This window comes from Triticum aestivum, chromosome 3D, assembly GCF_018294505.1.
Source record: "Triticum aestivum cultivar Chinese Spring chromosome 3D, IWGSC CS RefSeq v2.1, whole genome shotgun sequence".
NCBI classification, from domain to species: domain Eukaryota; kingdom Viridiplantae; phylum Streptophyta; class Magnoliopsida; order Poales; family Poaceae; genus Triticum; species Triticum aestivum.
In genome coordinates this window covers 244,768,472-244,840,560 of record NC_057802.1, presented here as the reverse complement: position 1 = coordinate 244,840,560, position 72,089 = coordinate 244,768,472, and the positions used below count along the sequence as shown (strand labels likewise).

At 46.5% G+C, this 72,089-nt stretch overlaps 1 pseudogene; it reads right to left on the bottom strand.

Moving 5' to 3' along the window:
• Positions 1-42,525: 42,525 nt before the first annotated feature.
• On the bottom strand, positions 42,526-59,911 carry LOC123076256 (exopolygalacturonase-like; annotated as a pseudogene).
• Positions 59,912-72,089: the final 12,178 nt, after the last annotated feature.

Genomic DNA, 72,089 nt, shown 5'->3' with positions numbered 1-72,089 from the left:
CTTGCTCAACACCAGCAGAGCGAGCCACCTTTGAGCCCAAGGGTTCCAAACGCCGTCAACAAACTACATTGGGGCCAGGGCTCGGGAGGCGCCTCCATGGTGGCATGCAGATCTTTGTCAAGATCATAAGTACACGAGATCAGATGAGGACCAGAAGACAGCGACCCTCGGCGGGATCCTAGACGAGGAATTCCACAAGACCCCCGGCAAGTGTCTTGCCAGGGACGACTGCAACGCCACGGCAAGACCCTTGCCGGGCCCCTGGCAAGACCATTGCCGAGGGCATCAACGGGGCCACAACCAGGCCCGTGTCGACCAAGACTCCACCGCCGTTCGCATGCAGCTGCCAGCCCAACCAGCTGGGTAGGCACCTGCGTGGCAACACGCGGCTTCCAGGCCAACTCAGCAAGCACCTGCGTGGTGGCATGCAGATCTTCGTGAAGGCTCCACCATCGCGCCACCTCAGCAGCCTGCCTGCCTACATGGCACCGCATGCATCGCTGGCCTGGGCGCGTGTCGAAGCGAGGCGGAACAGCGATGGACGGGCCGGGCCTCGTTCCCGTCCCCGATAAAGCTAATGGACACCTAAGTAGCGCATTGAATGAGCTTTGTCCCGTAATGCCGAGCGATAAGCTCGCGCACTGTACGCCTTTCAACCTCCTGTGTGCCACTGTGGCAACCCCTTTTGCCTATAAAAGGAGGCCCAAGGCATACTGGAGAGGGATTCGGCTCTTTTGAACTGGACAACGATCGTAGATAGTTCGAGAGCTCAAGAACACTCAATACATCCACCAAAGCAGGACTAGGGTTTTACGCATCCTCACGGCCCAAACCTGGGTAAATGATCCTTGTGCTAGCTCCTAAACCTGCTCTTCTCACGACCTCGCGCCCGCCGACCGTAGAAGGGATCCCAGTGACCCCATAGGTGTCGTTCTCACCGACATCTTTGGGCGCCCTGGAGCTCGACGTCCCTGGAAGGTGGACGAAAAGGTCGTCGCTCACCTTCAGATACCTACCGGAGCTAGAGGCAGCGGAGGAGGAAGGCTGGTCATCAACCACCTCCTCCCCGGCAGCGGACTTGCCGGCAGGCCCCTTGCGGCCTCGTCGGCAGTGGCCTTGCCGGACTCCCCAGCGGGCCCCTTGGCGGCGTCCTCTGCAGCGCCCTTGGTGGTCTCCTCGGCAGCAATCTTCTCGGCCTCTGCCGCGGCATCCTTGGCGACATCCTCGATGACGGTGTCGATGTCCTCTGGGTCCACTAAGGGGAAATCTAGAAACCGAGAAGGGGATGAGGCGAGGCCAAGATCAAGATTCAGAAAGAACAGGGACGGAAGGCAAGTGACTTACCCGTGCCGGGCTGGGAAGCAGAGGTCCCCTCCCCGCCAACGTTTGGCGCCGAGGCAAAGCCACCCGCGCCCGAGTTCGCCTCCTCCTCCGTGTGCATAGGCTCGGTGCTTGGCGCCCTTGCCGGGGACGCCCCTCGGGGTGGCGTGGTCGATGGGGGCGGCGTGTTGGGGGTAGCCCTCTGTGGCTCTTCCCGCTGTTGTCCCCCTCCTGCAATCATGGGAAGGTTAGCACCAAGGGATCGTGCCCCTAACACACGTTGACGAGGGGCGGGTGATGAACTTACGCTAGGGGCTGTGCCGGGGGCTGCTGTCTGGACTGCTCAACACCACCAGCGGTGTGCCAGCAGCGCCTGCCGGGGGCTGGCCGCCCGCCGAAGCCTTGGCCCTCTTCACCCTCTGGGCCAGCGTCTCCGCATCCCTGCAAAGATGAAAACAAGTCAAGATAAGTGGCACGGTTTGAGGGGACGGAGATGACAGAAAGGAATAAGATACTTACTCGTCCTCCACCTCCTCCTCTGCTGCTTTCCTCTTCCTCCTTGGGCTGAGGGATCCGAAGTCGAAGATGACCCCCGCGTCATCATCTGCCGGGGGAGGAGAAGCTGATCGAGTCCGAGGGCGTTTGGACGAAGAAGAGGCAGTTGCTTCCTTCCTCGCCGCCGCGGCCTTCACCAACTTCTTTGTCGCCGAGGCCCTTGTCTGGTGCCCGGACCCCTCCTGGGCTTGCTGCAGTTGTACGGCCCTGCCGGGCCGGACCAGCTCGCTAGAGGTGGCCCGTCGCAGGACTCGCCCTCTCCCCGTAACCGGAGGGTCGACAGACTCCTCCTCAGACGACGACGACTCGTCGACCACATCTTCGACGAGAGGGGCCCCGACGCTGCTGGCCTCCGCAGCGGACTCCCTCCACCGGGCGAGCTCCTTTTCCTCCGCTTCCACCGCGGCCTTGTCCTCAACGCCGCCGGCGCTCCCGGCCTCCGTAGCGAGCTCCGCCTCCGTCGCCCTGGCGGCGATGTAGTCCAGCTCCGCCTGGGTGGTGTCCTGGATGAGCCGCGGCTCGGTGCTGACGTACTTCTCCTCCAGGGTGTCGAAAAACTCCTGCACCTGATCCTCTCGCGGCTCGGCCCAGCTTGGGACGAGGCCGTGCGCGTTGAACTCCGGCATCATGGCGATGATGTCGTTTCGGCGCGAGTTGTTGCCCAGCGGAACCACCCCCGCCGGCAACTTGAACAAGGGCCCCCTGGCGGGCTTGCCGGCCTTCGCGGCGGCCCTCGCGGCCTTGCCGGACCGCTCGACCTCGCCGTCGCGGTTCACGTCGAGCTGGAAGAGCCGCTGGCAGAAGTGGGCATGCCCCATCACCGTGAGGTTGTGGTCCAGGCCGGGGCGGAGCCTCATGATGTCGGTGGCGTTCGTGTAGAGCCAGGCTGGCCTCCCCTTGTTGTGCAGCGGAGCGATTCGGCGGCGGATGAAATCCGCCCCGATCATCTCAAGGGTGAGCCCGGCCTCGGTGAGACGAAGAATCCTGGTGGTGGCGACCGTGAGCTTCTTATCGTTGACGTCGACATCACTCCAGTCGCTCCTGCGGACCGGCGGTGCATGGCGGACCCGGCAAAAGTCCGGCAGATCCTTCTCTTCAATTCAGCACCACCGACCCCGCCACTCTTCCCACCTCTCCTTCTGGGCGCCGTCCGGATATGTCCCTTTCTCCTGGGTCCTTGGAATCCAGGCGACACAACCAAAAATGGCGCCCCCTTCTAGATGCGAGGGAAGAAGTAATGGCGGAAGAGCGTCATGTTGGGATGCACCCCGGCGAAACCCTCGTAGAGGTGCGCAAAAAGAGCCATGCAAGCCACGGCATTTGGAGTAAAATCCAAAAGACGGAATCCATAGGTGTGCATGATGTCGCTGAAGAAATCGGAAAAAGGGGGACAGAGCCCGCAGGAAAAGTAGTCGACGAAGAACGGGTACCGATTCGGGCCGGCTCCGGCGAAGGCGGCGGGGACGACGCGCGTGGCCGGATGCCCCGTCGTCTCGCTTCCCGTCTTACACCCCCACACGTGCTTGAAGTAGTTCCGGAGTTCGACTGCGTCGACCGTCGACGGGAAGTAGGCGTGCGGCGTCCGCCGCACCGCCAGCTCGCTCTCCGGCGGCTCCTTCTCCCCGGCGTCCTTGGCCACTCCCTTGCATCTGCTAGTCTTGGGTGCCATGGCGGCTGCGGGAAGCAGGGAATGGAGGATGGCGAAATCGCGGCGGCGGCGATCGAAGGCGAGAGCTTGAGAACGAGGAAGAAGGGGACGACGGTTCCGAGATTGGGGAAAACACGGAGGGTAAATGAGCAGCGCGCCTGCGGTTATTCCTTCTTACGGGGAAGGCGCGGGCCGCCCCTTTTCCCATTAACCATGATGTGACGCATGCGTGCGGGAACCGCCCCACGCATGAACCCCACGTCACGCATGACCCTCCACGTCGCGCGTTCAACGCGGGTCATGGGGAAGCGCAGCGGACGAAGAATTACTGCGGTAAAATCCGCCCCACGTGCCCATGCACCGTTCTGGGCCTGGCCCAACAATGCGTCGCGCCTATGTGTGGCCCAGGCCCGGGGGCTCCCGTCGGTGTACAAAAGTAGGGGCTCTCCTTTTGACCCCTTTACTTGTGCACGGGCAGTCAGAGTCGCGCGCCACGGCCACACTTAGCAAAACAGAGGAGGGAAGCCGGAGAGAAGCTGAAGCACAAGACAAACAAGACAACGCCAAGACCAGAAACACAAGACAAGCGAAGGGGCGAGTAGGCTCCCCCGGCAGGCCCCTTACCGGGGCAGCCTCCACGGCCCCGGCAAGAGCCTTGCCAAGGCAGCTTGCCCAACACCAGCAGAGCGAGCCACCCTTGAGCCCAAGGGTTCCAAACACCGTCAACAAACTACATTGGGGCCAGGGCTCGGGAGGCGCCTCCGTGGTGGCATGCAGATCTTTGTCAAGATCATAAGTACACGAGATCAGATGAGGACCAGAAGACGGCGACCCTCGGCGGGATCCTAGCCGAGGAAACCACAAGACCCCCGGCAAGCGTCTTGCCGGGGACGACTGCAACGCCATGGCAAGACCCTTGCCGGGCCCCCGGCAAGACCCTTGCCGAGGGCATCAGCGGGGCCACAGCCAGGCCCGCGTTGACCAAGACTCCACCGCCGTTCGCATGCAGCTGCCAGCCCAACCAGCTGGGCAGGCACCTGCATGGCAACACGCGGCTTCCAGGCCAACTCAACAAGCACCTGCTAGGTGGCACGCAGATCTTCGTGAAGGCTCCACCACCGCGCCACCTCAGCAGCCTGCCTGCCTACATGGCACCGCACGCATAGCTGGCCTGGGCGCATGTCAAAGCGAGGCGGAACGGCGACGGACGGGACGGGCCTCGTTCCCGTCCCAGATAAAGCTAATGGACACCTAAGTAGCCCATTGATTGAGCTTTGTCCCGTAATGCCGAGCGATAAGCTCGCGCACTGTACGCCTGTCCACCTCCTGTGTGCCACTGTGGCAACCCCTTTTGCCTATAAAAGGAGGCCCAAGGCATACTGGAGAGGGATTCGGCTCTTTTGAACTGGACGACGACCGTAGCTAGTTCGAGAGCTCAAGAACACTCAATACATCCACCAAAGCAGGACTAGGGTTTTACGCATCCTCGCGGCCCGAACCTGGGTAAACGATCCTTGTGCTAGCTCCTAAACCTGCACTTCTCACGACCTCGTGCCCGCCAACCGTAGAAGGGATCCCAGTGACCCCATAGGTGTCGTTCTCACCGACAACCGCTGCCGCGACTCCAGCCACCTTCTGCCGTCGTCCTGCTCGCCACTGACGCCGTTGTGGACGTCTTCGAGACCGCCGCAGAGCTACGCGTCTCGTACGCCACCATACGGAGTTCGAAGACCACCGGAGCAGGCGCCACCATCGCCGTCTTCTTCAAGTCCGGCGACAATCCCTCCTCTGTTCTCCGGTGAGCAATTCTCAACCGCCCGATCTCTCTTTAACGGTCCAGATTAAATCGTGTTCTGTTTTTCTCTCTCGAATTGGTATGCGCTGTTTAGTGGTCGTCCGCTGTTTAGCCATCGCAGCGAACACCCTCCAGCCAATCAGTGTGCGCCACGTGGCACATCCACAGTGCCGCGGCAGTCCTTCCCAGAACGCTTTTATGGCATAATTTTTCTTTGCAGATTCCATATCATATTTCATTTAGGTTTATCTTGAGATCCGTAACTCCAAATTCACCAATTCTTTTTCCTGTGTACTCTTAGTGACCAGGGGAATATTGTAGAACCAAAATTTCACATTTTTGAACAGTACAAATTTGAATTTGTTTAAATTTGAATTCAAACTTTCGGAGGCCATATCTTTCAAACCGTTGATCCAAATTAGTTGATTCTTTTTGCATTGTGATCCTGCCAGCATGTAGTTGATATATACCTACTGTTAAGTTCTGTTATTAAGTTTTTACTTGAATTCATTGCTGTTTACTTTATTGTGGTGTTATGGGAGTACGGTTTATTTGTCGGTGCCTTCGTTAATCGTATAGATTGTCCGGAGTGTGAAGCGGATCAGAATTGAGCGTTAGAGTACTTCAATAGCGTTCAAGGCAAGTTTGCACTTTTGATTACGGTCATCCTATATTCTGCTATGCATGTGTGGTTTTATGCTATGATATATGTCTGGGTTGATATGTGTATCCCGTGTTGTCATGTTTTCGTATTGATTCTGTTTTGTGATGGTGTGATCAACTTGCTATGGTAGACGTGGGCATGTGTCGAGTGATCCATGAAAGTGGTGAGTGTTTATAGCCGTAGGCTCGGGATTATTAACCAGGTGAATGCGTCACTGGCAGAGCGCTCTATTGTCCCTAGAGAATGCACCATTAACAGAGCGCACTTGAGGCGAGGTATAGTTTTCGGAACTTAAATCAGGTGAATGCGTCCTTGGCAGAGCGCTCTATTGTTCCTAGAGAATGCGCCACTGACAGAGCGCACTTGAGAGACTTCTGAAGTTCTTGTCATGTTTACTTAGAATCTTTGGGTTATCTTGGGTGATTAAAATTAGAGGCGATTGTAATTCAGTTAGTGGAGGTAGGTGAAGACATTCTTCTCCAAACTAACTTGTCTGTTTTGTTTGTGATACATTGCTTTGTGGATGTAGGTTTGCTATATCATATTGTGTGATTTGCCAATACATTCAATGTATTGACCCTTGTGGCTGCAACTTATCATGTTGCAGGATTTTCAGATGATCAATGAGATACAGTAGGGTCGCGAGTCTTCACGCAGCATTTTCTCCAGTGGGCACTGATGGGATTCATCATTTGCTTATGCTACATTTCCACTGTTATTATTGAATAAAAGTTAGCTATGTTCTACTCAGTTGTAATACTTTATGAATTCTGGATCATACGTTGTAGTAAATGATGCACTTGTTATTTGATATTCATATGTACTGTGTGTGCTAGCGAGTCGATCCAGGGACTAGCACGGTAAGCACGGAGACATCGAATCTTATCAGGTTCGGGTCGTTACAGATGGTATCAGAATAGTGTGTTCGACTGTAGGTCGTGACCCTAGCAAATGGATTAGAAAAGCCATAGGAGTGAAAAACTTACTTTACAACTTGTTGTCTACTTGTTAGTTCATACTCTTGTACTCATATCTTTACTTTTCAAATATAGTTGACCCTTGGAATTATATTAGTGTTATTTAAGGAGTTTAGTTGGCAGACCACCATTCCTAAGTTGTGTTCGATAAACGATTTGCGGTAGTATGATGAGATCATATCTCTTGTGGATATGACCTTACCTGTAGGTTTTGCTTGTGTTGTGTGATATGTTATATGTTTGGTTGGTCATTGCTTTCTGTGTTGTCATATTTCATGGATTGTTTGTATTATGCAATTGGGTGCTTTGATTGATCATATATGTGCTCTTTTGATGTGATTCCTTTAGGATAGTTTTGGTGACTTGTGTGAATTGTGTGAATTTAGTGTTTGTTTTTGTTGTTGTTGGAGTTTTAGTTGCTATCATGAGCATATGGGTAGTGTTTTTCCCCTTAGACCTATTTCTGTATATATCTCACCCCTGCTTACCCATCAGATGCCGCCAAGGCGTAACTCTAGAGGCAGTGGTTCAGGAGACAACAACAACAACAATGAGATACCGCCATACATGCAGCAGCTACTTCAGGGACAAACTCAGTTGATCCAGTTACTTGTTCAGAACCAGAACAACAACAATCCTCCACCACCCCTTGTTGATGCACTTACTCGTTTCTTGAGGTTGAATCCTCAGAAGTTTTCTAGCACCCCTGAACCTATTATGGCTGATGATTGGCTTCGCTCAGTTAATAGGAATTTGGAGACAGTTGGTTGCACTGATGCAGAGAGAGTGAGGTTTGCCTCGCATTTGTTAGAAGGACCAGCCGCAGCATGGTGGGACAATTACTTGGTCACTTATCCTATTGCTACTATCACTTGGGCACAGTTTCAGGCAGGTTTTCGCGCCGCACATGTGTCTGCTGGTGCCATGAGTCTGAAGAAGGAGTTCCGCAGCTTGCGTCAGGGAGGTCGCATTGTGAATGCATATGTGGAGGAATTCAATAATCTTGCGTGCTATGCCCCTAATGATGTTAACACTGATGCAGCTAGACAGGAGAAGTTTCTTGAAGGCCTTGATGATGAGTTGAGTATTCAGTTGACAGTGGCAACATTCAACAACTGTCAGGAGCTTATTGATAAGGCTATTGTACTTAAAGGCAAGTTTCAAGAGGTGGAGAACCGCAAGAGGAAGGCAAGTGACACAGATTTCAACTCTGGAGGACAACGGAAGCACCGTAATTCGTTAGCATCTTCTGAGTACTATGGTTCCGGAGTGGACATTTATAATGGTCATAACCATGACGGGCATAATCATCACAACAACAATGGACACAACCACAATGGTCAGAGGAATGGCAACAACAACCACGACCTTTCGACGCCCACAAAGAAGGATCTAAGCCGGTTACTTTGTTACAGATGTAGGAACCCAGGACACTATTCAACAAACTGTCCTGAGCTAAAGAACATGAATTATGACAATGGGAATTCTGGAGAGAAGGAGATTGATCATTTCGAAAGTGGACAATTGAATCACACGAGGGTAGGAAGACCAGATAATGCACCAGTCTTTGGTAAGATTCTTAATTAAGATCAAGTATTGTGACCGTTTTTTCAGCATTGATGCATCATATTTAGTCGTGTCAAGGAAGATTTGGAAATATGCAATGAGTAAGCCTTGAAACTCTGGAGTATGGATTATATCAAGTACCCATCTTTAACCTTTGCTAGCCAACTCGAATCTCGAGGACGAGATTCATTTTAAGGGGGGTAGATTTGTAACATCCCAAATTTTTAAAATTTGGAATGTTAATAGGATCATTCTTTTTCAACATGATTTCTATGCATATTTGAAATTTTCTGAATATTCAATTCATTATTGCAACTCAATGCAATTTATTGGAGTGTAGATAATATGACTTATCCCCTATAAATTACATTTGGAAAATGTTAATGATATTATCTGGAGTTTATAAAAACTATTTTGGGAATTTTAGAAACTCAAAATTATTTTATAGTTGCTTTAATGCCCTTTATATGCTTGGATTGCATAATATATACATTTGTTTAAAGTGCATATGTGTTTTAAAAATGTTCATCGTATTCTATATTAGTATAATATTTTTCTGTGTGTTCTCGTATTTTTAGTTATCTATACGTTATTTTAGTCTTAGCCACGATATCTTTTCCTGTAAAGTATATCTTCGCAGATAGTACTGTTCATCTGGGCCAGCAGCAGCCCAATTGTTGTTTGTCGCCCAGTGCGCTAGAGCAGCAGCAGCACAGCGTCAGCAGGCCGGCCCATTTCAGCCCATCCCGCAGTTTCCCCCTCTATCTTGTTTTTTTTCCTTTTCCACCTGCTCTCTGCCGCTGACATGGGGTCCCGCCTGTCATCTTTCTCCTTGGTTCGTGTTCATCAGGGACACCTGTAGCTCCCGAACCAAATCGGGGTCGGATCGATCGATTCGATCGGTCTGTTGCTCCTCCCGCATGCCTGCATGCTTATATATATTCACCACTTTCCCCTTGCCCAATTTTTGGCAAATTTGAGCTCTCCCGTGCCCTAGAACTCGCCGCTGGATCTCGCCGGAGTTCGCCGCCGTCTGAAGCTTTTTGCCGGTCATTTCCGTCGCGCCAGTGGGTCCCAACGCCTCCTCTTGCTCCTGTTGTATTCGCCTAGATCTTCTCTATCGCCCTTACCATCTATATCACACAGGGAACCACCCAGCCGAGTGCTTCGACCTCGCCCCGACGAACACCGCTGCCGCGACTCCAGCCACCTTCTGCCATCGTCCCCGCTCGCCACTGACGCCGTTGTGGACATCTTCGAGACCGCCGCAGAGCTACGCGTCTCGTACGCCACCATATGGAGTTCGGAGACCACCGGAGCAGGCACCACCATCGCTGCCCGAGGCGCCGGCGCCGTCTTCTTCAAGTTCGGCGACAATCCCTCCTCTGTTCTCCGGTGAGCAATTCTCAACCGCCCGTTCTCTCTTTAACGGTACAGATTAAATCGTGTTCTGTTTTTTTCTCTCGAATTGGTATGTGTTGTTTAGTGGCCGTCCGCTGTTTAGCCATCGCAGCGAACACCCTCCAGCCAATCAGTGTGCGCCACGTGGCACATCCACAGTGCCGCGGCAGTCCTTCCCAGAACGCTTTTATGGCATAATTTTTCTTTGCAGATTCCATATCAAATTTTCATTTAGGTTTATCATGAGATCCGTAACTCCAAATTCACCGATTCTTTTTCCTGTGTACTCTTAGTGACCAGGAGAATATTGTAGAACCAAAATTTCACATTTTTGAACAGTTCTAATTTGAATTTGTTTAAATTTGAATTCAAACTTTCGGAGGCCATATCTTTCAAACCGTTGATCCAAATTAGTTGATTCTTTTTGCCTTGTGATCCTGCCAGCATGTAGATGATATATACCTATTGTTAAGTTCTGTTATTTAAGTTTTTATTTGAATTCATTGTTGTTTACTTTATTGTGGTGTTATGGGAGTACAGTTTATTTATCGGTGCCTTCGTTAATCGTATAGATTGTCCGGAGTGTGAAGCGGATTAGAATTGAGCGTTAGAGTACTTCAATAGCGTTCAAGGCAAGTTTGTAGTTCTGATTACGGTCATCCTATATTCTGCTATGCATGTGTGGTTTTATGCTATGATATATGTCTGGCTTGATATGTGTATCCCGTGTTGTCATGTTTTCGTATTGATTCTGTTTTGTGATGGTGTGATCAACTTGCTATGGTAGACGTGGGCATGTGTCGAGTGATCCATGAAAGTGGTGAGTGTTTATAGCCGTAGGCTCGGGATTATTAACCAGGTGAATGCGTCACTGGCAAAGCGCTTTATTGTCCCTAGAGAATGCGCCATTGACAGAACGCACTTGAGGCGAGGTATAGTGATAGAGGCGAAGGTGTCCCGTCTTTCGATGAGATGATGGATATCGCTTTGGTGGAAGTCGACTTTGACGATCCGACTACGAACGTGCGAGGACATCGCGCCTTAGCAATAGCTAAACCAACTCCGAGAGGTTATCGATCACGCCGGAGCACGATCAACCTGACCACGAGGGTCTGTTTCCTGCGAGCAAACGAAGAACAAGCAAGAAACTGAGATTGCAATCTGGATATTGCGAATATAAGATGAAAGCTTTATTGATCAAGGTGGAGTTCTGTGACGCCTTTGTCTGGTCGCTGAACACAAACGAAGTACGCGAAGTTGCAGCTATGGCAAACTTTTAATCTAAACAAAACCCAAAGTCTAAACGATGCCCTAAGGGCTGTATATATGGAGGAAGAGGGGGGAATTTCGTGGCCCTTGAGGAAGGGGTCCGAAACGAACCCTATCTTTTGTTTCCCCACACATACGGACTCTAAAAACAGCCTATACTTATGTATTTCGAAATTACATGGGCCTGGCCCAATAATAAGGTGACGCGGCACCTAGAATAGCCTCTGGACGAAAGTTATGAAGTAGCATCTTGTATATTTCGTCCAAGGCTTCATGCACGCATTATGGTGGCTTCAACGTCCTGAAATCATCACTTGTAACTCCGTTCTTGTTCCCCATGCGCATGCCATCATCTCCATGCTTGTTCTTGCTCCAATGTTCATCCTTCTCAAAGCTAGGCCCTTCATTTGTAAGCAAAACAAATGTATCCAATTTAGGCAGCATCATATTCTCATGAACATTAGAATCATTACCAAGAAACGAAAGTACCTGGTAATTTAATTGGCGTGCGCGAGCTCTAGTAATTGGTCCAGTATGTATAGCAGTAGGGCCTGTGGGTGTAACAATGGTATTGATGTCCTCATCATCCTCCCCTTCTTGAAATGAAGTCGTCCTCGACGGAAGCTCATCTTCCTCACCCAAATAAGGCTTCAAATCTGCAATGTTAAAAGTGGGACTAACCCCAAAATCTGCAGGCAGCTCAAGTTTATATGCATTATCATTTATTTTTCTCTAACACCTTAAAAGGACCATCAGCACGTGGCATTAGCTTTGATTTGCGCAAATCAGGAAATCTATCCTTACGCAAATGTAACCAAACAAGATCTCCAGGTGCAAACACAACATGTTTTCTACCCTTATCTCCAGCAAGTTTATATTTAGCATTCATACGCTCAATGTTTTCCTTAGTTAACTCATGCATTTTTAAGATCAATTCAGCACGTTGTTTAGCATCAAAATTAACCTTCTCCGAAGATGGAAGAGGCAACAAATCAATAGGTGCACGAGGTAGGAAACCATACACAATTTCAAAAGGGCACATCTTAGTAGTAGAATGCAATGAACGATTATAAGCAAACTCAATATGAGGCAAGCATTCTTCCCACATTTTCTTATTATTCTTCAAAACAGCCCTAAGCATAGTAGACAATGTTCTATTGACTACTTGTCCATCAGTTTGGGGGTGACAAGTAGTACTAAAAAGCAGTTTAGTCCCCAACTTAGCCCATAAACATCTCCAAAAGTGGCTAAGAAATTTAGTATCACGATCGGAAACAATAGTATTTGGCACACCATGCAAGCGAATAATTTCACGAAAGAACAAATCAGCAACATTAACAGCATCATCGCTTTTATGACATGGTATAAAGTGTGCCATTTTCGAGAATCTATCCACGACAACAAATATGCTATCCCTCCCCTTCTTTGTTCGAGGTAAACCTAAAACAAAGTCCATAGATATATCCTCCCAAGGAACACTAGGTACAGGCAAAGGCATATATAAACCATGAGGATTGAGTCGTGACTTAGCTTTTTGACATGTAGTGCAGCGAGCAACAAAACGCTCAACATCCCGTCTCATCTTTGGCCAAAAGAAATGTGTAGCAAGTACGTCCTCTGTCCTCTTCACGCCAAAGTGTCCCATTAATCCTCCGCCATGCGCCTCCTGCAACAACAAAAGACGAAGAGAGCTAGCTGGAATACATAGCTTGTTAGCACGGAACACAAATCCATCATTAACGACAAACTTGTTCCAGGTTCTTCCTTGTTTACAATTCTGCAATACATCTTTAAAATCAGCATCATGCACATATTGATCTTTGATGGTCTCCAAACCAAATATTTTGAAGTCAAGTTGTGAAAGCATAGTATAGCGACGAGACAATGCATCAGCAATAACATTTTCTTTACCCTTCTTGTGTTTAATGACATAAGGGAAAGTTTCAATGAATTCAACCCATTTAGCATGTCTACGATTCAGTTTAGCTTGACTTTTAATATGTTTCAAAGATTCATGATCAGAATGTATAACAAATTCTTTGGGCCATAAATAATGTTGCCATGTTTCTAAAGTCCGGACAAGAGCATATAGTTCTTTATCATAAGTAGAATAATTCAGACTAGGCCCACTCAATTTTTCAGAAAAGTATGCAACAGGTTTGCCATCTTGTAATAACACACCTCCTAATCCAATGCCACTAGCATCACATTCAAGCTCAAAAGTCTTATTAAAATCAGGAAGTTGGAGTAAAGGAGCATGTGTCAACTTATCTTTCAATACCGTGAAGGCTTCTTCCTGTGCGGTACCCCAAACAAAAGGCACATCCTTCTTTGTAAGCTCGTTGAGAGGTGCAGCAATGGTGCTAAAATCTCTCACAAAACGCCTATAGAAACCAGCGAGTCCAAGAAAACTCCGCACTTGTGTGACCGTTTTGGGCTGCGGCCAACTCTCAATAGCTTCAATCTTGGCTTTATCAACTTCAATTCCCTGTGGAGTAACAACATAGCCAAGAAAAGATACTCGGTCGGTGCAAAAGGTGCACTTCCCAAGGTTACCAAACAAACGTGCATCACGTAGAGCAATAAAAACAGCACGTAAATGTTCCAAATGTTCTTCCAAAGATTTACTATAAATCAGTATATCATCAAAATAGACTACCACAAATCGTCCAATGAACGCACGTAAAACTTCGTTCATTAGTCTCATGAAAGTACTAGGTGCATTAGTTAACCCAAAAGGCATGACTAACCACTCATATAAACCAAACTTAGTTTTAAATGCAGTTTTCCATTCATCTCCCAATTTCATACGAATTTGATGGTATCCACTACGCAAATCAACTTTGGAGAATATTGTAGAGCCACTCAATTCATCAAGCATATCATCTAGCCTAGGAATAGGATGACGATAACGAATAGTAATATTATTAATGCCTCTACAATCAACACACATACGCGACGTACCATCCTTTTTAGGCACGAGTATAATAGGAACAGCACAAGGACTAAGAGATTCGCGTATATAACCTTTGTCGAGCAGCTCCTGTACTTGACGCATAATCTCCTTCGTCTCCTCTGGATTGGTACGGTATGGTGCACGGTTGGGTAGCGATGCACCGGGAATTAAGTCAATTTGATGCTCAATCCCTCGAATAGGTGGTAATCCCGGTGGCACGTCTTGTGGGAAGACGTCAGCGAACTCCTGCAAAATGTTAGTGACAGCAGGGAGCAAAGAGGAAGGCACGTCCTCGAATGAAAATAATGCCTCTTTGCACACAAAAGCATAGCAAACAGATTTGCTGAAATCTAGTTCATCAATATCAGATTTTGTGGCAAGTAAACATGCACTTTTCAATTTAATTTCAGAAACAACACTAGATGGTTTATTATTAGGTTTCATTTGTTGCTCAAATTCCTTTGCCACAATCTGATTTTCACTCTTATTTTTCTCCTGTTTTGCTTTATTAGCTCTATTAATGTCATCTTTCAAAATGGAATCAGGAGTCATAGGAAGCAAAGTAATATTTTTATCCTTATGAACAAGAGTATACTGATTGTTTCTACCATGGTGTACAGAATTTTTATCAAATTTCCATGGTCTACCTAGTAATAAGGAACATGCTTGCATGGGTACCACATCACAATCAACATAATCAGCATATGTAGAGATACTAAAATGCACACGAACAGTACGTGTTACCTTAACCTTGCCGCTGTTGTTGAACCATTGGATGTAGTAAGGATGTGGATGTGGTCTTGTGGTGAGAGATAGCTTCTCCACCATCTCCATGCTAGCCAAGTTGTTACAGCTCCCTCCATCTATGATGACGCGAACAGAACGTTCCTTCACAACTCCCTTTGTATGGAACAAATTATGCCTCTGATTTTGCTCTGCTTGTGTGACCTGCACACTCAAAACACGTTGAGCAACTAAACATTCATACCTGTCAGCATCTTCAGGAGCCATGTATTGCGTCTCATTTTCAGAATCATCTCCACCATGTTCTTCACGTGTAATAAGAGCCAAAGTCTCCTCATCATAGTCACTAGCGGACTCATACCCACCATCCTCAGTAGCAATCATGACACGCTGAGATTTGCATTCTCTCGCAAAATGTCCTCTTCCCTTACAACGACGACAAATAATATCACTTGTGTGCCCTGTCGATGCCATGGAAGAAGAAGAACTCTGCGCAGGCCCGGCAGGTGTGCTCTTGGCAGAGAGTGGTGGTTGTGCCTGCTTTCTTGTATCACGGCTGGAGGTGGCACCTGATGGAGGTGATGGTGAAGTGGAAGTAGAAGATGCACGCGGTGTCCATGATGAAGGACGACCTGCAGAAAAGTTAGTTCGCGCCAATGGCTGTCGATCCTGCACTTCACGTTCAGCTTTACAAGCAAGATGGAATAAACGAGTGATATTATTATAATCCTTATACTCTAGAATGGTCTGAATCTCTTTATTTAATCCACCCATAAATCGTGCAAGCATAGCTTCATTCTCCTCAACAATACCACATCTAATCATGCCAGTTTGTAATTCCTGATAATATTCTTCTACAGAATTTTTCCCTTGTCTTAAACGCTGCAGCTTTTGAAGTAATTCACGTTGATAATATGGGGGAACCCAACGAGTACGCATAGCAGTTTTCAAAGCAGCCCAAGTAGCTGGAACAGGATATAATCTACAATGTTCAGACCACCAAACACATGCAAAGCTAGTGAAAGCACAAACAGCAGCAGGAACACGTCTCTCCTCAGGATATTGTAAACATGTAAATCGTTGTTCAGTTTCTAACTCCCAAGTAAGATATATATCAGGAACATATCGACCCTCAAATGGTGGAATATTCAATTTCAGTTTAGGGAGATGGTCATGATCTCGTACCTGAGGTGGTGGTGCCGGCCTACCGTTGCGAATATATACCTGAGGTCGACTTGCTGGTGGTGGTGCTGGTGGCTGCACGTAGTTCTGATTTTGATCAACCTCATCCTCATAATCGCCCGCATAATCGTCATCCTCCTCAGCCGCCGCAGGAGCAGGAGCCAAAGAAGCATCAACAGTAGGTGCAACAGCACCCGAATTTTGACCAATCTCAAGTGGAACGCGCTGTGCCCGTCCCACTTGATTTGGAAGGCGGCGTTGGAGATGTGGTTGTTGTTGTTGTAGAGGTGCGACATGTGCAGCCGGTGGTGGTTGGGGAAGACGCTTGAGTAATTCAGTAAACTTGTTATCCAGCTTTGTCTCAAACGACTTCTCCACGGCATCTATCTTCTCCATAGCCTCTTCAAATCTGTTTAGCACATCTCCCACCTGGCCACTCATCATTTGCTGAAATTTATCATGCAACTCCTTGTTCGTCATGTTCTCCCAATCAGTCTCATCGGCTTGTGAACCTGCCATGGTTAGCAGCAATAGAAACACAAAAGAATATGATCCTGCAGACTACTAGAAGTGGTGGTGATGGTGGTGTGTCACAAAACCTTCAAGCGAATCTCAAATTCTTACCAGTTCTTACCCAGCAGCAGGTGGTGATCGGCAACCGTTGTAGTCATAAACTCTCAAAGCTTGGATATAGCGATTACCAGGGAGAGTCAAACGCACGATGTAGATGTATGTGGAGCTGGGAAGGCTTATAATATGGTAGCAAAAATGGTAAGCAATAATCAATTCAGAGATGCAAAGTTGAATAAACGCTCAACGACGGTACTGTGCTGGTCCTAGGCTAGACCGTGCTAGAGACGCGAGCCTAGAACACTAACAAAATCACGGCGCTGCACGTAAACAAGGGAAAAGCACACTCTGGAATTTTTTTTTCGCTCTTTTTTTTTGCGCTCTTTTTTTTGCGCTCCTCTTTTTTTTTTGCGAAAAATCACTATAAGGGCGAGTGTCTCAAAACTCTTCCCAGGTCAAACTGACAGGATGGGCACAAAAAATTTTGACTATTTTTTTTTTCCGGAAATCAGGGCAGCGACGACGAAAAAGTGCGACAAAAAATCACTATGATGGCGAGTGTCTCAAAACACTCCCCGGGACCTAAAAATAGGACAGGGAAAAATATTTTTGGTTGCCGAAATTTTGGCCTAAAAACTGCCCGGGGGTCTCCAGACTCTTTTTTTTTCGAGGCCTACTCAGGCAAGGAAACACGAAACGGAAAATATATGGATCTCTAAAACAAACCGAATATGAAAAGAACTCGGATTGGTGGTGGATATATGGCGGTAGGATATGGCAGCGGTGGTGGTATATGGTAGCGGTAGTGGTATATGGATACGGATCGGTGGTGGTATATGGATACGGATTGGTGGTGGTATATGGATACGGATTCAAAGCGGTGGCGGAGAAGCAATGGTGGTAGATGGCAAGGCGATGATGATGGTGCGGCGGCGGCGTGACAACTTATGACCAGAACTCGAAACTCTAAAAGACTAGACTCTAAGACCAGCAACTTGACACGACGATGCAACCGCAAATTCAACAAAGCAAAAACCCTAAAAAGATTATGCAAAGGCTCAGATTGGTTCGGATATGATGAACTAACCCTAATTTTTTTTGTGGCTTTTTCGTGGACGGTAGGTATGAAGAACAGACTCGATCTAAACTACGAAAAACTGTAAAATCTCACCGAGCAACCTGGAAATCTGATACCACTTGATAGAGGCAAAGGTGTCCCATCTTTCGATGAGATGATGGATATCGCTTTGGTGGAAGTCGACTTTGACGATCCGACTACGAACGTGCGAGGACGTAGCGCCTTAGCAATCGCTAAACCAACTCCGAGAGGTTATCGACCACGCCGGAGCACGATCAACCTGACCACGAGGGTCTGTTTCCTGCGAGCAAATGAAGAACAAGCAAGAAACTGAGATTGCAATCTGGATATTGCGAATATAAGATGAAAGCTTTATTGATCAAGGTGGAGTTCTGTGACGCCTTTGTCTGGTCGCTGAACACAAACGAAGTACGCGAAGTTGCAGCTATGGAGAACTTTTAATCTAAACAAAACCCAAAGTCTAAACGACGCCCTAAGGGCTGTATATATGGAGGAAGAGGGGGGAATTTCGTGGCCCTTGAGGAAGGGGTCCGAAACCAACCCTATCTCTTGTTTCCCCACACATACGGACTCTAAAAACAGCCTATACTTATGTATTTCGAAATTACATGGGCCTGGCCCAATAATAAGGTGACGCAGCACCTAGAATAGCCTCTGGACGAAAGTTATGAAGTAGCATCTTGTATATTTCGTCCAAGGCTTCATGCACGCATTATGGTGGCTTCAACGTCCTGAAATCATCACTTGTAACTCCGTTCTTGTTCCCCATGCGCATGCCATCATCTCCATGCTTGTTCTTGCTCCAATGTTCATCCTTCTCAAAGCTAGGCCCTTCATTTGTAAGCAAAACAAATGTATCCAATTTAGGCAGCATCATATTCTCATGAACATTAGAATCATTACCAAGAAACGAAAGTACCTGGTAATTTAATTGGCGTGCGCGAGCTCTAGTAATTGGTCCAGTATGTATAGCAGCAGGGCCTGTGGGTGTAACAATGGTATTGATGTCCTCATCATATAGTTTTCGGAACTTAAATCAGGTGAATGCGTCCTTGGCAGAGCGCTCTATTGTTCCTAGAGAATGCACCACTGATAGAGCGCACTTGAGAGACTTCTGAAGTTCTTGTCATGTTTACTTAGAATCTTTGGGTTATCTTAGGCGATTAAAATTAGAGGCGATTGTGATTCAGTTAGTGGAGGTAGGTGAAGACATTCTTCTCCAAACTAACTTGTGTGTTTTGTTTGTCATACATTGCTTTGTGGATGTAGGTTTGCTATATCATATTGTGTGATTTGCCAATACATTCAATGTATTGACCCTTGTGGCTGCAACTTATCATGTTGCAGGATTTTCAGATGATCAATGAGATACAGTAGGGTCGCGAGTCTTCACTCAGCATTTTCTCCAGTGGGCATTCATGGGGTTCATCGTTTGCTTATGCTACATTTCCACTGTTATTATTGAATAATAGCTATGTGCTACTTAGTTGTAATACTTTATGAATTTTGGATCATACGTTATAGTAAATGACGCACTTGTTATTTGATATTCATATGTACTGTGTGTGCTAGCGAGTCGATCCAGGGACTAGCACTGTAAGCACAGAGACATCGAATCTTATCAGGTTCGGGTCGTTACACATTTCCTTCTGCTCCTTGTTGGGTTCGACACTCTTACTTATTGAAACGACTACGATTGATCCCCTATACTTGTGGGTCATCGACTTGCCGATTAGGTCGAGGCATTTGTGCCTGGTTCCTTCCTTCTTGTTGCTCTTCATGGTGAGTGGTTTCATCTTGTCGTTCTTGGCGAAGTGCTTCTTCTTATTCACGCACTTGACAGTTGTGTTCGTTGATGGCTCTAGTGTCCTCGTGGAGTGCGCGTTGTGCTTCAAGTGCTTGTTCATCATGGCTTTGTTGCTCTTGCCGGAGTGTGTCACCATCTTCAGGCGCTTGATGTGGACGTTGTAGTTGTTGAGGTTGCTCTTGGTCCATGGCGTCTTATTCTTGGTGTCATGCTTTTTCACATGCTTGGAACTGTCTTGCAAACCATTGCCATGGAATGGATTTTCTTGAACTTGGCGATCTTGAGGGTCATCGCATCAACGAGAACAAGCTCGAGGAGGACTTGCATCGGAAGAAGAATAGGCCAAAGAGTGGCGAGTTGAGTGGCACCGTCTTGATCAAGAGGTGGTGGAGGACGCACGGCTCACGATCATGTTGCGGAATTCTTCCATTTGTGTGGTGAGCTTGGTGTCGAGGTAGTCCCGGTTTCTTGCTTTCAATTGGCGTTGGTCGGTGGCGAGTTGCTCGATGCGGTCGCCCAAATCTTCACTTTCTTGATGGAGGGCTCGTTGGGTGATGAACAAGTGATTTTTGATGACGTAGTCGTGCTCATCATCTTGATCCTCGAAGAGTGGGTTCGCCAAAGCGCCTGGCCTATCCATCATAACCAAGTGGTGGTGAGTAAGAAAATGAGAGAACAGTACCAAAATTACCTTTTCCGGAGAGTGAGGATGTATTGAGTATCACTCAACGGAATGCTATAATAGGAGAATTGGTACCAGGTTTTGTTTCTCACACCTACAAGTAAAGGCTTATGGAGTAGCTTGGTTAGGAAGAGTGGCACAAAATTCAAGCAATTGTTAGGAAAGATACCGATAATGTTGAAAAGATGCACAAATTGCAAGTAAGACAAATAGTTCAAACCCAAGTATCACTAGGAACACACACACACGGAAGATAAATGGGATCTGCACAACCAAGGAGTGAGCTAAAAATGTGGAATCACGGAAGATGCTCTTGTTGTACAGATACTAGAGATATGCTAGCTGGATTGCTCAAATGGGCTAGATACGCTTGTGCACCAACCTATGAGATAAACATGTCGTCTACAATCCCAAGTATGCTTATGTATGTATTGACCAAGATGACGGAACTATGCAAAATGGATCAATGCTATTGCTTACAAGCTCTTTGTTTCTCTTTTCTTTTGCTTAAAACTTTTTTTACTATGCCACGATGCTTGATGGAAGCCGGAATATGAGATAGCAAGTAAGGTATGCACGGTAGAGACTTATTACTAACGGTGCACAAAGAGCATGGCTAGAAAATTCTAAACTCACTAGACTTGATGGGTAAGTGACGCGAAAAGGCTCGAGGCTATCAATGTAATGGCAAGGTATGAGTACAAGATGTCGTCGAGGTTACTGTCCTTGCATACGGTTGGTATGAAGATGAAGTGGTCATTGTCGATGTCGAGACCGAGGTGATGATGAGTGGCGATGATGTCAAAGTCGAACCGTCCCTAAGTAGCCGAAACACCTTAGGACACGGTGCACCGCAAGACCGCAACCCAATATATCAAACACCAACAGGATGTAGTGCTGAAGGCAAATGGCGGTGGTAAGATGGCAAAAATATGCAGATAGGGTCATGTCCGAACTATGCAGAAGTGATGCGGAGCATCCTACGATAATCCCCATGGACCTACCATCGTTTCATCAAGAGCCAAGAGGACCCATGACACGAGCACGAGCTAGAGCTCTCGAGAACGAGGTGGCTTCCTTCCTTAGTGATATCACATATGATCCACTCGAGACATGGCTACTACCTAAGTCCGATATGCTATGCATGATCAGGTGTCAAGAGGACCCTCACGAAGATGCACGTGAAGACGGACAAGCCGCCAAGTCCATGGATGAAGAGAACCAACGGAAACGGGAAAGTTAACTTTCCAGGCCCCGGACATCCGGCCCCTGAAGATGTCAACAACAGCAGCAGCCCAGCAATCGAAGTGCTACAGGGCCCGGACATCCGGCCCCATGCCCCGGACATCCGGCTCCTCCCGAAGCCCCGGAAATCCGGCCTCTTCGCCCGGACATCCGGCCCCGCCTATCCAGAGAGCACAGAACGCCTCCACGCCAGCCCGGACATTCGGCTCCTCCTGAAGGCCCCGACATCCGGCCCGACGCACGGACATCCGGCTCCCCCTGTCTGCGCACAGTAAAGGGCCGAGGCCCATGTACCTCTTCGCCCCCTAGATTATATATACTCCATCCCCTTCCTCTTTCTAGGGTTAGCATTGGTTTAGCTCATAGTTGAGATAGAGCTTTGCTCATCCATTACGGATCTCCTCCTCGAGAGAGAGACTGCGGCCCCTCTTCGGAGAAGATCACCTTGGATTCAAGACCCCCTCTTGGGTGGCCCCCATCAAGACCTCCTCACGGAGAAGAACCGGTTACCATTTGTATCGTCCGTTGTTTACTTTGGATCTTGTATCTCACCTTTGTGTTCATCGATCTAGCGCATGTGTGATCTATTCTTGTTGGTTGAGTGATTTCTCTCGTGTTCATCGCGTTCTTCGTAGGGATCCGCTCCTTTCGTGAAAGATCGGCCATCTAGGGTTCCACCCTTCATCATCTTGGTATCATGAGCCACGTTGATCACGATTTCGGAGCCCCCTCCCTTTGTTTTCTAGCTTGATTTTGTTGATTTCGTCCTAAATCCGAAAATTGCCCCACAAAAATAGCCCCAAATTTTTTTGTGATTTGTTGGTGTGATGATGTTTTGTTGGATTTGATTCGCGGATTTCGTGTGTTGCAGGTAGATCTAGCTTTTCCCCATCTTTTCCCCAAATTCCATCCACAAAATCTTCTGAATTTTGCCCCGGATTTGACCTCTCCACGCGGTGTTCTTCGAGTTCGTCCATGGATCCCGAGCCCGGACATCCGGCCCGACAGCCCGGACATCCGGCCCAACCCGGACATCCGGCCTTCAGCCCGGACATCCGGCCCCTGACAGCATCACTTCCATCCTCCACTCCGCTTTCCGCCTAACTTTCGTCTAATTTTGTTCCGGAGCCCACATACACTTCCGCATACCACCACCACTTCCGCATAGCACCACCATAGCCTTTCCCGCTACCAACTCCGACAATTTTGATCCGTTTTGCTTTGAGAATTTGAGTTGTGGTTTCCGTGTCCTATTGTGTTTCGGCTATCTAGGTACGGTTCGGTATCAACATCACCACCGCTCATCTTCGCCAAGGACTACTACGAACAGCTACATCACTTTGGCATCACCTCACCTTGGTATCACTTTGGTATCGTGATATCATCATACTCTCTTGCATTTGCATTGATAACCCCATAGCCTTACTTTTGCGTCACTTACCCATCGAGACTAGCCTTTGAGTATTGCCGGCAACGTGACTTGTGCACATTAGTGATCATACTTCTCATAGCATACATACCATCATCGTGTTGCATATCTTTGTATCATCTCTTGTGTCACAAAGTTGTCTTTCGGATACACAATTTCTATCTTGGTTCGTGAAGCATTGCATGAGAAAAGAGCTCAAACAACAAAGAGCCAAACAAGCTTTTAAGCAAAAGGGAAAGATAAGCAAAGAGCTTATAAGCAAGAACCATAGCATCATACAACATTAAGATTATCATACTCGATCATCTTGGATCAAAGCATAGGAACATCATACATATAGCATACTTGGGATAGAAGTCGTTGCATTTTTGCTTAATAGGTTGTGCACAAGTTCGTATCCGCCTATTGTGCAATCGTGCTAGCGTCTCTCTAGTGTTGTGCAACAAGAGCATCTTGGTGGATTCCACATTTTGGCTCATCCTTGGTTGCCCAACCCCACATCATCTATTTGTGTGTGTGTTTCCGTGTACCATATCTTGCTATTGGTCTACTTGTTGCATTTGCAAATTTGTGAATCTTTTCCAACATTATTGAGTCTCACTTACAATTGCATCAAATTTTGTGCCACCATCCTAACCAAGCCCCACCACAAGCTTTTACTTGTGTAGGTGTGAGAATCGACAAGAATTGGTACCAATTGTGCTATTTCATTGCTACACATTGGATTGATCTTTGATCCATTTTCAACATCGGTCAAGGTACATTTGGTATTGGTTCTTCTTTTTCTCCCACTCACATATCTTTGTTTGGAATGATGGATAGGCCAAGTACTTCTACCAACCCACTCTTCTTGGAGCAAGACGACGACATGTCATCCTACGTCACCAAGACTCAACTATTTGGTGCACACCGAGCTTTGCATCAAGAACAACTTGCTTTGGGCGACCGCATCGACAATCTCGCCACCGACTTACGACAATCCGAGCAACGTACAAGAGACTACTTCGACACATCCATGAGTTCGCTCAAAGAAGATATCTGAACCATGATGGTCCGCTCTTCTACAACTTCGTCCTCTTCAAGACGGAGCCGCTCAAGTCGTCACTCCGACGACACCCTCTCCGGTTCAAGTACAACGACATCGAATACTCTTTGTCGTGCCGCGCGTCAAGACCGTCAAGCTAACCGCAATCCTCTACACGACACCGACTCTCAAGAGCATCGACATCGTCAAAACCAAGCTGCTTTCGCACAAGCACAAGAACGGCAACGCCAACGACAACAAGAACAAGAGGAGCGAGCGCAACAACATCAAGATGCACAAGACGCCGAGGCGCAACGTCAAGAACAACAACTACGTGAAGCTCAAGCACTTGAGGCGCAACGTGCTCTTCAAGATTCAAGTCGTGCCGTAGCCAATCGAGGCCGACAAGCTCGACTACATCAAGAAGCACTTCGTGACGAAGCTCAAGAAAGAATTTACCAAGCACGTGTGCATCGACAAGCTCCTCGTCAAGATCGACAAGCTCCTCGTCAAGATAGACAAGCTCCTCCTCAAGCGAGACAAGAACGTCAAGTCCATCGAGAGCAAGAAGACAATGGACCCCGTCCTCGCCAAGAGCAACATGAGGTCGACAACCCTCCTCGCCAAGAGCAACATGAGGAAGACAACCCTCCTCGCCAAGAGCAACATGAGATTGCCAATCCTCACCGACATGGGCGTCATCATCCCCGACCCCAACACAATGAAGAGCAACGATATGGCAAGCTAAAGTTCACCATGCCCAAGTTTACCGGAAGCAATGACCCCGAAGAGTACATATCATGGGCACTGAAGGTTGACAAAATCTTCTGCTTGCACAACTACGAAGAAGAGAAGAAGATCGCAATGGCATCCCTTGAATTCCAAGACTACGTCCTCATTTGGTGGGAACAAGTCATTGAGCGCCGAGCGACAAGAGGTGAACCACCCATCACCACTTGGGCACAAATGAAGGATGTCATGAGAGCACGATTCGTGCCAAACTACTACAACTGCGACCTCTTCAAGAAACTCCAACAACTCAAGCAAGGAACCAAGAGCGTTGAAGAATACTACAAGGAAATGGAGATTGCCATGATACGAGCCAATGTCAAAGAAGATGATGAGCAAACTATGGCACGTTTCTTGAATGGACTCGATCACCCTATCAAGAAGATTGCCGACTTCCAACCATACTCGAACCTCATCGAGCTAGTGCATCAAGCTACCAAAGCGGAACGGCAAGTACAAGACGACTTCAAGTATGCCAAGTTCTCATCCAAGTCCTATGGCCTCTCCAACAATCAAGCTTCGACGACTCCAACACCTTCAACCTCAACCAAGCCATCTACAAGCAACGGCGACAAGTCAAGTTACAAGAAGACTTCGACAAGCTCAAGTCGTCCTCCTACTACAAGCAACTTCAAGCTGAAAGCTTCATCATCATCTACTCCAACCGATGAGACCATCAAGACAAGTTCCATCAAATGTTTCACATGCGGAGGCCGAGGCCACAAGTCCTTCGAGTGCACAAACAAGAGCACCATGATCCTCAACGACGACGGAACCTACGACTCCATGAGTGAAGGAGAAATGGAAGCCCTTGAGCAAGTGGCCATGCACCGACAAGTGAACAACGAAGACGAAGATGATCAAGTCTTTTGTGATGAAGATTCAAGTCCCGCTCTTGTTGTCTCCAAGGTCTTGACTCTTCAACATCAACAAGACGAAGATCAAAGATGCCATATCTTCCACACAAAGGCCGGCATCAATGGACGGTCCGTCAAGGTCATCATCGATGGAGGTAGTTGCCATAACTTAGCAAGTGAAGAACTATGCTCCAAACTCCAATTGGTCAAGATGAAGCACCCGCACCCCTACAAGGTTCAATGGCTAAGCGACTCCGGCACCATCCAAGTCGAGCATAGGGTACAAGTCTCTTTCAAGATCGGCGCCTATGAAGACACTTTGGAGTGTGATGTCCTTCTGATGACCGTGTGCCACCTCCTCTTGGACGGCCATGGCAATTTGACCGAGGTGTCATTCACAATGGGCGTACAAATCACTATAGCTTCAAGATGAAAGAGAAAGAGTTTGTGCTACGACCTATGTCTCCAAGCCAAGTACTCGCCGACAAGCAAGCCACCCCATCGTGCAGAGAATAGTGAGAGAGCGACCCACCAAAAAGAGAGTGAGCGCCACAAGCCCAAATTGAGTGCCTCCACGATGAGCGACAAGAAAAACTTAGTCCTCTTTGCCACCAAACGTGAGATGAGAGAAGTGTGTGAGAACCCATCAAGTGTCCTACACTAGGTCCTATTGTGCAAGGACGAGGCACCAAAAACTAACACCTCTCACAATCTACCTTTGGTGCTATCTTCTTTATTGCAGGAATTCCAAGATGTTTTCCCCGACGAGCTACCTCCGGGTCTACCTCCACTACGAGGCATCGAGCACCGCATCGACCTCATCCCCAGAGCGCCACCTCCAAACAAGGCTCCCTACCGAGTAAACTCCGTAGAAACCAAAGAAATACAAAGGCAAGTAAAGCATCTCATAGATCATGGACATGTGCGTGAAAGTTTGAGTCCTTGTGCCGTAACGGTCATTCTTGTACCAAAACGAGACGGTAGTTTTCGCATGTGTTCCGATTGTAGACCTATCAATGCTATCACCGTTCGATATAGGTACCCCATTCCACACCTTGATGATATGCTTGATGAACTTAGCGGTGCCACTATCTTTTCCAAAATTGATCTTAAAAGTGGTTACTATCAAATCCGCATACAAGAGGGTGATGAATGGAAAACCGCTTTCAAAACCAAGTTTGGTCTATATGAGTGGTTAGTCATGCCTATGGGTTTATCGGAAGCACCCGGTACTTTCATGCGTCTTATGCATTATGTGTTTCGCCCTTACATTGATGAATTTGTTGTTGTCTACTTTGATGATATCCTTGTGTTTAGCAAATCTCTCAAAGTACATGTCACCCACCTTCGCACCGTGCTACAAACTCTTCCAACAGAGCAACTTTATGCTAATATGGAAAAATGCCTATTTGGTGTTGATAAGCTTGTTTTCTTGGGTTTCGTAGTATCTTCTAAGGGTGTTCATGTTGATGAATCTAAGATCAATGCTATTAAAACTTGGCCCCAACCAACCAATTTGCAACAAGTGCGTAGTTTTCTTGGTTTAGCCGGTTTCTACCGTAGATTTGTGAAGGATTTTAGCACCATTGCTTCATTTTTGCATGCTTTGAGTAAGAAAAATGCACCGTTTGTTTGGGGAACATCCCAAGACATCGCTTTCAATGAGCTTAAAAATTTGCTTACTCATGCTCCCGTGCTTGCATTACCCAACTTTGACAAACCTTTTGAAATTCATTGCGATGCTAGTGGTAATGGCATAGGAGGTGTGTTAACGCAAGAGAAGCGCCCCATTGCAAACTTTAGTGAGAAACTCTCCGGAGCGCAACTCAATTACCCCATCTATGACAAAGAGGTATATGCTTTAGTGCGAGTTTTGCATGAATGGGACATTACCTACGCCCTCATGAGTTCATCATCCATACCGACCATGAAACGCTTAAATACCTTAAGGGTCAAACTAAGTTGAACAAGCGTCATGCTAAGTGGAGTGAATTTATTGAGTCATTTCCTTATGTCATCAAGTACATTAAAGGTAAGGAAAATGTTGTGGCAGATGCACTTTCCCGTATATGCATGCTTGTTACTCAACTTGAGTTAAATGTCATTGGCTTTGAGCATATAAAAGACGTGTATGAGCATGATCCTACATTTGATATTCCTTATGCCAAGTGTTTGACGCATACTTCTTGGGATCGATACTACATCAAAGATGGATATCTTATGAGAGCTAACAAACTTTGCATTCCCGAGTCCTCTCTTCGCTTGTTGCTTTTGCAGGAATCTCATGGAGGCGGACTCATGGGACACTTTGGACGCGACAAGACATTTGCTACGCTCTCCAAGAACTACTTTTGGCCCAAGATGTTTCGCGACGTCAATCGCTTCACCAACCGATGCTCTACATGTCGTAAAGCTAAGTCTAAAGCCCAATCTCATGGCCTCTATATGCCACTTCCAATTCCATATCAACCATGGGAAGATATTAGCATGGATTTTGTGCTTGGTTTGCCTAGAACTCGAAATGGCAAGGATTCCGTTTTTGTTGTTGTGGACCGATTCTCCAAAATGGCACATTTCATTCCTTGCAACAAGATAGACGATGCTTCACATGTTGCAAATTTGTTTTGTAGGGAAATCTTGCGCCTTCATGGAGTGCCAAAGACAATTGTCTCGGACCGCGACGTCAAGTTCTTGAGTTACTTTTGGAAGACCTTGTGCGCCAAGCTCGGAATCAAGCTTTTGTTCTCTTCGGCATACCATCCACAAACCGACGGCCAAACGGAGGTGACGAACCGCATGCTCTCCACTCTACTACGCGTGTTGATAAAGAAGAACATCAAGGAGTGGGAGGAGTGCCTACCTATCGCCGAGTACGCCTACAATCGTGCAAGACATTCGACTACCGGCAAGTCCCCCTTCGAGGTCGTCTATGGCTTCAACCCATTGTCACCATTGGACATTCTACCTCTACCGCTACAAGAGCGCACAAACATGGACGCGAGTGCCCGAGTCAACTTCCTCAAGAAGATGCATGAAGATACAAGGACCACCATCGAGCGCCAAGTACAACGACTCGCGACCAAGCTCAACGTCGACAAGCAACCCATGATGTTCAATGTTGGAGATCTTGTGTGGCTACACCTTCGCAAGGATCGCTTCCCCAATGAACGCAAGTACAAGCTACTACCCCGAGCGGATGGACCCTTCAAGGTGCTTGCACGCTACAACAACAACGCATACAAGATCGACATCCCACACGACAAGGACTCCGTGAGCGACATCTTCAACATCAAAGATCTCTCCCCGTACCATGGTGATGAGGATTTCGATCCGAGGTCGGATCTTTCCCAAGCAAGGGGAGATGATGCGGAGCATCCTACGATCATCCCCATGGACCTACCATAGTCTCATCAAGAGCCAAGAGGACCCATGACACGAGCACGAGCTAGAGCTCTCGAGAACGAGGTGACTTCCTTCCTTAGTGATATCACATATGATCCACTCGAGACATGGCTACTACCTAAGTCCGATATGCTATGCATGATCAGGTGTCAAGAGGACCCTCACGAAGATGCACGTGAAGACGGACAAGCCGCCAAGTCCATGGATGAAGAGAACCAACGGAAACGGGCAAGTTCACTTTCCAGGCCCCGGACATCCGGCCAAGGCCACGGACATCCGGCCCCTGAAGCAACAGCAGCAACCCAGCAATCGAAGTGCTACAGGCCCCGGACATCCGGCTCCTCCCGAAGCCCCGGAAATCCGGCCTCTTCGCCCGGACATCCGGCCCCGCCTATCCAGAGAGCACAAAACGCCTCCACGCCAGCCCGGACATCCGGCCCCCAGCCCGGACATCCGGCTCCTCCTGAAGGCCCGGACACCCGACCCGACGCCCGGACATCCGGCTCCCCCTGTCTGCGCACAGTAAAGGGCCGAGGCCCATGTACCTCTTCGCCCCCCTAGACTATATATACTCCATCCCCTTCCTCTTTCTAGGGTTAGCATTGGTTTAGCTCATAGTTGAGATAGAGCTTTGCTCATCCATTACGGATCTCCTCCTCGAGAGAGACTGCGGCCCTCTTCGGAGAAGATCACCTTGGATTCAAGACCCCCTCTTGGGTGGCCCCCATCAAGACCTCCTCACGGAGAAGAACCGTTTACCATTTGTTTCGTCCGTTGTTGACTTTGGATCTTGTATCTCACCTTTGTGTTCATCGATCTAGCGCATGTTGATGAGGACATCAATACAATTATTACACCCACAGTCCCTGCTGCTATACATACTGGACCAATTACTAGAGCTCGCGCACGCCAATTAAATTACCAGGTACTTTCGTTTCTTGCTAATGATTCTAATGTTCATGAGAATATGATGCTGCCTAAATTGGATACATTTGTTTTGCTTACAAATGAAGGGCCTAGCTTTGAGAAGGATGAACATTGGAGCAAGAACAAGCATGGAGATGATGGCATGCGCATGGGGAACAAGAACGGAGTTACAAGTGATGATTTCAGGACGTTGAAGCCACCATAATGCGTGCATGAAGCCTTGGACGAAATATACAAGATGCTACTTCATAACTTTCGTCCAGAGGCTATTCTAGGTGCTGCATCACCTTATTATTGGGCCAGGCCCATGTAATTTCGAAATACATAAGTATAGGCTGTTTTTAGAGTCCGTATGTGTGGGGAAACAAGAGATAGGGTTGGTTTCGGACCCCTTCCTCAAGGGCCACGAAATTCCCCCCTCTTCCTCCATATATACAGCCCTTAGGGCGTCGTTTAGACTTTGGGTTTTGTTTAGATTAAAAGTTCGCCATAGCTGCAACTTCGCGTACTTCGTTTGTGTTCAACGACCAGACAAAGGCGTCACAGAACCCCACCTTGATCAATAAAGCTTTCATCTTATATTCGCAATATCCAGATTGCAATCTCAGTTTCTTGCTTGTTCTTCGTTTGCTCGCAGGAAACAGACCCTCATGGTCAGGTTGATCGTGCTCCGGCGTGGTCAATAACCTCTCGGAGTTGGTTTAGCGATTGCTAAGGCGCGACGTCATCGCACGTTCGTAGTCGGATCGTCAAAGTCGACTTCCACCAAAGCGATATCCATCATCTCATCGAAAGACGGGACACCTTTGCCTCTATCAAGTGGTATCAGATTTCCAGGTTGCTCGGTGAGATTTTACAGTTTTTCATAGTTTAGATCGAGTCTGTTCTTCATACCTACAGTCCACGAAAAAGCCACACCAAAAAAAATTAGGGTTAGTTCATCATATCCGAACCAATCTGAGCCTTTGCATAATCTTTTTAGGGTTTTTGCTTTGTTGAATTTGCGGTTGCATCGTCGTGTCAAGTTGCTGGTCTTAGAGTCTAGTCTTTTAGAGTTTCGAGTTCTGGTCATAAGTTGTCACGCCGCCGCCGCACCATCATCATCGCCTTGCCATCTACCACCATTGCTTATCCGCCACCGCTTTGAATCCGTATCCATATACCACCACCGCTGCCATATACCACCACCGCTGCCATATACTACCGCCATATATCCACCACCAATCCGAGTTCTTTTCATAGTCGGTTTGTTTTAGAGATCCATATATTTTCCGTTTCGTGTTTCCTTGCCTGAGTAGGTCTCGGAAAAAAAAAAGAGCGAAAAAAAAAATTCCTGAGTGTGCTTTTCCCTTGTTTACGTGCAGCGCCGTGATTTTGTTAGTGTTCTAGGCTCGCGTCTCTAGCACGGTCTAGCCTAGGACCAGCACAGTACCGTCGTTGAGCGTTTATTCAACTTTGCATCTCTGAATTGATTATTGCTTACCATTTTGCTACCATATTATAAGCCTTCCCAGCTCCACATAAGTCTACATCGTGCGTTTGACTCTCCCTGGTAATCGCTATATCCAAGCTTTGAGAGTTTTTGACTACAACGGTTGCCGATCACCACCTGCTGCTGGGTAAGAACTGGTAAGAATTTGAGATTCGCTTGAAGGTTTTGTGACACACCACCATCCCACCACTTCTAGTAGTCTGCAGGATCATATTCTTTTGTGTTTCTATTGCTGCTAACCATGGCAGGTTCACAAGCCGATGAGACTGATTGGGCGAACATGACGAACAAGGAGTTGCATGATAAATTTCAGCAAATGATGAGTGGCCAGGTGGGAGATGTGCTAAACAGATTTGAAGAGGTTATGGAGAAGATAGATGCCGTGGAGAAGTCGTTTGAGACAAAGCTGGATAACAAGTTTACTGAATTACTAAAGCGTCTTCCCCAACCACCACCGGCTGCACATGTCGCACCTCTACAACAACAACAACCACATCTCCAACGCCGCCTTCCAAATCAAGTGGGACGGGCACAGCGCGTTCCAATTGAGATTGGTCAAAATTCGGGTGCTGCTGTCCCTACTGTTGATGCTTCTTTGGCTCCTGCTCCTGCGGCGGCTGAGGAGGATGACGATTATGCGGGCGATTATGAGGATGAGGTTGATCAAAATCAGAACTACGTGCAGCCACCAGCACCACCACCAGCAGGTCGACCTCAGGTATATATTCGCAACGGTAGGCCGGCACCACCACCTCAGGTACGAGATCATGACCATCTCCCTAAACTGAAATTGAATATTCCACCATTTGAGGGTAGATATGTTCCTGATATATATCTTACTGGGGAGTTAGAAACTGAACAACGATTTACATGTTTACAATATCCTGAGGAGAGACGTGTTCCTGCTGCTGTTTGTGCTTTCACTAGCTTTGCATGTGTTTGGTGGTCTGAACATTGTAGATTATATCCTGTTCCAGCTACTTGGGCTGCTTTGAAAACTGCTATGCGTACTCGTTGGGTTCCACCATATTATCAACGTGAATTACTTCAAAAATTGCAGCGTTTAAGACAAGGAAAAAATTCTGTAGAAGAATATTATCAGGAATTACAAACTGGCATGATTAGATGTGGTATTGTTGAGGAGAATGAAGCTATGCTTGCACGTTTTATGGGTGGATTAAATAAAGAGATTCAGACCATTCTAGAGTATAAGGATTATAATAATATCACTCGTTTATTCCATCTTGCTTGTAAAGCTGAACGTGAAGTGCAGGATCGACAGCCATTGGCGCGAACTAACTTTTCTGCAGGTCGACCTTCATCATGGACACCGCGTGCATCTTCTACTTCCACTTCACCATCACCTCCATCAGGTGCCACCTCCAGCCGTTGATAGAGGCAAAGGTGTCCCGTCTTTCGATGAGATGATGAATATCGCTTTGATGGAAGTCGACTTTGACGATCCGACTACGAACGTGCGAGGACGTCGCGCCTTAGCAATCGCTAAACCAACTCCGAGAGGTTATCGACCACGCCGGAGCACGATCAACCTGACCACGAGGGTCTGTTTCCTGCGAGCAAACGAAGAACAGGCAAGAAACTGAGATTGCAATCTGGATATTGCGAATATAAGATGAAAGCTTTATTGATCAAGGTGGGGTTCTGTGACGCCTTTGTCTGGTCGCTGAACACAAACGAAGTACGCGAAGTTGCAGCTATGGCGAACTTTTAATCTAAACAAAACCCAAAGTCTAAACGATGCCCTAAGGGCTGTATATATGGAGGAAGAGGGGGGGAATTTCGTGGCCCTTGAGGAAGGGGTCCGAAACCAACCCTATCTCTTGTTTCCCCACACATACGGACTCTAAAAACAGCCTATACTTATGTATTTCGAAATTACATGGACCTGGCCCAATAATAAGGTGACGCAGCACCTAGAATAGCCTCTGGACGAAAGTTATGAAGTAGCATCTTGTATATTTCGTCCAAGGCTTCATGCACGCATTATGGTGGCTTCAACGTCCTGAAATCATCACTTGTAACTCCGTTCTTGTTCCCCATGCGCATGCCATCATCTCCATGCTTGTTCTTGCTCCAATGTTCATCCTTCTCAAAGCTAGGCCCTTCATTTGTAAGCAAAACAAATGTATCCAATTTAGGCAGCATCATATTCTCATGAACATTAGAATCATTAGCAAGAAACGAAAGTACCTGGTAATTTAATTGGCGTGCGTGAGCTCTAGTAATTGGTCCAGTATGTATAGCAGCAGGGACTGTGGGTGTAATAATTGTATTGATGTCCTCATCATCCTCCCCTTCTTGAAATGAAGTCGTCCTCGACGGAAGCTCATCTTCCTCACCCAAATAAGGCTTCAAATCTGCAATATTAAAAGTGGGACTAACCCCAAAATCTGCAGGCAGCTCAAGTTTATATGCATTATCATTTATTTTCTCTAACACCTTAAAAGGACCATCAGCACGTGGCATTAGCTTTGATTTGCGCAAATCAGGAAATCTATCCTTACGCAAATGTAACCAAACAAGATCTCCAGGTGCAAACACAACATGTTTTCTACCCTTATCTCCAGCAAGTTTATATTTAGCATTCATACGCTCAATGTTTTCCTTAGTTAACTCATGCATTTTTAAGATCAATTCAGCACGTTGTTTAGCATCAAAATTAACCTTCTCCGAAGATGGAATAGGCAACAAATCAATAGGTGCACGAGGTAGGAAACCATACACAATTTCAAAAGGGCACATCTTAGTAGTAGAATGCAATGAACGATTATAAGCAAACTCAATATGAGGCAAGCAGTCTTCCCACATTTTCTTATTATTCTTCAAAACAGCCCTAAGCATAGTAGACAATGTTCTATTGACTACTTCAGTTTGTCCATCAGTTTGGGGGTGACAAGTAGTACTAAAAAGCAGTTTAGTCCCCAACTTAGCCCATAAACATCTCCAAAAGTGGCTAAGAAATTTAGTATCACGATCTGAAACAATAGTATTTGGCACACCATGCAAGCGAATAATTTCACGAAAGAACAAATCAGCAACATTAACAGCATCATCGCTTTTATGACATGGTATAAAGTGCGCCATTTTCGAGAATCTATCCACGACAACAAATATGCTATCCCTCCCCTTCTTTGTTCGAGGTAAACCTAAAACAAAGTCCATAGATATATCCTCCCAAGGAACACTAGGTACAGGCAAAGGCATATATAAACCATGAGGATTGAGTCGTGACTTAGCTTTTTGACATGTAGTGCAGCGAGCAACAAAACGCTCAACATCCCGTCTCATCTTTGGCCAAAAGAAATGTGTAGCAAGTACGTCCTCCGTCTTCTTCACGCCAAAGTGTCCCATTAAGCCTCCTCCATGCGCCTCCTGCAACAACAAAAGACGAAGAGAGCTAGCTGGAATGCATAGCTTGTTAGCATGGAACACAAATCCATCATTAATGACAAACTTGTTCCAGGTTCTTCCTTCTTTACAATTCTGCAATACATCTTTAAAATCAGCATCATGCACATATTGATCTTTGATGGTCTCCAAACCAAATATTTTGAAGTCAAGTTGTGAAAGCATAGTATAGCGACGAGACAATGCATCAGCAATAACATTTTCTTTACCCTTCTTGTGTTTAATGACATAAGGGAAAGTTTCAATGAATTCAACCCATTTAGCATGTCTACGATTCAGTTTAGCTTGACTTTTAATATGTTTCAAAGATTCATGATCAGAATGTATAACAAATTCTTTGGGCCATAAATAATGTTGCCATGTTTCTAAAGTCCGAACAAGAGCATATAGTTCTTTATCATAAGTAGAATAATTCAGACTAGGCCCACTCAATTTTTCAGAAAAGTATGCAACAGGTTTGCCATCTTGTAATAACACACCTCCTAATCAAATGCCACTAGCATCACATTCAAGCTCAAAAGTCTTATTAAAATCAGGAAGTTGGAGTAAAGGAGCATGTGTCAACTTATCTTTCAATACCGTGAAGGCTTCTTCCTGTGCGGTACCCCAAACAAAAGGCACATCCTTCTTTGTAAGCTCGTTGAGAGGTGCAGCAATGGTGCTAAAATCTCTCACAAAACGCCTATAGAAACCAGCGAGTCCAAGAAAACTCCGCACTTGTGTGACCGTTTTGGGCTGCGGCCAACTCTCAATAGCTTCAATCTTGGCTTTATCAACTTCAATTCCCTGTGGAGTAACAACATAGACAAGAAAAGATACTCGGTCGGTGCAAAAGGTGCACTTCCCAAGGTTACCAAACAAACGTGCATCACGTAGAGCAATAAAAACAGCACGTAAATGTTCCAAATGTTCTTCCAAAGATCTGCTATAAATCAATATGTCATCAAAGTAAACTACCACAAATCGTCCAATGAAAGCACGTAAAACTTCGTTCATTAATCTCATGAAAGTACTAGGTGCATTAGTTAACCCAAAAGGCATGACTAACCACTCATATAATCCAAACTTAGTTTTAAATGCTGTTTTCCATTCATCTCCCAATTTCATACGAATTTGATGGTAGCCACTACGCAAATCAACTTTGGAGAATATTGTAGAGCCACTCAATTCATCAAGCATATCATCTAGCCTAGGAATAGGATGACGATAACGAATAGTAATATTATTAATGCCTCTACAATCAACACACATACGTGATGTACCATCCTTTTTCGGCACTAGAATAATAGGAACAGCACAAGGACTAAGGGATTCACGTATGTAACCTTTGTCGAGAAGCTCTTGTACTTGACGCATAATCTCCTTCGTCTCCTCTGGATTGGTACGGTATGGTGCACGGTTTGGCAGTGAAGCACCGGGAATTAAGTCAATCTGATGCTCAATCCCTGTAATAGGCGGTAATCCCGGTGGCACGTCTTGTGGAAAAACGTCAGCGAACTCCTGCAAAATGTTAGTGACAGCAGGAGGCAAAGAGGAAGGCACGTCCTCGAATGAAAATAATGCCTCTTTGCACACAAAAGCATAGCAAACAGATTTGCTGAAATCTAGCTCATCAATATCAGATTTGGTGGCAAATAAACATGCACTTTTTAATTTAATTTCAGAAGCAACACTAGATGGTTTATTATTAGGCTTCATTTGTTGCTCAAATTCTTTTGCCACAATCTGATTTTCACTCTTATTCTTCTCCTGTTTTGCTTTATTAGCTCTATTAATATCATCTTTCAAAATGGAATCAGGAGTCATAGGAAGCAAAGTAATATTTTTATCCTTATAAACAAGAGTATAGTGATTGTTTCTACCATTGATAGAGGCAAAGGTGTCCCGTCTTTCGATGAGATGGTGGATTTCGCTTTGGTGGAAGTCGACTTTGACGATCCGACTACGAACGTGCGAGGACGTCGCGCCTTAGCAATCGCTAAACCAACTCCGAGAGGTTATTGACCACGCCGGAGCACGATCAACCTGACCACGAAGGTCTGTTTCCTGCGAGCAAACGAAGAACAAGCAAGAAACTAAGATTGCAATCTGGATATTGCGAATATAAGATGAAAGCTTTATTGATCAAGGTGGGGTTCTGTGACGCCTTTGTCTGGTCGTTGAACACAAACGAAGTACGCGAAGTTGCAGCTATGGCGAACTTTTAATCTAAACAAAACCCAAAGTCTAAACGATGCCCTAAGGGCTGTATATATGGAGGAAGAGGGGGGGAATTTCGTGGCCCTTGGTGGAGGGGTCCGAAATCAACCCTATCTCTTGTTTCCCCACACATACGGACTCTAAAAATAGCCTATACTTATGTATTTCGAAATTACATGGGCCTGGCCCAATAATAAGGTGACGCAGCACCTAAAATAGCCTCGGGACGAAATTTATGAAGTGGCATCTTGTATATTTCGTCCAAGGCTTTATGCACCCATTATGGTGGCTTCAAAGTCCTGAAATCATCACTTGTAACTCCGTTCTTGTTCCCCTTGCGCATGCCATCATCTCCATGCTTGTTCTTGCTCCAATGTTCATCCTTCTCCAAGCTAGGCCCTTCATTTGTAAGCAAAACAAATGTATCCAATTTAGGCAGCATCATATTCTCATGAACATTAGAATCATTACCAAGAAACGAAAGTAGATTCCGATTCGTGTTTCCTTGCTATTGAGAGTTGGCCACAACCCAAAACGGTCACACAAGTGAGGAGTTTTCTTGGCCTCGCTGGATGCTATAGGCGTTTTGTGAGAGATTTCAGCACCATTGTTGCACCTCTCAACGAACTTACAAAGAAGGATGTGCCTTTTCTTTGGGGTACCGCACAGGAAGAAGCCTTCACGGTATTGAAAGATAAGTTGACACATGCTCCTTTACTCCAACTTCCTGATTTTAATAAGACTTTTGAGCTTGAATGTGATGCTAGTGGAATTGGATTAGGAGGTGTGTTATTACAAGATGGTAAAACTGTTGCATACTTTTCTAAAAAATTGAGTGGGCCTAGTCTGAATTATTCTACTTATGATAAAGAATTATATGCTCTTGTTCGGACTTGTTTATGGCCCAAAGAATTTGTTATACATTCTGATCATGAATCTTTGAAACATATTAAAAGTCAAGCTAAACTGAATCGTAGACATGCTAAATGGGTTGAATTCATTGAGACTTTCCCTTATGTCATTAAACACAAGAAGGGAAAAGAAAATGTTATTGCTGATGCATTGTCTCGTCGCTATACTATGCTTTCACAACTTGACTTCAAAATATTTGGTTTGGAGACCATCAAAGATCAATATGTGCATGATGCTGATTTTAAAGATGTAATGCAGAATTGTAAAGAAGGAAGAATGTGGAACAAGTTTGTCGTTAACGATGGATTTGTGTTTCGTGCTAACAAGCTATGCATTCCAGCTAGCTCCGTTCGTCTTTTGTTGTTGCAGGAAGCGCATGGAGGAGGATTAATGGGACATTTTGGCGTGAAGAAGACGGAGGACGTACTTGCTACACATTTCTTTTGGCCAAAGATGAGACGGGATGTTGAGCGTTTTATTGCTCGATGCACTACATGTCAAAAAGCTAAGTCGCGACTCAATCCTCATGGTTTATATATGCCTTTGCCTGTACCTAGTGTTCCTTGGGAGGATATATCTATGGACTTTGTTTTAGGTTTACCTCGAACAAAGAAGGGGAGGGATAGCATATTTGTTGTCGTGGATAGATTCTCGAAAATGGCACACTTTATACCATGTCATAAAAGCGATGATGCTGTTAATGTTGCTGATTTGTTCTTTCGTGAAATTATTCGCTTGCATGGTGTGCCAAATACTATTGTTTCAGATCGTGATACTAAATTTCTTAGCCACTTTTGGAGATGTTTATGGGCTAAGTTGGGGACCAAACTGCTTTTTAGTACTACTTGTCACCCCCAAACTGATGGACAAACTGAAGTAGTCAATAGAACATTGTCTACAATGCTTAGGGCTGTTTTGAAGAATAATAAGAAAATGTGGGAAGAATGCTTGCCTCATATTGAGTTTGCTTATAATCGTTCATTGCATTCTACTACTAAGATGTGCCCTTTTGAAATTGTGTATGGTTTCCTACCTCGTGCACCTATTGATTTGTTGCCTCTTCCATCTTCGGAGAAGGTTAATTTTGATGCTAAACAACGTGCTGAATTGATCTTAAAAATGCATGAGTTAACTAAGGAAAACATTGAGCGTATGAATGCTAAATATAAACTTGCTGGAGATAAGGGTAGAAAACATGTTGTTTGCACCTGGAGATCTTGTTTGGTTACATTTGCGTAAGGATAGATTTCCTGATTTGCGCAAATCAAAGCTAATGCCACGTGCTGATGGTCCTTTTAAGGTGTTAGAGAAAATAAATGATAATGCATATAAACTTGAGCCGCCTGCAGATTTTGGGGTTAGTCCCACTTTTAACATTGCAGATTTGAAGCCTTATTTGGGTGAGGAAGATGAGCTTCCGTCGAGGACGACTTCATTTCAAGAAGGGGAGGATGATGAGGACATCAATACCATTGTTACACCCACAGGCCCTGCTGCTATACATACTGGACCAATTACTAGAGCTCGCGCACGCCAATTAAATTACCAGGTACTTTCGTTTCTTGCTAATGATTCTAATGTTCATGAGAATATGATGCTGCCTAAATTGGATACATTTGTTTTGCTTACAAATGAAGGGCCTAGCTTTGAGAAGGATGAACATTGGAGCAAGAACAAGCATGGAGATGATGGCATGCGCATGGGGAACAAGAATGGAGTTACAAGTGATGATTTCAGGACGTTGAAGCCACCATAATGCGTGCATGAAGCCTTGGACGAAATATACAAGATGCTACTTCATAACTTTCGTCCAGAGGCTATTCTAGGTGCTGCGTCACCTTATTATTGGGCCAGGCCCATGTAATTTCGAAATACATAAGTATAGGCTGTTTTTAGAGTCCGTATGTGTGGGGAAACAAGAGATAGGGTTGGTTTCGGACCCCTTCCTCAAGGGCCACGAAATTCCCCCCCTCTTCCTCCATATATACAGCCCTTAGGGCGTCGTTTAGACTTTGGGTTTTGTTTAGATTAAAAGTTCGCCATAGCTGCAACTTCGCGTACTTCGTTTGTGTTCAGCGACCAGACAAAGGCGTCACAGAACCCCACCTTGATCAATAAAGCTTTCATCTTATATTCGAAATATCCAGATTGCAATCTCAGTTTCTTGCCTGTTCTTCGTTTGCTCGCAGGAAACAGACCCTCGTGGTCAGGTTGATCGTGCTCCGGCGTGGTCGATAACCTCTCGGAGTTGGTTTAGCGATTGCTAAGGCGCGACGTCCTCGCACGTTCGTAGTCGGATCGTCAAAGTCGACTTCCATCAAAGCGATATTCATCATCTCATCGAAAGACGGGACACCTTTGCCTCTATCACATGTGTGATCTATTCTTGTTGGTTGAGTGATTTCTCTCGTGTTCCCCTCGTGTTTCCCTCGTGTTTCCCCTCGTGTTCATCGCGTTCTTCGTAGGGATCCGCTCCTTTCGTGAAAGATCGGCCATCTAGGGTTCCACCCTACATCAAGAAGATGTCCTGCGCATGGGGTAAGTTGTGCCCGTGGGCACGGGGTCCCGATGGCCCCTGCGCACGGGGTGTTCCACCTGCGCAAGAACATGCCCCGATCCATGGGTAAACTCCAAAATTCAACAAAAATCAACGGTGGGATGGATGGGGGATGGTGGTAAGGTGTAGATCCACTTGTCAAACACGAAAATCGTGGCCAAATCAACCAAATCTCACAAGATCCAACAGATTGCAAGAAATTTTTTGGGGCTATTTTGTGGGTATTATCGAATTGGGACAAAAAACAACAAAATTAGGCTAGAATATGGGGGCCAGGGACTCCAAGATGTGAATCAACCATGGATCATGATACCAAGATGTTGTAGGGTGGAACCCTAAGTGGAGATCTTTTCACACTTGGAGGGGGAAAGGGATGAACACAATAACACAAAGAGGAAATTCACTCAAACAAAACCCAATCACACATCCACTAGAATAGCATAGTTGAGATACACAAGAATACAAGAACAATCCGAGGAAACAAGCACAAAGGTAAGGTTCTTCCCACTCCTAGGGAGGTGAGGTCTTCATGATAGTCTTCTCCAAAAGGAGGTCTTGATATCCACTTGGGTTCTTCCCCTAGGAGGTCTTGATCTCCAAGAGTAGTGGTAGAAGGAGCAAAGCTCTATCAATGTCTCACATATACTTTGCTAACCCTAACAAATGGTCTAGGTATGAAATATATAGGTAGGTGGAGGAGGGTGATGAAGTGGAGGCCCAAACAGGAGCTCTCGGCGAGAATCCTGATGGGCCCGTGTATACGGGGTAAGTTGGGCCCGTGCTCACGGGGGTTCCGTGGGCACGGTACATGCCCGTGCGCACGGTGTGCTACAGCGGTGAGGGTCCATGCGCACGGGGTCTGGAGGTCGTGCGCATGATAGCCCGTAGACATGGGGTCCGGATGGCCCGTGCGTACAGGGCCGCCTGGGAGGTGTTGTCTTGATCTTGTTGGACTCCTCCTTCTTCCTCGTGGCCTTGGGGTCCTTCTCCTACTCCTTTGGGGTGTCCCTTAGCTACTTGGTGGTGTTCGTCTTTGTAAGTAATGACACATAGCATGTTTTGGTGAGGTAGCATCCAAGTTCCATTTATACCCATATCGATCTCGAGTAGGAGTGAGTTCACCTCGGTTTTGATGGCGCGTGCTCGAGCTCTTGTCATAGGTCCACGTGGTGCTTGATGTGTTTGTGTAGAGTCCATGGGGATGATGGAAGGATGCTCCGCATCAGCAGTTGTGACAGCTATTTCCCAAATGAGGAGTCACGACTTGCCTAGTAGGTTGAACCAAAGAGGGAGATGAATCGTTAACAGCGTATTTACATCGACAATTGCTCTGAATGTGGCCCCATCTTTTGCATCCCCTACAACGGATCTTCTTAGTGCACGTGGGCCTCAAATGACCTGACAATAGGCAACGAATGCAGAAAAGCCCATTATTCATGTTGGCTTAAGGTGGGTTCACTCGGCTGGCCCGGTTCTTCGAAAATCCGCAGATCCCGCCCCGAGGGTGATGTTATTGGGTGCAGTTAAGACAAAACAAACTGCAGGCTGAGTTTGCCCCAAGCGCTCAAGAATTGATCTCTGATGAAGAGGATCTTGATTGGTTCCAATAGTGGAATCACGGAAAACATGCAGAGATTGAAGAACACTTGCATATGGACGACGCTGAGGAGAATGGGAAATGACTGTCCATTCCTGCTCTAGTTCTTTCTGATGGAGCTAGAGTTCTTTACGAAAATCTGCTCCTCCATTACCCCAGAAGAAGAAACCTAGATTAAAAATGTCATTGATCACATGTCCCCCTTTCATGATAGCAAAACTTACTTCATGAGAGGAAGCACTGAATTTGAAGGACCAGTTTTGGGGACAGGCAACATTGAAGCTTGATGCATGTCCCCGAAGGCAAGATTAGAGGAAGAGACTAACTGAATCTGGATTGACACGAGTTTGGCTCGGAAGATTTCCACCAACATGAAAAATTCTCTTGATTTAGATCCCTGAAAGAAGTTGAACCAGCACTCCATATTGTTTCTAAATGAAGGCCTCGAAGGCCAGACCTGGCTCGAAGTTGAGGTTAGAGAGCGCCATGACGTGGGAATGGACGACCAATGGAAGCTCCAGGCAGGTGGTTGTCGTTGGCGGAGTGCCCCCTGACAAGTAGTTGGCCGTCGTGGTCAGAGCGGCCAGCAGCACTAGGAACCAAGGAGGGGAGCCTAGGAGCGGGCATTTGCAGTCGTCGTGTTCGTAGGTCTAACAATGTTCCAGATGACACAATGGGCCATCTCGTAAAAGGAACCGATGCACTCAATTGGACTGTAACCATGACATTTCATTTCACTTATTTCCCAAAACAAACACACCCTATAAAATATTAAAATGAATAATTTAGTAGTTACAAAACTGAACTAATCATACACATCAATAAGCTCGTTGGGCCAGCTTCACTCAAACAGGAACATAGACATGCCGGTTTAATTAAGATAGCACATGTATGATATAGATCGATCAATTAGAGAAATAGAGAGATGGTTGATCGATCTGTTTCCCTTATACTAATGAGAGCTCATGGAAGGAAGGAACCACACATGATCATACGTGATGAGGACATCACTACAATTATTACACCCACAGGCCCTGCTGCTATACATACTGGACCAATTACTAGAGCTCGCGCACGCCAATTAAATTACCAGGTACTTTCGTTTCTTGCTAATGATTCTAATGTTCATGAGAATATGATGCTGCCTAAATTGGATACATTTGTTTTGCTTACAAATGAAGGGCCTAGCTTTGAGAAGGATGAACATTGGAGCAAGAACAAGCATGGAGATGATGGCATGCGCATGGGGAACAAGAACGGAGTTACAAGTGATGATTTCAGGACGTTGAAGCCACCATAATGCGTGCATGAAGCCTTGGACGAAATATACAAGATGCTACTTCATAACTTTCGTCCAGAGGCTATTCTAGGTGCTGCGTCACCTTATTATTGGGCCAGGCCCATGTAATTTCGAAATACATAAGTATAGGCTGTTTTTAGAGTCCGTATGTGTGGGGAAACAAGAGATAGGGTTGGTTTCGGACCCCTTCCTCAAGGGCCACGAAGTTCCCCCCCCCCCTCTTCCTCCATATATACAGCCCTTAGGGCGTCGTTTAGACTTTGGGTTTTGTTTAGATTAAAAGTTCGCCATAGCTGCAACTTCGCGTACTTCGTTTGTGTTCAGCGACCAGACAAAGGCGTCAAAGAACCCCACCTTGATCAATAAAGCTTTCATCTTATATTCGCAATATCCAGATTGCAATCTCAGTTTCTTGCCTGTTCTTCGTTTGCTCGCAGGAAACAGACCCTCGTGGTCAGGTTGATCGTGCTCCGGCGTGGTCGATAACCTCTTGGAGTTGGTTTAGCGATTGCTAAGGCGCGACGTCCTCGCACGTTCGTAGTCGGATCGTCAAAGTCGACTTCCATCAAAGCGATATTCATCATCTCATCGAAAGACGGGACACCTTTGCCTCTATCAAGTGGTATCAGATTTCCAGGTTGCTCGGTGAGATTTTACAGTTTTTCGTAGTTTAGATCGAGTCTGTTCTTCATACCTACAGTCCACGAAAAAGCCACAAAAAAAAATTAGGGTTAGTTCATCATATCCGAACCAATCTGAGCCTTTGCATAATCTTTTTAGGGTTTTTGCTTTGTTGAATTTGCGGTTGCATCGTCGTGTCAAGTTGCTGGTCTTAGAGTCTAGTCTTTTAGAGTTTCGAGTTCTGGTCATAAGTTGTCACGCCGCCGCCGCACCATCATCATCGCCTTGCCATCTACCACCATTGCTTATCCGCCACCGCTTTGAATCCGTATCCATATACCACCACCGCTGCCATATACTACCGCCATATATCCACCACCAATCCGAGTTCTTTTCATAGTCGGTTTGTTTTAGAGATCCATATATTTTCCGTTTCGTGTTTCCTTGCCTGAGTAGGTCTCGAAAAAATGTATAACAAATTCTTTGGGCCATAAATAATGTTGCCATGTTTCTAAAGTCCGAACAAGAGCATATAGTTCTTTATCATAAGTAGAATAATTCAGACTAGGCCCACTCAATTTTTCAGAAAAGTATGCAATAGGTTTGCCATCTTGTAATAACACACCTCCTAATCCAATTCCACTAGCATCACATTCAAGCTCAAAAGTCTTATTAAAATCAGGAAGTTGGAGTAAAGGAGCATGTGTCAACTTATCTTTCAATACCGTGAAGGCTTCTTCCTGTGCGGTACCCCAAACAAAAGGCACATCCTTCTTTGTAAGCTCGTTGAGAGGTGCAGCAATGGTGCTAAAATCTCTCACAAAACGCCTATAGAAACCAGCGAGTCCAAGAAAACTCCGCACTTGTGTGACTGTTTTGGGCTGCGGCCAACTCTCAATAGCTTCAATCTTGGCTTTATCAACTTCCATTCCCTGTGGAGTAACAACATAGCCAAGAAAAGATACTCGGTCAGTGCAAAAGGTGCACTTCCCAAGGTTACCAAACAAACGTGCATCACGTAGAGCAATAAAAACAGCACGTAAATGTTCCAAATGTTCTTCCAAAGATTTGCTATAAATCAGTATATCATCAAAATAGACTACCACAAATCGTCCAATGAAAGCACGTAAAACTTCGTTCATTAGTCTCATGAAAGTACTAGGTGCATTAGTTAACCCAAAAGGCATGACTAACCACTCATATAAACCAAACTTAGTTTTAAATGCAGTTTTCCATTCATCTCCCAATTTCATACGAATTTGGTGGTATCCACTACGCAAATCAACTTTGGAGAATATTGTAGAGCCACTCAATTCATCAAGCATATCATCTAGCCGAGGAATAGGATGACGATAACGAATAGTAATTGATGAGGACATCAATACAATTATTACACCCACAGTCCCTGCTGCTATACATACTGGACCAATTACTAGAGCTCGCGCACGCCAATTAAATTACCAGGTACTTTCGTTTCTTGCTAATGATTCTAATGTTCATGAGAATATGATGCTGCCTAAATTGGATACATTTGTTTTGCTTACAAATGAAGGGCCTAGCTTTGAGAAGGATGAACATTGGAGCAAGAACAAGCATGGAAATGATGGCATGCGCATGGGGAACAAGAACGGAGTTACAAGTGATGATTTCAGGACGTTGAAGCCACCATAATGCGTGCATGAAGCCTTGGACGAAATATACAAGATGCTACTTCATAACTTTCGTCCAGAGGCTATTCTAGGTGCTGCGTCACCTTATTATTGGGCCAGGCCCATGTAATTTCGAAATACATAAGTATAGGCTGTTTTTAGAGTCCGTATGTGTGGGGAAACAAGAGATAGGGTTGGTTTCGGACCCCTTCCTCAAGGGCCACGAAATTCCCCCCCTTCTTCCTCCATATATACAGCCCTTAGGGCGTCGTTTAGACTTTGGGTTTTGTTTAGATTAAAAGTTCGCCATAGCTGCAACTTCGCGTACTTCGTTTGTGTTCAGCGACCAGACAAAGGCGTCACAGAACCCCACCTTGATCAATAAAGCTTTCATCTTATATTCGCAATATCCAGATTGCAATCTCAGTTTCTTGCCTGTTCTTCGTTTGCTCGCAGGAAACAGACCCTCGTGGTCAGGTTGATCGTGCTCCGGCGTGGTCGATAACCTCTCGGAGTTGGTTTAGCGATTGATAAGGCGCGACGTCCTCGCACGTTCGTAGTCGGATCGTCAAAGTCGACTTCCATCAAAGCGATATTCATCATCTCATCGAAAGACGGGACACCTTTGCCTTTATCAAGTGGTATCAGATTTCCAGGTTGCTCGGTGAGATTTTACAGTTTTTCGTAGTTTAGATCGAGTCTGTTCTTCATACCTACAGTCCACGAAAAAGCCACAAAAAAAAATTAGGGTTAGTTCATCATATCCGAACCAATCTGAGCCTTTGCATAATCTTTTTAGGGTTTTTGCTTTGTTGAATTTGCGGTTGCATCGTCGTGTCAAGTTGCTGGTCTTAGAGTCTAGTCTTTTAGAGTTTCGAGTTCTGGTCATAAGTTGTCACGCCGCCGCCGCACCATCATCATCGCCTTGCCATCTACCACCATTGCTTATCCGCCACCGCTTTGAATCCGTATCCATATACCACCACCGCTGCCATATACTACCGCCATATATCCACCACCAATCCGAGTTCTTTTCATAGTCGGTTTGTTTTAGAGATCCATATATTTTCCGTTTCGTGTTTCCTTGCCTGAGTAGGTCTCGGAAAAAAAAAGAGTCTGGAGACCCCCGGGCAGTTTTTAGGCCAAAATTTCGGCAACCAAAAATATTTTTTCCCTATCCTATTTTTAGGCCCCGGGTAGTGTTTTGAGACACTCGCCATCATAGTGATTTTTTGTCGCACTTTTTCGTCGTCGCTGCCCTGATTTCCGAAAAAAAAATAGTCAAAAAATTTTGTGCCCATCCTGTCAGTTTGACCTGGGAAGAGTTTTGAGACACTCGCCATTATAGTGATTTTTCGCCAAAAAAAAAAGAGCGCAAAAAAAAAGAGCGCAAAAAAAAAGAGCGAAAAAAAATTCCAGAGTGTGCTTTTCCCTTGTTTACGTGCAGCGCCGTGATTTTGTTAGTGTTCTAGGCTCGCGTCTCTAGCACGGTCTAGCCTAGGACCAGCACAGTACCGTCGTTGAGCGTTTATTCAACTTTGCATCTCTGAATTGATTATTGCTTACCATTTTGCTACCATATTATAAGCCTTCCCAGCTCCACATAAGTCTACATCGTGCGTTTGACTCTCCCTGGTAATCGCTATATCCAAGATTTGAGAGTTTTTGACTACAACGGTTGCCGATCACCACCTGCTGCTGGGTAAGAACTGGTAAGAATTTGAGATTCGCTTGAAGGTTTTGTGACACACCACCATCCCACCACTTCTAGTAGTCTGCAGGATCATATTCTTTTGTGTTTCTATTGCTGCTAACCATGGCAGGTTCACAAGCCGATGAGACTGATTGGGCGAACATGACGAACAAGGAGTTGCATGATAAATTTCAGCAAATGATGAGTGGCCAGGTGGGAGATGTGCTAAACAGATTTGAAGAGGCTATGGAGAAGATAGATGCCGTGGAGAAGTCGTTTGAGACAACGCTGGATAACAAGTTTACTGAATTACTAAAGCGTCTTCCCCAACCACCACCGGCTGCACATGTCGCACCTCTACAACAACAACAACCACATCTCCAATGCCGCCTTCCAAATCAAGTGGGACGGGCACAGCGCGTTCCAATTGAGATTGGTCAAAATTCGGGTGCTGCTGTCCCTACTGTTGATGCTTCTTTGGCTCCTGCTCCTGCGGCGGCTGAGGAGGATGACGATTATGCGGGCGATTATGAGGATGAGGTTGATCAAAATCAGAACTACGTGCAGCCACCAGCACCACCACCAGCAGGTCGACCTCAGGTATATATTCGCAACGGTAGGCCGGCACCACCACCTCAGGTACGAGATCATGACCATCTCCCTAAACTGAAATTGAATATTCCACCATTTGAGGGTAGATATGTTCCTGATATATATCTTACTTGGGAGTTAGAAACTGAACAACGATTTACATGTTTACAATATCCTGAGGAGAGACGTGTTCCTGCTGCTGTTTGTGCTTTCACTTGCTTTGCATGTGTTTGGTGGTCTGAACATTGTAGATTATATCCTGTTCCAGCTACTTGGGCTGCTTTGAAAACTGCTATGCGTACTCGTTGGGTTCCACCATATTATCAACGTGAATTACTTCAAAAATTGCAGCGTTTAAGACAAGGAAAAAATTCTGTAGAAGAATATTATCAGGAATTACAAACTGGCATGATTAGATGTGGTATTGTTGAGGAGAATGAAGCTATGCTTGCACGTTTTATGGGTGGATTAAATAAAGAGATTCAGACCATTCTAGAGTATAAGGATTATAATAATATCACTCGTTTATTCCATCTTGCTTGTAAAGCTGAACGTGAAGTGCAGGATCGACAGCCATTGGCGCGAACTAACTTTTCTGCAGGTCGACCTTCATCATGGACACCGCGTGCATCTTCTACTTCCACTTCACCATCACCTCCATCAGGTGCCACCTCCAGCCGTGATACAAGAAAGCAGGCACAACCACCACTCTCTGCCAAGAGCACACCTGCCGGGCCTGTGCAGAGCTCTTCTTCTTCCATGGCATCGACAGGGCACACAAGTGATATTATTTGTCGTCGTTGTAAGGGAAGAGGACATTTTGCGAGAGAATGCAAATCTCAGCGTGTCATGATTGCTACTGAGGATGGTGGGTATGAGTCCGCTAGTGACTATGATGACGAGACTTTGGCTCTTATTACACGTGAAGAACATGGTGGAGATGATTCTGAAAATGAGACGCACTACATGGCTAAGACGCTGACAGGTATGAATGTTTAGTTGCTCAACGTGTTTTGAGTGTGCAGGTCACACAAGCAGAGCAAAATCAGAGGCATAATTTGTTCCATACAAAGGGAGTTGTGAAGGAACGTTCTGTTCGCGTCATCATAGATGGAGGGAGCTGTAACAACTTGGCTAGCATGGAGATGGTGGAGAAGCTATCTCTCACCACAAGACCACATCCACATCCTTACTACATCCAATGGTTCAACAACAGCGGCAAGGTTAAGGTAACACGTACCGTTCGTGTGCATTTTAGTATCTCTACATATGCTGATTATGTTGATTGTGATGTGGTACCCATGCAAGCATGTTCCTTATTACTAGGTAGACCATGGCAATTTGATAAAAATTCTGTACACCATGGTAGAAACAATCAGTATACTCTTGTTCATAAGGATAAAAATATTACTTTGCTTCCTATGACTCCTGATTCCATTTTGAAAGATGACATTAATAGAGCTAATAAAGCAAAACAGGAGAAAAATAAGAGTGAAAATCAGATTGTGGCAAAGGAATTTGAGCAACAAATGAAACCTAATAATAAACCATCTAGTGTTGTTTCTGAAATTAAATTGAAAAGTGCATGTTTACTTGCCACAAAATCTGATATTGATGAACTAGATTTCAGCAAATCTGTTTGCTATGCTTTTGTGTGCAAAGAGGCATTATTTTCATTCGAGGACGTGCCTTCCTCTTTGCCCCCTGCTGTCACTCACATTTTGCAGGAGTTCGCTGACGTCTTCCCACAAGACGTGCCACCGGGATTACCACCTATTCGAGGGATTGATCATCAAATTGACTTAATTCCCGGTGCATCGCTACCCAACCGTGCACCATACCGTACCAATCCAGAGGAGACGAAGGAGATTATGCGTCAAGTACAGGAGCTGCTCGACAAAGGTTATATACGCGAATCTCTTAGTCCTTGTGCTGTTCCTATTATACTCGTGCCTAAAAAGGATGGTACGTCGCGTATGTGTGTTGATTGTAGAGGCATTAATAATATTACTATTCGTTATCGTCATCCTATTCCTAGGCTCGATGATATGCTTGATGAATTGAGTGGCTCTACAATATTCTCCAAAGTTGATTTGCGTAGTGGATACCATCAAATTCGTATGAAATTGGGAGATGAATGGAAAACTGCATTTAAAACTAAGTTTGGTTTATATGAGTGGTTAGTCATGCCTTTTGGGTTAACTAATGCACCTAGTACTTTCATGAGACTAATGAACGAAGTTTTACGTGCTTTCATTGGACGATTTGTGGTGGTCTATTTTGATGATGTACTGATTTATAGCAAATCTTTGGAAGAACATTTGGAACATTTACGTGCTGTTTTTATTGCTCTACGTGATGCACGTTTGTTTGGTAACCTTGGGAAGTGCACCTTTTGCACCGACCGAGTATCTTTTCTTGGCTATGTTGTTACTCCACAGGGAATTGAAGTTGATAAAGCCAAGATTGAAGCTATTGAGAGTTGGCCGCAGCCCAAAACGGTCACACAAGTGCGGAGTTTTCTTGGACTCGCTGGTTTCTATAGGCGTTTTGTGAGAGATTTTAGCACCATTGCTGCACCTCTCAACGAGCTTACAAAGAAGGATGTGCCTTTTGTTTGGGGTACCGCACAGGAAGAAGCCTTCACGGTATTGAAAGATAAGTTGACACATGCTCCTTTACTCCAACTTCCTGATTTTAATAAGACTTTTGAGCTTGAATGTGATGCTAGTGGCATTGGATTAGGAGGTGTGTTATTACAAGATGGCAAACCTATTGCATACTTTTCTGAAAAAATGAGTGGGCCTAGTCTGAATTATTCTACTTATGATAAAGAACTATATGCTCTTGTTCGGACTTTAGAAACATGGCAACATTATTTATGGCCCAAAGAATTTGTTATACATTCTGATCATGAATCTTTGAAACATATTAAAAGTCAAGCTAAACTGAATCGTAGACATGCTAAATGGGTTGAATTCATTGAAACTTTCCCTTATGTCATTAAACACAAGAAGGGTGATAGAGGCAAAGGTGTCCCGTCTTTCGGTGAGATGATGAATATCGCTTTGATGGAAGTCGACTTTGACGATCCGACTACGAACGTGCGAGGACGTCGCGCCTTAGCAATCGCTAAACCAACTCCGAGAGGTTATCGACCACGCCGGAGCACGATCAACCTGACCACGAGGGTCTGTTTCCTGCGAGCAAACGAAGAACAGGCAAGAAACTGAGATTGCAATCTGGATATTGCGAATATAAGATGAAAGCTTTATTGATCAAGGTGGGGTTCTGTGACGCCTTTGTCTGGTCGCTGAACACAAACGAAGTACGCGAAGTTGCAGCTATGGCGAACTTTTAATCTAAACAAAACCCAAAGTCTAAACGACGCCCTAAGGGCTGTATATATGGAGGAAGAAGGGGGGGAATTTCGTGGCCCTTGAGGAAGGGGTCCGAAACCAACCCTATCTCTTGTTTCCCCACACATACGGACTCTAAAAACAGCCTATACTTATGTATTTCGAAATTACATGGGCCTGGCCCAATAATAAGGTGACGCAGCACCTAGAATAGCCTCTGGACGAAAGTTATGAAGTAGCATCTTGTATATTTCGTCCAAGGCTTCATGCACGCATTATGGTGGCTTCAACGTCCTGAAATCATCACTTGTAACTCCGTTCTTGTTCCCCATGCGCATGCCATCATCTCCATGCTTGTTCTTGCTCCAATGTTCATCCTTCTCAAAGCTAGGCCCTTCATTTGTAAGCAAAACAAATGTATCCAATTTAGGCAGCATCATATTCTCATGAACATTAGAATCATTAGCAAGAAACGAAAGTACCTGGTAATTTCATTGGCGTGCGCGAGCTCTAGTAATTGGTCCAGTATGTATAGCAGCAGGGCCTGTGGGTGTAATAATTGTATTGATGTCCTCATCATCCTCCCCTTCTTGAAATGAAGTCGTCCTCGACGGAAGCTCATCTTCCTCACCCAAATAAGGCTTCAAATCTGCAATATTAAAAGTGGGACTAACCCCAAAATCTGCAGGCAGCTCAAGTTTATATGCATTATCATTTATTTTCTCTAACACCTTAAAAGGACCATCAGCACGTGGCATTAGCTTTGATTTGCGCAAATCAGGAAATCTATCCTTACGCAAATGTAACCAAACAAGATCTCCAGGTGCAAACACAACATGTTTTCTACCCTTATCTCCAGCAAGTTTATATTTAGCATTCATACGCTCAATGTTTTCCTTAGTTAACTCATGCATTTTTAAAATCAATTCAGCATGTTGTTTAGCATCAAAATTAACCTTCTCCGAAGATGGAAGAGGCAGCAAATCAATAGGTGCACGAGGTAGGAAACCATACACAACTTCAAAAGGGCACATCTTAGTAGTAGAATGCAATGAACGATTATAAGCAAATTCAATATGAGGCAAGCATTCCTCCCACATTTTCTTATTATTCTTCAAAACAGCCCTAAGCATAGTAGACAACGTTCTATTGACTACTTCAGTTTGTCCATCAGTTTGGGGGTGACAAGTAGTACTAAAAAGCAGTTTAGTCCCCAACTTAGCCCATAAACATCTCCAAAAGTGGCTAAGAAATTTAGTATCACGATCTGAAACAATAGTATTTGGCACACCATGCAAGCGAATAATTTCACGAAAGAACAAATCAGCAACATTAACAGCATCATCGCTTTTATGACATGGTATAAAGTGTGCCATTTTCGAGAATCTATCCACGACAACAAATATGTTATCCCTCCCCTTCTTTGTTCGAGGTAAACCTAAAACAAAGTCCATAGATATATCCTGATAGAGGCAAAGGTGTCCCGTCTTTCGATGAGATGATGGATATCGCTTTGGTGGAAGTCGACTTTGACGATCCGACTACGAACGTGCGAGGACGTCGCGCCTTAGCAATCGCTAAACCAACTCCGAGAGGTTATTGACCACGCCGGAGCACGATCAACCTGACCACGAGGGTCTGTTTCCTGCGAGCAAACGAAGAACAAGCAAGAAACTAAGATTGCAATCTGGATATTGCGAATATAAGATGAAAGCTTTATTGATCAAGGTGGGGTTCTGTGACGCCTTTGTCTGGTCGTTGAACACAAACGAAGTACGCGAAGTTGCAGCTATGGCGAACTTTTTAATCTAAACAAAACCCAAAGTCTAAACGATGCCCTAAGGGCTGTATATATGGAGGAAGAGGGGGGAATTTCGTGGCCCTTGGTGGAGGGGTCCGAAATCAACCCTATCTCTTGTTTCCCCACACATACGGACTCTAAAAATAGCCTATACTTATGTATTTCGAAATTACATGGGCCTGGCCCAATAATAAGGTGACGCAGCACCTAAAATAGCCTCGGGACGAAATTTATGAAGTGGCATCTTGTATATTTCGTCCAAGGCTTCATGCACCCATTATGGTGGCTTCAAAGTCCTGAAATCATCACTTGTAACTCCGTTCTTGTTCTCGCTCCAATGTTCATCCTTCTCCAAGCTAGGCCCTTCATTTGTAAGCAAAACAAATGTATCCAATTTAGGCAGCATCATATTCTCATGAACATTAGAATCATTACCAAGAAACGAAAGTACCTGGTAATTTAGTTGGCGTGCACGAGCTCTAGTAAATCGTCCAGTATGTATAGCAGCAGGGGCTGTGGGTGTAACAATTGTATTGATGTCCTCATCAAAACTGATGGACAAACTGAAGTAGTCAATAGAACGTTGTCTACTATGCTTAGGGCTGTTTTGAAGAATAATAAGAAAATGTGGGAGGAATGCTTGCCTCATATTGAATTTGCTTATAATCGTTCATTGCATTCTACTACTAAGATGTGCCCTTTTGAAGTTGTGTATGGTTTCCTACCTCGTGCACCTATTGATTTGTTGCCTCTTCCATCTTCGGAGAAGGTTAATTTTGATGCTAAACAACGTGTTGAATTGATTTTAAAAATGCATGAGTTAACTAAGGAAAACATTGAGCGTATGAATGCTAAATATAAACTTGCTGGAGATAAGGGTAGAAAACATGTTGTGTTTGCACCTGGAGATCTTGTTTGGTTACATTTGCGTAAGGATAGATTTCCTGATTTGCGCAAATCAAAGCTAATGCCACGTGCTGATGGTCCTTTTAAGGTGTTAGAGAAAATAAATGATAATGCATATAAACTTGAGCTGCCTGCAGATTTTGGGGTTAGTCCCACTTTTAATATTGCAGATTTGAAGCCTTATTTGGGTGAGGAAGATGAGCTTCCGTCGAGGACGACTTCATTTCAAGAAGGGGAGGATGATGAGGACATCAATACAATTATTACACCCACAGGCCCTGCTGCTATACATACTGGACCAATTACTAGAGCTCGCGCACGCCAATGAAATTACCAGGTACTTTCGTTTCTTGCTAATGATTCTAATGTTCATGAGAATATGATGCTGCCTAAATTGGATACATTTGTTTTGCTTACAAATGAAGGGCCTAGCTTTGAGAAGGATGAACATTGGAGCAAGAACAAGCATGGAGATGATGGCATGCGCATGGGGAACAAGAACGGAGTTACAAGTGATGATTTCAGGACGTTGAAGCCACCATAATGCGTGCATGAAGCCTTGGACGAAATATACAAGATGCTACTTCATAACTTTCGTCCAGAGGCTATTCTAGGTGCTGCGTCACCTTATTATTGGGCCAGGCCCATGTAATTTCGAAATACATAAGTATAGGCTGTTTTTAGAGTCCGTATGTGTGGGGAAACAAGAGATAGGGTTGGTTTCGGACCCCTTCCTCAAGGGCCACGAAATTCCCCCCCTTCTTCCTCCATATATACAGCCCTTAGGGCGTCGTTTAGACTTTGGGTTTTGTTTAGATTAAAAGTTCGCCATAGCTGCAACTTCGCGTACTTCGTTTGTGTTCAGCGACCAGACAAAGTCGTCACATAACCCCACCTTGATCAATAAAGCTTTCATCTTATATTCGCAATATCCAGATTGCAATCTCAGTTTCTTGCCTGTTCTTCGTTTGCTCGCAGGAAACAGACCCTCGTGGTCAGGTTGATCGTGCTCCGGCGTGGTCGATAACCTCTCGGAGTTGGTTTAGCGATTGCTAAGGCGCGACGTCCTCGCACGTTCGTAGTCGGATCGTCAAAGTCGACTTCCATCAAAGCGATATTCATCATCTCATCGAAAGACGGGACACCTTTGCCTTTATCAATACGAGGCAGGCCAATGCCTGGAGGGTGTCCTTGGTGGTGCCCTTGGCATTGCTGCACACCCCAATGGTCTTGTTGTTCTTCCCGTTGCACTCCACATTGACGTCGATGAGGTCGACGCCGCTACACGCTGCTTTTCATAACAGAGCAGACTAACTGCCTCCGGCGTGGATGATGTGCCGGTGATGTTGCGGAAGATGACATCCTTCACAGTGACCTCGGACTTGCTCTTGGTGGCGGTGGACACTGTTGAGATGTAGATATTGCATGTGTATTTCTTGTACAACAAGCCCTCCTCCTTCCATGTATAGTTGAGGACATGGCTCCCCTATGTACTTATATATACGTGCATATTGCACCCCATCAATATATCGTGAGTTGCATAATCTTCTACATGGTATCAGAGCCTCACTCTTACTCGTCCTATTGTGAGATGCATGGTATCAGCCTCCCTACGATCCTCCCTACCCTAGCCGCGTCGTCGCCGCCGCTAGATTCCCTCGCTACGCCCGCGCCGCCGATCCTCTCGCCGCTGCCGTAGCTCCCCTCCCGCTACTCCCCGCGCGTCGCTGGCTCCCTGCCGCTGCCGTAGCCCCGCCTCACGATCCCTCCCTCCACCCGGCTCACCACCTCTGCCCACCCCGCCGCTAGCCGCCCACTGCCACCTCAAACCCTAACCCTCGCCTCCTCCTGCTGCTCCCGCTAGCCGCCCGCCGCCACCCAAAACCCTAACCCTACCCCGACCGAACCCTCCGCCATGTCCGGTTCTGATCTTTCCAACCGTCTCTGCCGCCTCCCCCTCTGGCAGTGCGCCTGCCGAACCACTTCGACTCCTCCGCCGCCACCCTCCCCGACCCTGCCTACATCTGTGATGTTCCCATCGAACGTCGCGTTCCGGTCATCCTCTCCCACAAAGAGGAGATTTTTTTTGCCTAGAAGACATACTTCAATCTCCTCTTTCGTGAGTATAACCTGCAGGATCACATCGACGGCACCGCCAACCTCTTCGTCCTGAATCGCGACGCCGACTGGCTGGCGATTCAGGCTTTGCGTTCGGTTTTTTCAGATTGATTTAGTTCGGTTTATACGGTTTTTGGTTTATACGGTTTTCATACTTCGGTTTATATAGTTTTATACACAAATACGATTCGGTTTCGGTAATAACCATTTAATTTCGGTTCAGTTTCGGTAATAACCAAAGTTGACGTGAATTTTTGAATGAACAACAAATATATTTTGGTCACATGATTCGGTCTGTGTATGTAGGTAAGATTTTTCTTGTGAGAAGTGCCTACGTAGATTACATGATTATTAGATAGCACACATGGATTGGTCCTAGGTATTAAATGTCAGCAGATCTGAGATTAGGAAGGTTTTTTATTACGTGAGGGAGCAACCAAAAGGAAAGAGTCAATTATATTCATTTTATTATGAGATGGAGCAAGCAAAAAAAAGGAAAGAGCCAATCCTAACCAATAATCATGACAAAAGCGGCAGGTTGGCCTTTTTCTAAGGCAAGCGATCGGCTGCCTGGGGGGGGGGGTCGCTCAACAAGAGTGGTCATATGGGCCGGATAATTTGAGGCCCAAGCAAGCACAACGTCCGCCGAGTGCCCAGGTCGTTGGCTCAAGCGGCAGCGTTTAGTCCCACCTCGTGTCTGGAGTAGCACCGTGGTGGGCAGAAGGCTATAAATAGAGGAGTGGCTGCAGTTTCAACTAAAATCCTTCATACAGTGGAGCTAGTTTCGATTTAATTTGGTTTAATCGAAAACCGTCGGTTTCTAACCGAAAAAACCAAAGGGTATATGGTTTTGAAAATCAAAAACTGAAACTGAAACCAAAACTGGAAAAACCAAAATTCGGTTTGGTTTTGTTTTTTCTGTTTGGTTTTTGGTTTTCGGTTCGGTTTTGCACACCCTGACCGGCGGTCGATGCCACCATCATCAGGTGGCTCTTCCTCACCGTGTCCAAGGACATCTTCGACACCGTCGTTCGCGACAAGGATGATGCATGCACGGTGTGGAACAAGATCGTTGGCCTCTTCACTGACAACAAGCTCCAACGGATCCTCTTCCTGCAGCAGGAGTTCTTCGGGTGTCACCAAAATGACTCCTCCGTCGACGACTACTGCATGCGCCTCAAGACCCTCTTCGACGAGCTCAACGACATCGGCTTCAAGGTGGGCGATGAGCTGCTCCTCTCCACCCTCACCACCGGCCTCAATGAGGATCTTGGCAACGCCGCTTCACCCCTCACCCTCATGCCGAACCCTACCTATGAGCGGGTGGTGGCGTATCTCCGTCTCAAGGAACGCCGGTTGAAGCATCTTCGCTCCCATGCAGTTCATACCGCCTTCGTTGCCGGCTACTCACGCGGCGGTCCTGCACCCGCGGGCGCGCACCTGGCTTTCCGGCGCCGTTCCAGGCGCCTCAGCCCGTGGCTCCTCCTGCGCTACACGGTGCCTACGGCACCCCATACCAACAGCGGCCTCTGGCTCCCGCGGCTCTTCATCAACACCCCCGCCGCAGCAGCAGCAGCATCTGCGCCAGCGGCGCCGCGGCCGCGGCAAAGGCCAGCAGTAGCAACAACTGCGCGCCGGGCCCAATCAGCAACAGCCAACACCGCCTTGGGGGGGCGGCCACAACCCCTGGACAGGGTTTGTGCACGCCTACACCATGCCCGTGCCACGCCCCCCCTCTCCCCCCCCGCTTCGAGTCTCCTAGGGCCCGGACCCTCCGGCCATCAGGCTTTCTTTGCCGATCAGCAACCAGGCCTGGTCGCCTCGTAGCCCTACTACTCCCCCGCTCCGGTTGGCTATGGCGGGCCAAACCCTAGCGCTGGAGCGACCGGCTACTTGAGCTACCCTATGTATCTCGGTGTCGTGAGATACGTGCATACTGCACTCGATCAATATATCGTGAGTTGCCCCGACACGCGCCGCTCGACCTCTGGCTATTGCGTCTACCTTGGACCATCACTCATCTCCTGGTCGTTCAAGCGGCAGCCCGTTGTCTCCCACTCTAGCGCTGAAGCGGAGTACCGCGCCATTGCCAACGTTGTTGCCGAGTGTTCCTGGCTTCGTTAGCTTCTACATGAGCTTTTGTCTCCGGTTGACAAGGCCACGATTGTCTACTGTGACAATGTCTCTGGGATCTACCACTCCGCCAACCCGGTTCATCATTGACGCACCAAGCACATTGAGATTGATATCCATTTTGTTCGGGAGCAGGTAGCTCTTGGTCATGTACGCATGCTACATGTCCCTACCTCCCAACAGTTTGCTGACATCATGACCAAGGGCTTGTCTACCGCGTCCTTCGAGGAGTTCCGATCCAGTCTTTGCGTCGACCATGGTGCCGCTTCGACTGCGGGGGGTGTTGAGATGTAGATATTGCATTTGTATTTCTGGTACAACAAGCCCTCCTCCTTCCATGTATAGTTGAGGACGTGGCTCCCCTATGTACTTATATATACGTGCTTATTGCACCCGATCAATATATCGTGAGTTGCATAATCTTCGACAGACACCTTCTCGGGACAGTAGTTCTGGTCGATGATTATGGGGTTCGCAACGTCCTCCATCTTGATGTTCTTGAAGGTCAAATTGGACGCTGTGATGGACTTCACCGCGTCCTCGTAGGTCTTGATGCGTACTCCGTCGGTGCTGCTCCAGAGAACGCAATCCTTAACCGTCACATCGCTCACGTCCTTCTCATCCCTGTACCTGCCAAGGCAGCCCACAATGATCCCCTGGCCTGGCCCACATGTTACACGGGTGACTTTGATGTGGGAGCTTCCCCCTCCGATGGAGATGCAGTCGTCTCCGGTGCTGATGGTTGCACCTGTGACGTTGATGTTGCTCGAGTCACCAATATGGATGCCGCCAGTGTTGGGGCTGTCCCCTGGTGCCGTGATGGTCAAGTTCTCGGCCTTCACGTCCTCGGACATGTAAATGTTCATGTGAAAGAACTTTGAATTCAGCAGTGTGATGCAGGAGACGGTCCCGTTTTTCATGAAGTCCGGGAGGAGGGACTAATTTCACCAAAAATGCATGCATGCACGCATGTACGAACATACATTAGTCATGTGCCATGTCGATCGATCGATCAAGTAACGATTTGTGTATGCATTCCCGTACGTTGGGAAAGGCCTGAGCCTCTGGATCCTTGGTATACACAATAGTGCCTTGGCCGTCAATCGTGCCAGAGCCAGTGGTGACAAGGTTGTCGACCTGGAGGATGTTCATCCAGCTACCCCTGTCATACTTGGGCAGGTCGTTGGAGCCCAGCAGGGTGCCGTCGATCTGGATTGTGACACTGCCCTTGTAAGGCCCGCTGAAGTTAAGAGGGCCAACCAAAAATTCTCCCTTCGGAACGAGGACCATCGCCTGCTCAGTCGCCCCGCATGCCGAATTCCATGCCTCCTGGAGTTCCTGCACGCATGGATTGGTCATCCCACATTGTTGTCGGTCAGCAAAGGCATCCGTAGTCCAGGACATTGCTTGATTGATCACGCTGTGCATGGCCCCACAACTGACCCTTGAGCAGTCGGTTTTGCCATCGCTGGTCGCACCAAGCTTGGTTATGTCAAAGATCCCGCGAGCGCCAGACTCTCCTCGCCGGCTTCGGGTACAGGGGCAAGAGCAGTGCTCTTCCTGGCTATGGGCCTTTTCGCCGGACTCAAGGCGAACATGACCATCAGGATGAACAGGACCCTCATCAGATTGCTGCCGAAAGCCATTTTCGTCCTACAGCTAGCGCTTCTTCCTCCGCTGCTGTAGAGATCGATCGGAGATGGTCCAAAAGATATAATGCTGCACATGGCCGACCCGATCGCTATGTTCAAGGCATGTCGATCCTTTTCCTTGGTATTTTCAGCCTATGGTTGAGCGGGCACATGTTGAGAAAATGGATTCTCCCATGCACGGGACCTCCCGTGCATGCATCTTCCATTCGCTGAGTTGGAGATCCGAGAGCATGCAAACTAGCATTCCCTGTATACAAGTAGTATTTACGATTCCTGCACTAATATAGCAGTGTATGATGGTAGACCATCAATCACTTTATGTCATGCCGCCATGGAAAGGACGCATGCATGGATCATCTTTCTGTCTTTTCCTGCCCACAGTAGAACTATGACATGTGAATGTCTCTCACAAATCCATAGACTTTATGTTGTAGGGTGAAACCCTAGAGGGGATCTTTTCACACTTGGAGGGGAAAACGAGGAAGAACACTCAAGAACACAAGGCACAAATCACTCAAACAAACCCAAATATCACATCCACTAGAGTAGCATACATGAGATCCACAAGATTACAAGATCAATCCAAGGAAACAAGCACTAGGTAAAGTTCTTCCCACTCCTAGAGGAGGTGAGGTCTTGATGATGATCTACTCCCTTGGGAGGTCTTGTAATCCACAAGGATTCTTCCCAAGAGGGGTCTTGATCTCCAAGACGAGGGGATACAAGGAGCAAAGCTCTCAATGTTTTATCTAATACTTTGTTATCCTTCCAAATGAGCTGGGAGATGAGTATATAAAGTCTAGGGACGCAACAAGAGGGAGAGAGGGATACAAGGGCCAAAAGGCCAAAACCACACGGGTTGTTCCAGAGGGGTCCGGGCACCCGGAGTCATGGGACCGGGCACCCGGACCGGTCAGAGGCACGCGGCCAGGTTTGGCCAGGCACCCAAGCCGAAGGGGGCCGGGGACCCGGCCCGGACAGGGGGGCGGCTGGGAGGTGGCCGGGCACCCGGGGGTCCGAAGCCCAGGCACCCGGGGTTGCACGAGGCGGCCGGCTGGGAGGGGCCGGGCACCCGGGGACCCAAAGCCCAGGCACCCGGAGGTGCGGCGGGGGGCTAGGCCGGGGCCGAGCACCCGGGAGGCAGGGGGCCAGGCAGCCGAGAGGCAGGGGCTGGGCACCCGGGCCAAGCAGGGGCAGCGCCCAGGGGAGGGTGGACGGGCACCCGGGGTGTCTAGGGGGTTTTGCCATCTTGCTCCCTTCTTCACTCTTCTCATTCAACGCTCCTTTCCCTTGCTCCGTGGGTGCTTGAGTCTCCGTCTTCTCCTTCACACGACCATATTCGATGTACCTGAGAATGCATAGCGTATCTCTTTGAGGTAGAATTCCATTCTCATGTGAAACCGAATGAAACTCGGAGAGGAAAGAAGTGACCTCGTTCTCGATGTTGCGTGCACGTGCTCTTGTCATAGGTCCTCTCGGTGCTTGCGGTGGTGATGGAGTATCGGTGTGGGTAGTCGAGGGATGCTCCGCATCATCTCCCCCCCCCCCTCTTGGGAGAGATCTGTCCACGGATCGTGCTCTTCATCACCATGGTACTTGGCCAAGTCTTTGGCGTTGAAGATGTCGCTTACGTTGTACTTTTCACGTGGAATGTCGACCTTGTAGGCGTTGTCGTTGTAGCGTGCGATCACCTTCAATGCTCTATCGGCTCTCGGAAGTAGCTTGGACTTGCGCTCCTTGGGGAAGTGGTCCTTGCGGAGATGTAACCATACAAGATCGCCCGGTTGGAACACCATCGGTGACTTGTTGATGTTGAGCTTGGAGGCGAGTCGTTGTACTTGGCGCTCGATCGTGGAACGTGTTTCTTCATGCATCTTCTTGAGGTAGGTGGCTCTTGCGCTAGCGTCCATGTTTGCTCGTTCTTGAAGCGGCAGAGGAAGGATGTCCAAAGGTGACAATGGGTTGAAGCCGTAGAAAACCTCGAAGGGGGACTTGCCGGTGGTAGAGTGTCTTGCACGGTTGTAGGCGTACTCGGCGATGGGTAGGCACTCCTCCCACTCCTTGATGTTCTTCTTTATCAAAACGCGTAGGAGAGTGGCAAGCATCCGGTTGGTGACTTCCGTTTGGCCATCGGTTTGAGGATGATACGTCGTGGAGAAGAGTAGCTTGATTCCGAGCTTGGCGCATAGCCTCTTCCAAAAGTAGCTTAAGAACTTGACGTCTCGATCTGACACAATTGTCTTTGGCACACCGTGCAACCTCAAGATTTCCCTACAAAAGAGATTGGCAACATGTGAAGCATCGTCTATCTTATTGCATAGGATAAAATGAGCCATTTTAGAGAATCAGTCCACAACAACAAATACGGAGTCCTTGCCATTTTGAGTTCTAGGTAACCCAAGCACAAAATCCATGCTAATATCTTCCCAAGGTTGATGTGGAATAGGTAGTGGCATATGTAAACCATGGGATTGAGATTGGGACTTAGCTTTGCAACATGTAGAGCACCGGTTGGTGAAGCATGAGACATCGCGAAACATCTTGGGCCAAAAGTAGTTCTTGGAGAGTGTGGCAAAGGTCTTGTCGCGTCCAAAGTGTCCCTTGATTCCACCTCCATGAGCCTCTTGCAAAAGTAACAAACAAAGAGAAGACTCGGGAATGCATAGTTTGTTAACTCTCATAAGATAACCATCTTTGATATAGTATCATTCCCAATAAGTATTTGTCACACACTTAGCATAAGGAGTAGCAAAAGTCACATCATGCACATACAAATCTTTGATATGATCAAATCCGGCAACATTCAATTCAAGTTGAGTAAGTAACATGCATTTGCGGGAAATGGCATCCGCCACAACATTCTCTTTGCCTTTAATGTACTTGATCACATAGGGGAAAGATTCAATAAATTCACTCCATTTAGCATGCCGTTTATTCAACTTGGTTTGACCTTTAAGGTACATAAGTGTCTCATGATCGGTATGTATGACAAACTCATGCAGTCTAAGATGGTGCTCCCAAACATGCAACACACGCACTAAAGCATACAATTCTTTGCCATAGATGGGATAGTTAAGTTGAGCACCGGAGAGTTTTTCCCCAAAATATGCAATAGCTCGTTTTTCTTGCATCAAAACTCCACCAATTCCATTACCACTAGCATCGCAATGAACCTCAAAAGTTATGTCAAATTTGGGCAAAGCAAGAATCGGAGCATGAGTAAGCGAAGATTTGAGCTCATCAAAAGCGGTAGATTGCAAAGGCCCCCAAACAAAAGGAGCATTATTCTTACTCAAGGCATGCAACGGTGCGGCAGTAGTGCTAAAATCTTTCACAAAGCGACGATAGAAACCCGCAAGGCCAAGAAAACTACGCACTTGTTGCAAATTAGTGGGTTGTGGCCAAGTTTTAATTGCTTCAATTTTAGACTCATCGACATGGACACCCTTTGAAGAAACAACGAAACCCAAGAAAACAAGCTTGTCAACACCAAACGTGCACTTTTTCATGTTGGTCCTAACACGACCCTAACATGATTCACATGATCTTTGGTGGATTTGCTAAAAACAAGTATGTCATCGAAGTAGACCACAGCAAACACTCCAATGTAAGGACGAAGCACAATATGCATAAGTCGCATGAAAGTACCGGGAGCTTCGATAGACCCATAGGCATAACTAACCACTCGTACAAGCCAAATTTAGTTTTGAAAGCGGTTTTCCATTCATCACCTTCTTGTATGCGGATTTGATAATAGCCACTTTTAAGATCAATTTTTGAGAAAATGGTGGCACCGCTAAGCTCATCTAGCATATCATCAAGGCGAGGAATGGGATGCCTATAACAAACGGTGATAGCATTGATGGGTCTACAATCGGAGCACATGCGAAAACTACCGTCTTGCTTGGGCACAAGTATAACCGGAACGGCACAATGGCTTAAGTTTTCATGTACATGGCCATTGTCGATGAGTTGTTGTACTTGCCGTTGGATCTCCTTAGTTTCTTCGGGGTTGATGCGGTAGGGAGCCTTGTTCGGAAGAGGCACTCCGGGGATGAGGTCGATCCTATGTTCAATGCCACATAGAGGAGGGAGACCGGGAGGTAGCTCATCGGGAAAGACGTCCTCGAATTCCTGCAACAAGTTAGAAAACACTAGAGGAAGCGAATTAGGAGTGTTAGTTTTTGCCACCTCATCTTTGCATAGGAGGACAAAGTGGATGACACTCGATGGGTTCTCATGCACTTTTCTCATCTCTCTTTTTGTGGCTAGGAGGACTAAGTTTTTCTCTCTTGGCGAAGAGTCGCTCAATTTTGGTTTGTGGTGCTCACTTTCTTTTTGGTGGTTCACTCTCTCACTAGTATCTCCGCGATGGGTGGATGCTTGCTTGTCATCGATCACTTGGCTTGGTGACATTGGTCGAAGCACATATTCCTTGCCTTTCATCTTGAAGCTATAGTGGTTGGTTCTTCCGTTGTGGATGACTCCGCGGTCGAGTTGCCATGGTCTTCCCAAAAGGAGGTGGCACACAGACATAGTCACTACGTCGCACTCCAAGGTGTCCTCGTAGTCGCCGATCTTGAAAGAAACTTGCACCGTATGCTCCAATTGAATAGTGCTGGAGTCGCTTAGCCATTGCACCTTGTATGGACGCGGGTGCTTCTTCTTGACCAATTTCATCTTGGAACATAGCTCTTCACTTGCCAAGTTGTGACAACTTCCTCCGTCGATGATGACTTTCACGGAACGCCCGTTGATGCCGGCCTTGGTGTGGAAGATGTGGCACCGTTGGTCTTCTTCTTGGTGGTGTTGGAGTGTCAAGACCTTGGAGACCACGAGAGAGGGACTTGAATCATTGTCACAAAAGACTTGATCATCTTCATCTTCGTTCACGCGCTGGTGCATGGCCACGTGCTCAAGGGCTTCCATTTCTTCTTCGCTCATCGAGTCATATGTGCCATCATCGTTGAAGATCATGATCCGCTTGTTGGTGCATTCGAAGGACTTGTGTCCTCGGCCACCACATGTGAAGCACTTGAAAGAACTTGTCTTGACGGGGTCATTCGATGGCGCCGAAGATGAGGGAGTCTTGGATTTGTAGGTGCTTGCCGGAGGACGAGTCGAGGAAGGCGTAGCCTTCTTGGAACTTGACTTGTCGCCGGTACTTGGTGATGCTCTAGTTGAGGTAGGAGTTGCCGAAGTCGCGGGAGCTTGAGAGTAGGAGCCGTAGGTCTTGGACGAGTACTTGGCGTATTTGAAGTCATCTTTCACTTGACGCTCGGCCTTGGTCGCTTGATGAACTAGCTCGAGAAGGTTTGAGTATGGTTGGAAGTCGGTAATCCGCTTGATCGGGTGGTTGAGGCCATTCAAGAAGCGTGCCATTGTTTGCTCGTCGTCTTCCTTGACATTGGCTCATATCATGGCAATCTCCATTTCTTGGTACTATTCTTCCACTGTCTTCATGCCTTGCTTGAGGAGTTGCAACTTCTTGAAGAGATCATGGGTGTAGTGTGTAGGCACGAAGCAAGCTCTCATTACATCCTTCATTTCCGTCCAAGTTGTGATTGGTGGTTCACCTCTTGTTTGTCGTCGCTCGATCACTTGTTCCCACCAAATGAGTACGTAGTCTTGAAACTCGAGGGAGGCCATGGCGATCTTCTTTTCCTCGTTGTAGTTGTGGAGACGGAATATCTTGTCCACCTTCAAGGCCCATGAGAGATATTCTTCGGGATCATTGCTTCCGGAAAACTTGGGCATGGTGAACTTGAGTTTGCCGTAGAGGAGTTCTACATCATAGTAGCGGTTTTGATGTCGCTCTTGCCGTGGAGAAAGGTCTTCAAATGCTCATCCCTCATGATGTCGCTCTTGGCGTGGGGGAGGTTCTTGAAGCACTTGTTCCACTTGTTGTCGTTCTTGTCGTGGAGGAGGACGAGGAATATGCGCTTGGTTGCACCTTTCTTGTTGTTCTTCGCGATGTGCGGCTTTTTCTTGTATCTCCCGGCGAAGAGCTTCCTCTTGTTCTCGCACTTGGCGGTTGCGCTCTTCAACGGCTCTAGTGGACTCGCGGAGGGCGCGTTGTGCTTCGAGTGCTTGTGCTTGACGGATGGCGTCATCATCTTGAGGTTCTTGATGTTGCACTTGCGGAGGTATTTGCTCTTACTCCATTTCTTCTTGCGCTTGTTGTCGCGCCCTTTCACGTGCTCGGACTCAGTCTTGTAAGCCATTGCCATGGAAAGGATTTTCTTGAGCTTGGCGATCTTGAGGATCATCACGCCGAGGTACTCGAGCTCATGGAGGACTTGCATCGTAAAAGGAGTAGTCCGAAGATTACCGGCTTGAGCGGCGGTTGAGTGGCGCCGTCTTGATGAAGAGGACGAGGAAGACGGGCGTCGCACGATCATGTTGCGGAGTCCTTCCATTTGAGTGGTGAACTTGGCGTCGATGTAGTCGCGGTTCCTTGTTTCCGATTGACGAAGGTCGGAGGCGAGTTGCTCCATGCGTTCAACCAATGCTTCGCTTTCTTGATGTAGAGCTCGTTGCGCAATGAAGAAGTGGTTCTTTGTGACGTAGCCGTGATCACCATCTTGCTCCTCGAAAAGCGGGTTCGCCGACGAACTTGGCCTATCCATCATAACCAAGTGGAGTGAGTAGGAAAATGAGAGAACAATACCGAAGTTACCTTTTCTGAGGATTGAGGATGTAACAAGTGTCACTCAATGTAATGCCACAATAGGAGAATTGGAACCGGGTTTGTTTCTCACACCTACAAGTAAAAAGGCTTATGGAGTAGCTCAGTTAGGATGGTGGCAAATTTTCCAAACAACAAAATCAAGCTAGAAAATGGGGGGATGGGACTCCAAGATGTGAATCAACCTTGCTCATGATACCAAGATGTTGTAGGGTGAAACCCTAGAGGGGATCTCTTCACACTTGGATGGCGAAAAGAGGAAGAACACTCAAGAACACAAGGCACAGATCACTCAAACAAACCCAAATATCACATCCACTAGAGTAGCATACATGAGATCCACAAGATTACAAGATCAATCCAAGGAAACAAGCACTAGGTAAAGTTCTTCCCACTCCTAGAGGAGGCGAGGTCTTGATGATGATCTACTCCCTTGGGAGGTCTTGTAATCCACAAGGATTCTTCCCAAGAGGGGTCTTGATCTCCAAGAGAAGGGGATACAAGGAGCAAAGCTCTCAATGTTTTATCTAATACTTTGCTATCCTTCCAAATGAGCTGGGAGATGAGTATATAAAGTCTAGGGACACAACAAGAGGGAGAGAGGGATACAAGGGCCAAAAGGCAAAAACCACACGGGTTGTTCCGGAGGGGTCCGGGAACCCGGAGCCACGGGACCGGGCACCCGGACCGGTCAGAGGCACGCGCCCAGGTTCGGCCGGGCACCAGGGGCGAAGGGGGCCGGGCACCCAGCCAGAACAGGGGGGCAGCTGGGAGGTGGCCGGGCACCCGGGGGTCCCAAGCCCAGGCACCCAGGGTTGCACCAGGTGGCCGGCTGGGAGGGGCCGGGCACCCGGGGACCCAAACCCCGGGCTCCCGGAGGTGCGGCTGGGGGCTGGGCCGGGGCCGGGCACCCGGGAGGCAGGGGCGGGCACCCGGGCCAAGCAGGGGCAACGCCCAGGGGAGGGTGGCCGGGCACCCGGTATTGGACAGGCCGGGCACCCGGTATTGGACAGGCCGGGCACCCGGGGTGTCCAGGGTTTTTTCCATCTTGCTCCCTTCTTCACTCTTCTCGTTTAACTCTCCTTTCCCTTGCTCCGTGGGTGCTTCAGTCTCCGTCTTCTCCTTCACACGACCATCTTCGGTGTACCTGAGAATGCATAACGTATCTCTTTGAGGTAGAATCCCATTCTCATGTGTAACCGAATGAAACTCAGAGAGGAAAGAAGTGACCTTGTTCTAGATGTTGCGTGCACATGCTCTTGTCATAGGTCCTCTCGGTGCCTGCGAGGGTGATGGAGTGTCGGTGTGGGTAGTCAAGGGATGCTCCGCATCACTTTATTTCATCTTAGACAATTTAAATCACTCATATCTTTTAAACTAGTTTTTGAAACTTTTTATACATTTGGACTCCTTGCGTCAAGACCTTTACAACAAGATCAATCCTGGATACATTCCAAACACGCTTAAATTTCAACATTTCACATTTCATATATGAAACAAACATATTTCACTAGAAAAATGTAAAAAAAATTACTATTTCAATTGAAATATGTGAAACCAACCAACTTCATTACAAAGACTATTTCACCTAATATATAAATGAGTGAAGTATGTTATACGAAATGAGTGAGATCTTTTTTGAAATGTGTGAAATCTGTTTTAAAATGAGTGAAACGTGTCATTATAAAATGAGTGAAATATGTTATTATGAAATGAGTGAAATTTACTATTAAAAATTCTTCTTATAAATGAGTTTAGTATTTTATTATGAAACCTTTCTTAGTGAGTGAAGTATCTTATATGAAATGAGTAAATTTTGTTTTGAAATGTGTGAAATCTGTTTTAAAACGAGTGAGAAATGTTATTACGAAATGAGTGAAGTGTGTTATTATAAAATATTTTTTGAAATGAGGGAAATAGTTATTTTAAAATCTTTTTCTAAATGAGTGAAATATTTTATATGAAATTAGTGAAATCTGTTTTGTAATGTGTGAAGTCTGTTCTAAAACGAGTGAAATATGTTATTATGAAATGAGTGGAATATGTTTAAAATATATTTAAAATTGCTCTTGTTTTAAACATCTAGTCAAAAAAATTCAAATATATAAAAATATTTCTAAATATAGTTTTATTAGAAAGATATCAATGAATTAATATCTCTCAAGGAAATTAAATGCTAGGTTTTCTATGGGATAGTGGATGGACAGAACATGACTGACGTCGCACTATTCCCCTGCTAGTGCTGACACACAAGTCTGCAACATATTTGACAAGTTAGATGGGTATTGTACAGAACGATGCTTAGAGGCATTAGAATATTTTATGCTACAATTTGAGCGGGCATCTCAGCGCCGAAATGAGCGGCTGGACCATGCACGGGAGGTCCCGTGCATGGTAGATTCCACTTTGGGCGGATGTCCTCCTATTTTTGTATGGGTGTCAAAGATGGGTTCACCTCCAGATTTACTATGTCGTGTTAGGACATAATAAAAGGAGACAATGAGGAATGGGGGTCACTCTTTTGGTCTATCGGTGGCAATTTTTGATTATATATATCATCTTGCATGTGATTTCCTGCATAATATTTTTAGCATGCTCCTAGAGAGACTAATTGGGCTACCCATGATTTAGCTGAACTATCTAGAAGTAAGGTGTGTGCGGGGTGATGGAGGATTCTCCCATAGAGATTGTTGATACTCTTGTAAAAGGTACTATGGTGATCACCTTGTAATAAAGAGTACTTTGATGTCGAAAAGAAAACGAGACTTCATGAGGGCCCTCGAGACGTTCTACCATGGGGATATGCATGGATTGCCGATGATAAACAAGGCCATAGTTTCTCTGGTCCCTAAGAAGGATGATGTGGTGGATATTATTGATTTAATACCAGCTCAGGGAGCTGTCAAAAATCTTTGACAACATGTTGTCAGTCAGACTCGCAGACGAACTACCAAGGCTTGTGGTTAAGCACCAAAGTGCCTTTGTCAAGAGGCGACTGTTGGTGCTAAAACCAACTGATCTCGGGTAGAGCATCCCGAGCTGCAGGTCCAGGAACAATGGTAACAGGGGACCAAGGGACACGACGTTTATCCAGGCTCGGACCCTCTTGAAGAGTTAAAACCCTATGTTTGGAGAACGAGGCCGTTCATCTCAGTTTCTGTCAGAATGAGGCATCCACGATGCATTGGAGAAGGTTTCAAAGTCGGCTCCCTATAGAGAAGGACCTTCAGAGGCTTTTTCTCATGCCGTGGGATCACACGGTACAAGGAGTCGGCACTGGCGTGCCGGGTGTGGGAACGACCATACCCCAATTGACTCAGGAGATACCCCCTAACATAGCCAGTAGCAGCTGCCAACCGAGCAGTAGTCGCCGGCTCATCAAAACCCAATACCAGCTCATCACCAGCAACCAGGGTGTTTTCATACACCGTCTAGTCATTATTCGAACCCGATGGACCATGTGTGGGTCGCGACACACAACCATGCTTCCATCCCAATTTACGTCAATAGCCAGATGCAGGTAGAGGCTCGGAATGCATTCGGGATGCTAAAGATGGTAGTCACGTAGCAGGCGAATTAATCCCATAGTACAAACCTATTACACTCTACGCCTCACCAGAGTAGAAGTAGGAGCTAGAATGGAGAGTTGCCCGCAGTTTCAGGTAGTGCACGTCGCCACACGGAATAGGTGGTTCCTCAGCAACTGCCCCAAACCAGGCATGCAATTTCAGATGCGCAAGCTATCGTAGGTAATGCGAACACTGGTCAACCGGGCATTGAGTATGTTCAACTCAAGATAAGAGTACCACCTGCCACAGCCCAACCAGCATCAGAAGGAACTGGATTTCTCAGGAGTACTATTGGGACTGAGTGTTTAGGGCGGGCCCTGAGGAATGAGCGCATACCATAGGATTTCGAGGGTCCCCGTAAAGTCCCTAATTGTATAGTAGATTGGATTGAGTTATGAACTAGCCATGGATATGCTAGAGGTCAGCGATGCAGTTTGTGCCCAGTATCTGATCATGATGCTCGAAGGTTCGACACGAATGTGGTTGAAGAATTTGCCTACTAATTCAATCAGCACCTGGCAAGAGGTGAAAGATCGTTTCATAAAAAAATCCATGGAACCTGCAAGAAGCCGACTACGATTTGATGCGGAGCATCCGACGATCATCCCCATGTACACTCGAGCCTACGCCATTGGACCTAAGGTGAACTCGTTCCTTTCCGAATATTCCCTTTCCGCATGCAAGACATGGATGCTACTTCAAGCGCGGACCTTGTTCATACTCAGGTACACCCGAGGAGACCATGGAGAACCCAAGGACCAAGGCCAAGCGTGCGCGGAAGCAAAGGAAGGATGATGAGGACATCAATACCATTGTTACACCCACAGCCCCTGCTGCTATACATACTGGACCAATTACTAGAGCTCGCGCACGCCAATTAAATTACCAGGTACTTTCGTTTCTTGGTAATGATTCTAATGTTCATGAGAATATGATGCTGCCTAAATTGGATACATTTGTTTTGCTTACAAATGAAGGGCCTAGCTTTGAGATGGATGAACATTGGAGCAAGAACAAGCATGGAGATGATGGCATGCGCATGGGGGACAAGAACGGAGTTACAAGTGATGATTTCAGGACGTTGAAGCCACCATAATGCGTGCATGAAGCCTTGGACGAAATATACAAGATGCTACTTCATAACTTTCGTCCAGAGGCTATTCTAGGTGCTGCGTCACCTTATTATTGGGCCAGGCCCATGTAATTTCGAAATACTTGAGTATAGGCTATTTTTAGAGTCCGTATGTGTGGGAAAACAAGAGATAGGGTTGGTTTCGGACCCCTTCCCCAAGGGCCACGAAATTCCCCCCTCTTCCTCCATATATACAGCCCTTAGGGCGTCGTTTAGGCTTTGGGTTTTGTTTAGATTAAAAGTTCGCCATAGCTGCAACTTCGTGTACTTTGTTTGTGTTCAACGACCAGACAAAGGTGTCACAGAACCCCACCTTGATCAATAAAGCTTTCATCTTATATTCGCAATATCCAGATTGCAATCTCAGTTTCTGGCTTGTTCTTCATTTGCTCGCAGGAAACAGACCCTCGTGGTCAGGTTGATCGTGCTCCGGCGTGGTCAATAACCTCTCGGAGTTGGTTTAGCGATTGCTAAGGCGCGACGTCATCGCACGTTCGTAGTCGGATCGTCAAAGTCGACTTCCACCAAAGCGATATCCATCATCTCATCGAAAGACGGGACACCTTTGCCTCTATCAAGTGGTATCAGATTTCCAGGTTGCTCGGTGATATTTTACAGTTTTTCGTAGTTTAGATCGAGTCTGTTCTTCATACCTACAGTCCACGAAAAAGCCACAAAAAATTTAGGGTTAGTTCAGTATATCCGAACCAATCTGAGCCTTTGCATAATCTTTTTAGGGTTTTTGCTTTGTTGAATTTGCGGTAGCTTCGTCGTGTCAAGTTG